At 49.6% G+C, this 70,522-nt stretch overlaps 2 protein-coding genes and 1 pseudogene across 4 annotated transcripts in view; 1 reads left to right on the top strand and 2 right to left on the bottom strand.

Moving 5' to 3' along the window:
- Positions 1–10,639: 10,639 nt before the first annotated feature.
- On the top strand, positions 10,640–35,231 carry CSF2RB (colony stimulating factor 2 receptor subunit beta). Of its 2 annotated transcripts, XM_082636350.1 has the most exons (14): positions 10,640–10,693; positions 17,619–17,866; positions 18,841–18,964; positions 20,786–20,976; positions 24,421–24,572; positions 24,655–24,823; positions 25,376–25,511; positions 25,673–25,830; positions 27,209–27,348; positions 28,317–28,479; positions 29,519–29,609; positions 29,830–29,887; positions 30,760–30,863; positions 31,526–35,231. In XM_082636350.1, exons 2-14 carry the CDS (start codon positions 17,791–17,793, stop codon positions 32,652–32,654), a joined length of 2,691 nt encoding a protein of 896 aa, XP_082492476.1. In that variant the 5' UTR covers positions 10,640–10,693; positions 17,619–17,790; the 3' UTR covers positions 32,655–35,231. The 2 variants fall into 2 exon arrangements, with proteins under 2 accessions (XP_082492476.1, XP_082492477.1); XM_082636351.1 differs by lacking the exons at positions 10,640–10,693; positions 17,619–17,866; positions 18,841–18,964 and having other exon boundaries at positions 20,859–20,976; positions 24,426–24,572.
- A 981-nt stretch (positions 35,232–36,212) lies between these two features.
- On the bottom strand, positions 36,213–49,140 carry LOC309811920 (cytokine receptor common subunit beta-like; annotated as a pseudogene). Its single transcript has 12 exons — positions 49,056–49,140; positions 48,639–48,832; positions 48,388–48,556; positions 47,700–47,835; positions 47,381–47,538; positions 43,664–43,803; positions 42,533–42,695; positions 41,411–41,501; positions 41,133–41,190; positions 40,157–40,260; positions 38,607–39,494; positions 36,213–36,302 (listed from the first exon to the last, which is right to left on the bottom strand). The product of its transcript is annotated as a cytokine receptor common subunit beta-like (transcript).
- Positions 49,141–65,259: 16,119 nt separating this feature from the next.
- Positions 65,260–70,522, bottom strand: part of CIMIP4 (ciliary microtubule inner protein 4) — a gene marked incomplete at both ends in the record, with an annotated part of 12,950 nt that continues 7,687 nt past the window's right edge. The window contains 2 exon segments of the mRNA XM_082635296.1: positions 65,260–65,351; positions 65,547–65,657. Of these exon segments, the coding sequence (XP_082491422.1) occupies positions 65,260–65,351; positions 65,547–65,657 (203 nt within the window).

Here is a 70,522-nt window from a genome sequence, read left to right on the forward strand (position 1 = left end):
GAGGGGCCCTGGAGCCCTGAGGGGCTCCAGCCTAGCCTGGCAGAGTCAAGGGACTCAGGGCCACCCTGCACATGCTCCACTCTGTCTGCCCTGCCATTGGTAACAACGGCATTACAACGAGAAAAGTTAAATATACACGAAAGAGACAAGTAGTCAAGGTGAGGCACCATCTGGAATCGTTATTTACTCCTCAAGCTTTGATGTGCTTACCCATCACCTGGAGAATCGTTAAAATATGGATTCTGGTTCACTGGATCTGCAGTGAGGCTTGAGATTCTCCTTTTCTGATAAGATGCCAGGTGATGCTGCTGCCGGTGATCGAGGGACCACACTTTGAGTCACGAGGACTCGGTTGGCATCACTTTGGGGGAAGATCTGGGAGGGTTTGTGGAGCAGAGAAGGATGCCATGAGTGGAGGAAGAATATATAGTATAGAAAAGGGTGCAGCAAAGAGAGCCCCCTCAGCTGCAAGCAACCAAAAAACCACTGAAAGTAGCTGAGCAGTAAGACATGGTGCCTGGAGTGGGGACAGTACCGTGTGAGTCAGTGCAGGGTCTCAACCTCATCAGGAACCCATGTGCTTTCCCTCCTTCTGCTCTAACAGCTCAGAATGTGGGTGATGATGGCTGGCGTGGCTCCAGACGTCACAGGCAGAGGACAATGTCAGGAAGTAGGAACGATGTCTTTCCTTGGAAGGCAAGGTTACCCTTCATGCCCCTTTGGCCGGATTGAGTGCACAGGCCTCTTCCTTAAGCCAATCTCTGGCAAGAGGAGAATTACTATACATAGCTCAGACTAATCAAGTTCTGCCTCCTTGGGACTTGGGACAAGAATATATCATATCCAAGATGTGATTATTCCAATATCTTTGGCTCTTGAGGGTCAGTATCTATTGTTTTTTGTCTCTGGCTCATTTCCTTGCGAACATGGTGATTGCTAATCAGAGGCTTATGGAGCTAGGTGGAAAGTCAACATGGTTTGGCAAAAAAAAATGGTGTCTTCTACAAGCAGTCAACTAGAGCTTACTGCCTGAGATGCATTTGGGGTTCAGCAGTCCCATTGCTCCTTCTGGTCAAGTTGGTATTGTAATAAGTCACATGGTTCCGTATCCACACTGCCACACCTGCTCCCTCTTTCATTATGGCTGCCTGGAGGGAAACCACAGAAAGCAAAAACTCAGGGAAGACAGAGAAGGATGTTCTCTCTTCTAACACCCTGTGCTGGGGTTCACAGCAATCTAGGCAACCTGCCTTTACCATGACTCCAGGGTTGGAACAGAACACACCACCGGAAATGGCCATTCAGACCCCAAGGAGTTCTCACCGGTGGTCTCTCTACTTGGGCTTCACTTGTGACCATATTTACAGGGTCTCTGCAGCCACCACAATCCTTCTCCTATTACTCCTCTTACCTTAGACCATGGGCTCTAACCTAAATCCTCCAGTGCCTTCTTCCTGCTCTGCCAGGGACCCTTCAGATTCCTGCAACTTAGTTATGCTGAGCAAGTTTCTGGCAAGAGAGCAAGGGCTTCACCTTTCCTAAGGAGAAAGGATCCTGTAGATTGCTCCAGGGTTCAGGGATAAAACAGATTTGGGTTTCTCAGCATGTTATATGGATGAAACTTTCTTGGGAAAGCAGCTTGAGCTGAGCTGAGGGCATGGATGGGCCTTGGAAACGCTATCACTTAAAGGGTGGGCAGAGAAAGAAGAGATGATGAAGGAGAAATAGAAGAAAATAGAAAAGCATGGTGTTCCAAGGCCAAGGCACAAACATGCATCAGGTACTGAGTGTTCAACAGTGTCTAAGCTCTATTTCTACAGTGAGGTGACCATGGACTTGGCAATGTGGAGGGCCTTGCTGGCCTTGTCAGAAGCAGTGTTTATGGAGCAGATTTCCCTGGGCTGAGGAGTAAGTGGGAGGTGAGAAGTGATGGTGGTGATTGTAGACAAGATTTTTAGAAGTGGCAAGTGTCTCTTCTGCCCAAGGAGGTGGACCCGACCATCCCATTTAATGCTGCAAACTGCTCTTCCCTCACCCACCTAATCCCCTTACCCTGCTCCACCTATTTTTCCCATGGTAGCAGTTATTCCCTTCAAAAATATTACGTGCCATTATCCTTCACTAACTTATGATCTTTGGTGAGTGTGTCTCTCCCTTGTGAGACCAAAACGGTCCCGAAGACAGAGACCCTTGTCAGCTGTGTTCAGTGATATATCCTAAGCGCCTAGAATAAAGGGTTGGCACCCAGTGGGTGTTCAAAAATATTGGTTAAATGAATGAAGAGGAGAAGGATGGTGATTGAGAGGAATGCTGGGGCAAAGGAGGGGGTTGTTTTTAAAGCTGGCAGCAGCCTGTTTATGTTTGTGGCTTAGAGGACCAGTTTGAAAACACAGAAGAGAGAAGTGGAAAATAATGACTCAAGGTCTCAGAAATGATGAGTTTCAGAGTACACTTAGAGAGGACGGTCTGGTTGGGGGGAAGTTGCAAGTGGTGACATGTAAGTCTGGAAGGGTAGATCCATGGAGTGTTTTAAATTACTCCGATGGACTCAAAGTTAATGTCCTGGGTAATGGAAATCCCGAGGTTGATGCTTTTTTTTGAGCAAGGAGGTGACAGATCACTCTGGTGACCACTTGGGGTCACAGTGTTGCAATGTCTCAGGACATACCATTCCAAATCCCATACAGCACAAGTGAATGGTGCCTTCTGGAGTTGTACAACACGGCAGCCCTGTGAGGAAGGGCTGGCACTGAGAGTGGTGCAAGGCAGGACTGTCTGATGGGAAACTCTTGGAGACATAATAAGGCCTGACTAGGGTATGGCAGAGAGGCAGGTAGAAAGTTCCAGAAGGCTGAGTTTTTGCCAGAGCAGAATCAACACAAATTCAGATCTATTAGCAGGTGGGAAGGCAAGAGGGTCAGAAGTACTGAATGTAAATTGTTTATGGAAAGACCTTCAGGACAGGGGCTGGCTGGACTGAGGAGATAATGAACTGAGGTTTTGGTGGTTGCAGTTGCTCAAGAAAGAAGAAGGAAGTCACTTAGATACCATAAAATGTTTTGTTAAAAGTATGATGGTAGATAAATTCCCAGTCAAAACCCACAAAGGGAATTTAGAACTTACCCAAAAAAGGACGATTGGAAGAGCCTGTGACCTTTGAGACTGATGTAGGGAGGCCACCTATGTCCTACTGAGATCCTCTTTTGGTGCCCTTACCATTCTTATTTGATTCAATCCCATCCTCTCCCCTCTGTTTGATTTAACTACATTCTAGTCCATTCAATAGACGTTAGTTGGGTATCTACCAATCCTTGGCTTCAGAATAAATAATAAATGGTAAGAAATAAATGGTATGGTCCCTGCTCCTGACTGGCTATCAGGCTTCCAAAGAAGACAGAAATGCAAGCAACTGCTGTAGACCGTGGACAATGCTAAAATGAAAATTCTGCAGGGATTGGGGAGGGCAGAGGCAGGAGAAGGTCGGGAGCATTATGGTTCCTCCTCTCACTGAGTTTCCTAGTGAAGAGATGGGGCAATGTTGAGTTTTCCTTGGTCATCTTTCTTCCCGAGGCCCCAGGAGCTGGCATGTGCAGCAGGAGGAAAGGGTATAGAAGATTCAGGATTTCACATTTGCTCCTGGGATCCCTGACTCTCCTCAAAGTCATCAGAGATAGTGCTGGCCTCAACTCAACCTCTAACTAGCTCTGACCTTGGGGTGCCACTCATTGCCGGGGAGCCTGGAAGTGCGGGTGTGGACCCAGTCCTATGTGGAAGCCCTTTTGACTGCTTGGTGCCCTCCTAAGTGAGCCAGGTCAATGAGTAGACAGACCCCAGAGATGATCAGTAAAAGCCTTCACCTCCAAGAAGTCTGCCTGGCAAGAGCCTCCATAAACTCCAAGATCTAGCTCTGCGGACACCTCCTCTGTGGAGCCTTTTCTGATCTCTTAGGAGATGCATCTCCGGTTTCCACGTGCTTCCACTGTGAGTGGGAGGTCCTCACAGTGCATAGGAGGGAGAGGTTTGCCCATGACTCTCCCTGGACTATGAACTCCAAGGGGCTAGGCAACAGCTTTTACTCATCTTCAATACCTAGCACATGGCAGGCGCTCAGTGCTATTTGAATGGATGGATATGTGAATGAATGCCAAAATTTTACATCCTCCTTCACTCTGTTGTCACTGCCCCTGGAAGCCTTCCCTTGCCTCTCTGGGCAGTAGTCACCACTCCATTCCTCATACTCTCATCAGATGCACTTTGACTATCTACTACAGAACAGGGGCTGGCAAAGTTTTTTTATTTATAAAGGACCAGATAGTAAATATGGCTTTACAGGCCACACAATCTCTGTTCCAACTACTTAGCTTTCCTACTGGAGCACAAAAAGAGTGGAATAATTAAGAACACGGCCTCTGGAAACAGATGGGCCTGTATTCAAATTCTGATTCCAGACTCCCTCCCTCCCTTCCTTCCTTTTCAGTCAGAGTTACTAGGTGGCCTGATGAGTGCGGGAAGGCAGCCAGGACTCATGCAGGGAGGGTGAATTCCTTTCTTAGGGCTGCAGTAATGGAGTACCAAAACTGGGTAGCTCAAAACAACAGACATTTATTGTCTCACAGTTCTGGAGACTTGAAGTCCAAAATCAAGGTGTCTGTGGGGCAGAGCTTACTCGGACGTCTCTAGGGGAGAATGCTTCCTTGCCTCGTCCAAATTTCCAGTGTTGGCTGACAATCCTTTTTTTTTTTTTTTTTTTTTGCGGTATGCGGGCCTCTCGCTGCTGTGGCCTCTCCCGTTGCAGAGCACAGGCTCCAGACGCGCAGGCCCAGCGGCCATGGCTCACGGGCCCAGCCGCTCCGCGGCATGTGGGATCCTCCCAGACCGGGGCACGAACCCGTGTCCCCTGCATCCGCAGGCGGACTCTCAACCACTGCGCCACCAGGGAAGCCCTGGCTGACAATTCTTGATGTTCCTTTGTTTGGAGATGCATCACTACAGTCACATGGCCTCCTGCTCCCCGTGTGTCTATACATCTTCCCTCTGTGCGTATCTCTGTGTCCACATTTCCCTTTTATAAGCAAGCCAGTCATATTGGATGAGAGTCCACCCTATTGACCTCATTTTCACTTGATTACTTCTGTAAAGACCCTATTTCCAAGGAAGGTCACATTCTGAAGTACTAGGGGTTAAGACAGCAACATATCTTTTTTGAAGGGCCCAATTCTACCCTGTAACAGTGGATGTCAGAGCAGGGTAACAGCCCAGCACAGAGGTGGGCCCACCTGTGAGTGGTGAGCAAATAAGGATAATGAAAAAAGAAAGAAAAGAGAGAGGGAGGGAAGTTAGGAGAGAGAGTGTGTGACTACAGATTTTATCTCTGTCTTTCTTACACGTGTATTTTATGTCCAGTATCTGATTATTCCAAAGTCTTTGTTTCTTAGGGGGGTCTATATCTATTGTTGTTGTTTCTGCTTACTTTCTGCAGCTTCTTTTGGTGAGTTTGGTGATTGTTGATTGTACTGAGCTTACAGATGGGAAACCGAGAATGCTTTCCTCCAGAGAGATTTGCATTTGTTCCCGCCAGGAGGCAGAGGCTATCCTACCCTAGAATCGATTGTGGTCTCCTCCAGGGCTCTGAGTTCAAGGTGAGAAACTTTTTTTTTTTTAATTAATTTATTATATTTATTTTTGCTGTGTTGGGTCTTCGTTTCTGTGCGAGGGCTTTCTCTAGTGTGGCAAGCGGGGCCAATCTTCATCGCGGTGCGCGGGCCTCTCACTATTGCAGCCTCTCTTGTTGCGGAGCACAGGCTCCAGACGCGCAGGCTCAGTAGTCGTGGCTCACAGGCCTAGTTGCTCCGCGGCATGTGGGATCCTCCCAGACCAGGGCTCGAACCTGTGTCCCTTGCATTAGCAGGCAGATTCTCAACCACTGTGCCACCAGGGAAGCCCCAAGGTGAGAATCTTGAGTTCAGTCTCCCCTGTTGTTGGAAGCCCAAGGCATCCATTCCAAATGGTCAGAGCAGTTAATCAGCATTTGCACTGATCGCAAATTCGACACCACATTTCCAGTTTGTTTAATACTCGGGTGTCAGCTCACTATTTTTGTTGATTTTTGTTGTTGTTTTGGTTTTTGTTTGAAAAGAAGGGGTGCCTTAGAGAATTCCTTCTCCCCTCAGGAGTCCAGCAGTGCACTTAAGGACTGAGTGGACCCAGGATCTAGGGGTTTTGTTGTGAAAGGGACCCTCATCGTATCTAGAGCATCACACCAACTGAACTCATAGATCTTGTGCTGTCTATGGCTGCTTGACTCACTGTGGAATGCCACAGTGGAGCAGCAGAGGCTGGCCTGATTTTTTTTGATCCTGTGCAGGTGGTGTGCAGGAGCCTTGGGGGCCATTCCCCAGATTTTTGCAGGGTGTCTACTTTGCCCCTTGACCAGCTCCTCTCCACTTTGAAGGGCATTTCTGTTCAGATTTGCTGATTCACCCTCTTTCTCAGTATTGCTTCTGACTGAAGGGTCAGAGGAGCTTCCTGTGCTGGGTTGCTGGCCTCCTCGAGATTTCCTTGCTTCTGCGTCATAAAATCGAGAGCAGAAGGTCACTTCCACATCCTCGACTGGTTGCTACTGGTACATTTCTGTCTGATTTTCATGTTCATTTTGATTAGTATCTGGGAGATATAATCCGTGATTTTGCTTCACTCTCATTTTATCTGGAGGTCTGATATCTACATTCTTCACAGCACCTCAGAAGTTGCAGGTGGTCTTTAGACCAGAATTTGAGAGTCAGGGGTTACCCACGGCATGAGCGAGTTAGAATGAATAAGCAGAACAGAGCAGGCTGTGGACGAGTCTGGAGTCAGAAAGCTTTTGCCTATCACTTTGTTTAATTGAAGCAAGTAAGATGCAACTAAGTATAAAGTGATCCCATACAAGTGAAGTTCAAAAACAGGCACAATTCAGAATGGTAGCTCCTCAGTCATTTAAACAAAAGTACTATATATGCTCATCAATTCCACTTCTGGGAATATTCTCAAAAGAGGTGAAAGCAGGGGCTTGAAAAAATATGCGTGCATCAGTGCTCACAATAATCTGAAAGGTAGAAACAATCCAGATGTCCACTGACAGATGATTGGATAAACAAAACATAGTCTATCCATACTATGGAATATTATTCAGCCTTAAAAAAATAAGGAATTCTGACACATGCTACAATGTGGATGAACCATGAAGACATTATGGTAAGTGAAATAAGCCAGTCACAAAAGGATAAATATTGTATGATTCCACTTATATGAGGTACCAAGAATGGTCAATTTCATAGAGACAGAAAGTAGAATGATGGTTGCCAGGGACTAGGGGGAGGCGGGAATGGGGAGTTATTGATTAATGGGGACAGACTTTCAATTCGGGACGATGAAAAAGTTCTGGAGGTGGATGGTGGTGATGGTTGCCCAGCCATGTGAATGCACTTAATACCACTGAACTGTGCAAAATGGTAAAAATGGCAAATTTTATGCTATGTATATTTCACTCCAATTAAGAAAAAAAATACAACTAATTTACAGTGAGAGAAATCAGAGTAATGGTTATCTTTCAGAGAGAGTGACGGGGTGGAGGCACAAAGGAGCCTTCTGGGGTCTGGGAATGTCCTGCATTTGATCTAGTGATGGTTATAAGAGTGTATAGATTTATTAATAATCCCAAAACTGTACGTTCAGGATTTCTGCATTTTAGAGTATGGAACTTTAAAATATTTTAAATTCAGGGACTTCCCTGGTGGTGGTGTGGTTAAGAATCGGCCTGCCAGTGCAGGGGACATGGGTTCAAGCCCTGGTCTGGGAAGATCCCACATGTTGTGGAGCAACTAAGCCCGTGCACCACAACTACAGAGCCTGCGCTCTAGGGCCCGTGAGCCACTACTGAGCCCAAGTGCCACAACTACTGAAGCCGTTGCATCTAGAGTCCGTGCTCTGCAACAGAAGAAACCACCACAACGAGAAGCTGGCGCACCGCAACGAAGAGTAGCCCCGCTCGCCGCAACTAGAGAAAGCCCAGCTCAGCAACAAAGACCCAACACAGCCATAAACAAACAAACAAACAAATAAATAAATAAATGAAAACAAACAAAAATGCAAATACGGTAGAGAATTTTTTTTTTAATTCTACAAGCAAAACTTCTTAAGTCCCAGCCAGAGAGGAGCTGGGCTCCACGACATTCATGGCAGTTGAGAAAAGAATCACAGAGTTGAGAAAAGCCAGCCTGCCTTGAACTGGGTGGGAGGCGGGCATCCTCCACACTCCCATCAGAACAGTGCTGAGTAACCACATGCCCCATCCTGCCCTCTGGGAACTCACACGCACATCATAGCCACGTTTCAGCAACCTAATTAAGCTTCTCTTGGTTTATTTTTGCGTAACTTCTTGTTGTTGTTGCTTGTTGGTTTTTATATTATTGGCAACTTTATTTTTAGAAGTGGACCATTGTTAACCTCTGATGTTCCATGCTCAGGCCACCTCCCTGCTGGGTCCTGGTCCCACATTCCCATCAGTGAGTCCTCATCACACAGGGAGCCCCAAGGCTGAGGGGCACGTTTGCCCACTGAGGAAGGAGTGTGACCTTTGCTGGGAACTCAGCTGAGCGGGGAGAGGGAACTGGGCTGCCGGGTATCGGAGAGCTGATTACAACAAGCCGACTGAGAGAGTTAACCTTCATCACTTACTGCGATGGTGTAAGATGCTATAAGATGGTATAAGCAAGATTGTAAAACTGGAGAAGGAGCTGACTCCCCGTCCCCCATAGGGTCAGATGGATGCTCTCATTGTTGACGGAGGCAGAACACAAGGCTCCAGCCCTGTTATGGACCTTGGGTTTGGGGGAGGAGCAGGGCTAGGGCTTGGAGTGGAAAAGCACAGCGTTCTGAGTCAGAGGGGGAAGTCTCCTCCCCTCTCCCCATAAGGAGGCCTCCACCCAAGGCTTCATCTAAGAGGCCTAGGAATGCAAAGATGCAAAAGAGCATGACCGTCCAGGGCGCCTGAGTCCTTGACCTCAGCTCCCCCAGATCCGGCCCTGCACTGTGTGTACCCAGTCTGAGGCGGAGGGCAGCCAGGGAAATCTTGGTGCTTGCCTGTGGTCAGGGCTGAAAAGCACACACAGATTTTTAACCGGGAGCCAGACTTCTCAGCAGTGTGGGTGTGTTGCCCTCTCTAGGTGGGGGAAACAGAGTGGGGAGGTGTTAAGCCCTCCCCGAGGTGGCAAGATGGAGCCCCTCATGCTCCCTGGAGACCTGGAGAGCCCAGAGCGTGTTGATCCTGGGTCACAGAGCTCGGTCCAGTGAGCCCACACCACATCGATTTCTGGAAGGGCCTATCTCCTCCCACTAGTGACCAGGCCTGGAGTGGCCCCTTCTGGGTGGGGTTCCCACTCCCCAGACCACAACGGAGGAGGACAGCCCACGCTTCCTCTGCCCCGTGGGGCATTCCAGGCACTTCCTGGCCAGGCCTTTCCTGGCAGAAGAAAAGCAAAGAACAATCAGGCCAGGAATCCAGTGGCCACAGGTTCTGGGCACTCCCCGCCCCTGGTCCCCACCCCTGCCCTGTACCGTCTTCCTTCATTTCTCTTCTCTCCTGTCACTCTGTCTCTGCTCAGCAGAAAAGATACTGCTTCTTCCTACTGCCAGACTCCAGTATGGCTCAGCGTGAACTGTCACCAAGCCTGTCTTCATTTAAAATTTTATATTTTGTTCATCATGGATTTTAAAAATTGCTTTAAAATATTGTATTAAAATATTATCTTGATTACTGAGTATTTGGGTGTCTCCTGAAATTTTGCGCCCAAGGGGATGCCACACTCACTTGGCCTTAACCCTGGCCCTGCTGTGCTCAGGGAGTCATTCGTTCATTCATTCATTCATTCATCCGTTCCACACACAGTCGCTAGGGGCCCCATCAGTGCCAGGGCACAAACTGGGTACTGGGGAGAGAAAGGGAGCCCCACAAGACAGTGCTGGGGAAAGAGAACTGTGAGCCCCGAGGATTGTGGGACAGTGGGGGAGGGAGGTGCAAGGCAAAGGGAACCCAGGGGAATCAAAATCATAGCAGCTAACACTTAGGGTTATCGTGCCCCAGGCTCTGAGCTAAGGTCTTGCTCTGTGACATTTCAAGGGCCCTTCGATGTTTGCAGATGCCTGTAAGTCACAGAGGTTGGTCCGGAGCCCTGGTGAAGTTACATGCAGGTAATTTGCACAAGGTCACACTCTGGGCAGGTGGCGGTGGGAGTCCAGGTCCCTGTGGCTCTGGGCTCTCACCTGCTCTGGGTATTGCAGCCACTTCCCCCTGTATCCCCCTGGGGGTGTCAAGGAAGGCTGCATGGAGGAACTTTGCATTGAGCTGAGACAGGATGCGTGGAAGTTTACAGGAAGACCAAGGATAGAAGGTAGAAGTACTTCTGGAAGAAGGAACAACGTTTGCAAAGTCAGTAAGGCTCAAAAAAAAAAAATTGATATCTTGGTGTCCACAATTCTAAGAAGCTGGGCAATCTCCTGAAGAGTCACTTGTACAGAAAGAGGCCAGGGCCAGCACCGCTTCCTCTTTCAGCTTCTCTGTTTCCTAATGACGTCAGCATAAGTAGGAAGACTGAGAAGCTGGCTGGCTGCCGCCTGGAGACTCCAGCAGAAGGTCCGTCTGTCCCAGCACAAAGAGGTACGACCCGGCTTTGGGGGTAGGCTAAAGGGCAGAGTGGGGAGCAGGGGTAGTGTAGGAGTCTGGGATGGAAAGGACAGGGAGAACCTGGGGGGGCTGAGTGGACAGGTGTGCTCTGAGGACTTGGGAAGTCAGGGCTTGGTCTCTTGGGAAGTCCTGAACCCAGACTCCTAGGCAGCCAGTGGACGAGGAGACAGTGAGGGCCGACCTGCCTGTGTGTTGTATGAAGGGCTTTGGGGGGTCCAGGCCTCACTGGAGGATCCTACTGTCCTGGCAGCAGAGAAGATACCTGGGGCGGTGGAGAGCTCAGGCCTGGGAGTCAGACCCCTGTGTGCCGTTGTCTTTGCTTTGTCACTAAGCTGTCACAAAGGTGTTGGTGGCAGTGAGAATATCCTTCCCTGGGCTTCTGTCTCACGTCTGGAATGGGGGGAGCACTGATAGCTCCTGACATTCTGGTTCAGAGAGAGAGAGAGTGTGTGTGTGTGTGCGCGCATGCGTGCGAGCATATGCACACGCATATGTGGATATCCACAAAGATGGAGAGATACCGGGAGACAGAAGATGAAGCCGGGAGCCTTGCTGTGGCCAGGCCCAGAGCTTGGTGCGGGTTGAGAAGCTCACCCTGGAAGATAAGAAGACGCCCAGCCCCTTACTTACTTAGAGACTTGTCTTCCCCCCTCCAAGAATGTTTTCTTTACGGTCGCACTCCTCCCTGACGCACTGTTGCTTAGTTGGGTTTGGGCCCAGATGTGGATGCCCTGTACTGAAGTGTGTTGGCTGAGTGGGGGACGTCTGGGGGTGTCTGCATCCGGGTGTGTGCAGGTGCGTGCACTTGCCCTGTGGATGGGAGGGCAGGTGTTTCTGTGGGTCCCCACGGGGGTACAAGCCTGTGGACACTCGCCAGACAGGCTCCAGTGACAAGTTGCAAATGTGTGATGTTAAGTCTTCAAAGGCCCCGCTGTTATACTTTTGTATTAACAGATTCTAATTTTCTCTACTTATCATCCTCCCTGTTTTCTACTTGTTTTACAATGAGTAAAATCTTTCCTATTAATTTTTGGTCACTCTTTTTTTCATTCATTAGTTTTACTTATGTTGTGCTATATCCACTAATACTACAGGATACTTCATGAGTTCTTTAATGAACGTATTTAATACTAACCAAGTAAATATATGGATATCTTCTTTGTTAAAAATTGGGGGTACATAAATGAGATAATAACATGCATATTGTCCTATGACTTAGTTTTCCACTTAATATTACATTTTGGACAACGTTCCAGAGTAATACATGGAGATTTAACTCATAAATTAGCCCCAAGAGATACATAGCATTTATTAGTATAGACACCCCACAATTTACCCAATCCCATGTTGCTAGACCCTTACATGATTTCCAATTTTTCCACACCTGTGAAAGTATTTCTGCAGCCCAGATTCCTAGAAGCAGAATTGCTGGGCAAGAGATTGCACGTTTAAAATAGTAATAGATATTGTCAAACCATCCTCAAAGTAGCTGAACTAACATACACCTCACAGTCGTGCATAAAAAAGCTGATTTCTCTTTAGGGAAACAATCTTTTAATTGTGTCCAACGTAATGGATGAAAACTATATGGTTCTTGCTTGGATATGTCCTTTCCCTGATGATGGGTGAAGTTGTGTATCTTCCATATGTTTAATGGCCATTTGGATTCCATTTATGACGTGCATGGAAATGTCCTTTTTCCATTTCTTGATGGGTTCATTGTATTTATTTATTAATTTTAGGAGTGCTTCATTTATTACGTATATGAACCATTTATTTATATACATTGAAAATATATTCTTCCAGATTATCATTTGTCTTTTTTATCTGACATGTTTAAGATATCTTGCATTGTATGCAAATGTGTTCATGGATCTTAAGTCAAATCTGTCTTTATTTTTTATTTCATGCTTTCTGGATTCAGCGTCTTATTCAACCCCTAAGATTAAAGAAATATTTTTAATGCTTTTATCATTTTAGTTTTGACTTTTAAATCTTTAATCCATCTAGAATTTGGAGATGTGGGTAATATGTAAAGTAGTAATCTAACTTTTAAAAAAAGATCAGCTGATTGTCTCAGTATCACTAACTATGAGTATGCAACCCACGCTTTCCTCTGTGATTTGAAATTCCATTATTACTTCCCAACTTCCTACTTGGTTATTTTCCTTACTGTTTTCTGTTCCATCTGGCTACTATTATACTCATTATTTTTCTAGCTAATAGAGCAAGTCTCTCATCTTTGATTTGTTGTAATCTAGAATCAGTTTGTTAAGCCAGTTGAAAACCTTTTGGAGTCTTAATTTACTCTTAATTTAGTCTTAATCTAAACTAAGGGAAGGATTATTTTGGGAAGGATTGACCCCTTGACCCCCAAATAGTGGTCATGACAACAGCAGGCAGCCTTCTCCTTTTTGTCCCTTTAACTGGGAGGGCACTAACATTTCCCTTTGACGCTGATATTGCCGCAGGTTTCTAGTACATACCCAGAAATGCCAATGTTCCCTTCAATTCCTCATTTGCCAAGGTTTATTTCTTTGTTTAATCAGGAATGGCTTTTGTATTACCAAAAATTTAGGAGCAGCTGTCAAGATAAACTTATCCTTTTTTTCCTTTTAATCTGTTGATCTATTTCTTTTAATAATGAATAAAGTTGATGCATTCTTAAAGTCTTTGTCAGATTGTCCTATGAAATTGTTTTTGTCTGGAGTGAATTTGTGCTTTGATTTTTTTTTTCCTTTTCCAGTTTTTACTTTTATCATTAAATTTCTTCATAGGTTTGGGAATTTTTGTGTACATGTTTATTTTATTTTGAGTGAGAAAGCTTTTGGCTTTTCTCACCTCTTTCTCCCTCTCCCTCCTTCTCCTTTGCCCCTCCCTGTCATCCTCTTGCTCCCATGTTTACCCCTCACTCTTAGTGATTTTTAACCCTTACATTTTAAACACACATATTTAACTTATATTTTCCGTCAGCATTTGGGCTTACTTAGAATATATACGTTCCTCCAAAACCAGACAAGATCCTTAGCAAGCTTTCAGTTCTCCTTTGCTTTTCACCCCTAACCTCACAGCCAATTCCCATGTTAAAATCATCTTAGTTTTACTTCAATATTGTTGCCATATTTATTTATTTTCACTTTATACAGTAACTATTCTTCTTTACTTAACTATAACTTATTGGTTTCTTCTCTCAACACTGGTTCCAGTATCACATGCTATCTTTCTTTCCTGGACTTTTTATATTTTCTGAAATCCACACTAGACTAATTTTCTTAGAAAACATCTGAAAAGCTTTCATTGTCCTTACATTTCCAAAATGTTGTGGGGTTTTGCCCTTGAACTTCAAAATAAGCTTGACTTTTTAATATTCTATGTTCAAACATATTTTCCTCTTAGTATTTTCAAGACATTACTATCTATTTAGAGTTCCAGGTCACTTGTGACAGAATCTTGCCAACCTGATCTTTTTTCATTGAAAATAACTTGTTTGCTTGTCTTTTTCCTTCTGGAAGCTTCTAGGATTACCCTTTTACTCTTTGATGACAGAAAGCTCATTAGCATGTGACTGAGTTTGGTGCTATTAAAAAAAATGGATCTTGCTTTTCACTTAGTTGATTATCGTCTCCATTAAAGCCCTGTGAATTTTTCTTCTGTTTCCAAGTGTATCTCTTTGGTTGCACGTGGAAATCCCCAAATAACGGTGGCATACTAATACATAAGTTTATTTTTTCCCTCACATAGAAGATGTGCAGAGGTAGGCAGTCTCAGACTTGTATGGTTGTTCCACAGCGAGAAGAGGGATTGAGGTTCCTCTTTTTCTATTGCATATGACTTCCACTCTCAAGATAACCTTATAATCCAAAATGGCTGCTGGAGCTCCAGCCATTACTTCCAAATTGCAGACTGGAGGAAAGTAAAAAAGCAGGAGGGCAAAAATGGATTCCTCTTACCTGAGCCAACTTCCTTTAAGCAGCCTTTCTTGGAAGACACACCCAAAGATTCCACTCACATCTTCTTGGACAACATTTTGTCACATGACCACACTTAGCAATAGCAGAGTGTAGGAAATATAATCTTTTATTTTGTGCAGCAATAAACCTAGCTAAAACCTGAGCTTCTGTTACCAAGGAGGAAAGGGACAGCTAGGTAGCTGCCACTGTCTGCCATACCTGCCCTCAATTCTCTCTGTCTTCTGCTTCTAGACATTGGAACTCCTGGATTTCTTTTCTAGGTCTCAACTTTTCTCTAAGACTTTCCATCTCCTTGCTTATTTGCTGTCTTCAATAACTACCTTTGTAACATGACAGTTTATAGTGTTAATTCTGTGATTTAGCCCATTATTGAGTTGTGGTGTTTGTTTCTTTGTTTGTTCATTTGTTTTTTATGGATCTCATACCTTCAGATTCCAAGAACTCTGTTTATTTGTTCTTTGCATAGCAGTCTGTTCTTAAATGCCTATGATTTCTCAAATTTCCCTGAGGATGATAATTAAGATGTTTTAAAGTTTTGTGTTGTCTTTGCTGTATCTGTGCATGTCTATAGAAGTGTCTACTGGGTCAGTATATGTCAGAATAGACACATATGATACCAATGATTGGGAAATACAACCACTATTGGCATAGTGGTTAAGAACATAAACTTTAAAGCCAACCTGCTGTGGGCTTCAAAGTCAGCCTGTTCCTTACTAACTGTATGATCATGGACCCTATACCGATTTCCTCAATTACAAAGTGGAGATTTTAACCTACACATTGATGTATTAACATCTGTAAAGCCCTTAGTACAGTGCCTGGCTGATGGTAAGCATTTTATAATTGTTAGCCACTAATATGAATTCTCTGCATGTATGTGTCTTTTAGACTTGTGTTCTTTGATGTCATTAATTTGTTTGAACTATTTACAGTGTAAAGGTAGTCACCTGTTCTCCATACTTCTAACACATTTATTTTGCAATTTGTCCTCTGCTTTATGATTCAGTTATTTTTATAAAATACAGAAGAGTTCACTTTTATGCACTTCTGTCAGCCTTTGTCTCTCTGATTTCTTCTAGTGCTTTGAAGCTTAAATAGTTCAAAGATTCACTTCTATGGTTTGCAAGTTTCATATGATTTAACTACATACATTTCATTGACCTGATATGTGGAGAATGGTGTGAGGTAGGGATTTAGGCTGATATGTTTTATGTTGTTATTCAATTGTCTCAACACTTTTTATTATTCCATCACTTCACACTGATGTGTGGTTCCTCCTTCATCACAGAGTACATTCTCTGGTGAAATAGATTTTGTCTGGTCAGTATGTCCATTGATTTATCATGTGTGTGTGTGTGTGTGTGTGTGTGTGTGTGTGTGTGAAAACCCATTTCTTTACTTAGACCTTTGCAATAGATTTTACCATTAGGTGGAGACTCATTATTTTTATTGAAGTACAGTTGATTTACAATATTTTGTAGGTTTCAGGTATAGAGCAAAGTGATTTGGGACACATATGTATGTATATATCTATATTTTTTTACTTTTGATTCTTTTCCATTATAGTTTATTACAAGATATTGAATATAGTTCCCTGTGCTATACAGTAAATCCTTGTTGTTTATCTATTTTATATATGGTAGTGTATATCTGTTAATCCCATACTCCCAATTTATCCCTCCCCCACTTGCCCTTTGGTAAACATAAGTTTGTTTTCTATGAGACTCCTTATTTTAAAAAATCTCATTAACTGTCCTCACATATATATTTTTTTTCTTCTGAGTTCCCACAAAAAAAAATCTTGTTAATTTTTTATTAGAATTGTGTTAAACCTATAACTGACTTTCAGATGAATTGACCTCTTTACACGTGCAGTATTTACATTTGTGCTAAGACACAAAGAGAAGCTCTGAGTTTTTAGGCAAGTTACAGGTAGGCAGAGCAAGCTGCCCCAGCTCACACAGACTCTCCCAAGCCTGCCATGGCATTGCCCCCTGCAGGATCTAAAGTGGACAGTACTGTCCCCCAACTCTAGACAAACCCACTCTTCCTTCCTGAGCATTTCCTGGACTAACCACCCTGTAAACATCATCGAATTTGGTTCCCCTCATGACCACCATGTGAGATACGTTGGGTTGTGCTTATTTTACAGATGCAGGGAGCAAGGTTCAGGGAGCATTGGTGAGTCAGCCAGTGCACAGAAGGGGCACAGCCTGTGTTGAAAGTCAGTTTGTCTGAGCTCAGGGCCGTGTTTTCCCAGGAAGACAACTTCTGGTGTGCATGTGTACAGCTTGAGTGAAGTTTTAGGCAACCTTATGGGCAGAAAAGGAGTCACAGTCCTCTCTGTTCTACTCTCCTGGTACTTCCCAGGGCTGGATGAAATGAAAAATGGAAATCCCCAATCTTCTGCGGAGAAAAGGGAACTGGCATTTCAGGGGGTGGTGTGGGAGGAATGAGGTAAATGGAAAAGGGCAGGGAGAGTCCCAGGCCCCTGTGTGTGTGTGAGTGTGTGTGTGTGAGCGTGTGTGTGTGAGCGTGTGTGTGTGAGTGTGTGTGTGTGTGAGCGTGCATGTGCTCACATCCAGAGGAGGATCGCACTCCCAACACCCAGTGACTCCCCCAGGCAGATGTGTGTCAGTACCAGGGGGACCTGGGGACAAATCAAATACCAGGCCTCCCTCTTAGATTTTTCTCAACACCGGTGCACGGGGTACCCAATGTGCGATCCAGCGGGAACCCACATCTTCAGAGGCTACTAATTGCATCTCCCTCACGGTCACGTCCCAGGCGCTGAGGCTGAGGAGAAGGGACTGTCCCAGGTGCTAGGCTGAGGCAGCAGTGGGAGCTGGAGCCCCGGCATTGGGGCCACTCCTGGGTCCGCCCCACCACGTGGGCCGAGTCCCAAGGGCTGACGCTTCCTTCCGCAGGCCTAGAAGAGGCAGGGTCCTGGAGAGAGGATCCCCAAGAGGCGAGGACATGGGTCTGGCCTGGCCCCCAGCTGTGGAGGAAAACAAGATTCTAGAACAGTGAGGACCAGACCCTACCCAGACCTGGACCCACCTGAGCAAACCACCTGCTCTTCCAGAGCTGACTCCAGAGATGGCGCTGACCCAGGGGCTGCACCCCCTCGCCCTGCTGCTGCTCTGCTGGGGGCCCTGTGTGGCAGGGGCCCAAGGTGAGCCCGATCGCTGCCTCCCCCTCTCCCTCCGCCTCCTCACTGCCTGTGCCCCATCCCTGAGGAAGCTCCAGACCCTATGCTCCAGCCTTCCCTCCCTTCCTTCCTTGCCCCCCACAACCCCTGCTATTTCTCTTCTCTCCTGGTCATCCCTGGTGTCCCCTCTTCCCTCCTCCCACGTTCCCACTCATTCTTCTCTGGCCTCCTGTAAAGGCCCTCTCCGGTTGTGTGGCTTCTCTGCCCACATTTCTCACTGTGGCATTTGAGGCCTCTGACCTCCTGGCTGGCCATTCCAGTCCTTTCTCTGACGCCCCCTCGCCCCCAGACATCAGCACCTAGACGGCCTTAACCAGTTCCCACCACAGCACCTTTGCTCCTGGGGCCCCTCAGCCTGGGGGTCTCTTCTCCTGCCTGGAGGCCCTGCTGAGATGCTTCCCGGGCTCTTCAGGCCTGTGAAGCCCCCTCCCCAAGGGCTCGCTGAGAACTTGGCTCCCCTGATAACCCTGGAGACCACGCTCCCTTTCCCAGCAGCTGACCACGAGAGCAGGGTGGGGACGTCCCAGAGTAAGGCCCTGCCACACTGCCCCTTAGGGGTGGGTTTGTGCCTCTGCTCCCAGGCTGCATGCACCCAGGGACCCAGGGGCAGGGTATACGCCTGATGCATGTCCCCACCCTGGGGTGGAAGGGACCCTGTTCCAGGAGCAGGGCAAGGCGGGGGCTCAGGACATATACTGTGAATCAACTAGACTATGTGTTTCTGTGCGGACAGGAGGGTCCGCGGCTGGCGCCCTCACAGCTGCAGAGCCCCCAGCCCTGCCCAGGGCTCCTGGGGACCTCTGTCTGGCCTCCAGGAGCCTCTACGGGACTCTAGGAGACGCCTCCCCAGTGCCACACACCAGGAAGGGCTGGGAGGGGCAGTGACAAGGGACACCTGGAGGGGAGAGGTGTGACCCCTTTCTGCCTCCCCCTGTCAGGGACCTTCCCCCTGCAGACCCTGCGCTGCCATAACGACTACACCAGCCGCATCGTCTGCAGGTGGGCGGACACCAAGGATGCCCAGCGGCTGGTCAACGTGACCCTCCACCGCAGGCTGAACAGGTGAGTGAGGCCGGGCCTGGGGCCGGAGGGCAGGAAGGGCCTCTGCTGTGGGGACTGTGCCGGGGTCAGGGCTGGACGGGAGGTGGGGCAGGGAGGCCCCTGCCCAGGAGCTGCTGCCCCATCAGGCGGCCTGCCACGCCCGCGGGTTGGTGTCTGACATCAGGTTTGGGGGAAGAGCCTCCTGTGTTAATATCGTTGTTATGATGGTGATGGTGATAATCTTCTCTTGTTTTGTCACAACTGAACAAGATCACCAGGCAGAAATGGATCTCGGTTTATCCTCCCTGTGAGGCGGGCAGGGATGTGATGCCCAATTCACAGATGAGGAAACCGAGGCCGTGGAGGTGAGGTCCCTCCCCCAGGCCACATGGTGGGGAAGTGGCCTGAGTGGGACCAGTGTCCTGCGTCCAGCCTGCATGGCTGGGCTCCACGTGCCCCCCGGGCCCTGCCACCTCCAGAGTGGCGGTTTCTCCTCTCTCCTCACAGGGTCTTAGGGGCCTACCCCACTTGGGAAGGTGCTTCCACCATTCTGGGATTTGGTGAGAGTCTGACTCACCATAATAGAAATAATGAAACAGCTGGCATCACAGGGTCTGGGGTGTCCCCTAGAGGCTACCCCTGGGAAGGAGCCGCTCTCACCCCACGGCGTCACTGCCCTTCCGCTCTCTCTCCTGCCCTCCCGGGAGCCTCAGTCTTCCTTGTCCGCTGTCCTCAGCCCCCACCCCACCTCCCACCCTTAGCTGTGACCCACTTCCTTCTGTTCGGGGACAACAGATCCTCCCACCCCGACCCCTAGCCCCCCACCTCACACGTCTGCTGCCTTCCTGGCCCAGCCCTGCAGGATCTGCCCTGTCCCAGGGCTGTCTGAGGCTGCAGCCGGGGTCCCACCTGGTCTTGCTGCTCAAGGACATCGCTGCCACCACAGTCCCCACTGTTTTGTTTTTCAGTCGCCTTTCCCTCCTTTCCTTCTCCACCACAGCATTCAATCCATCAGCAAATGCTGTCAACGTTATCTTCAAATAGAATGTGAATCTGGCTAACACCATGGTTCAAAACACTTCCTATCACTGAGATAGTCCAAAAGCCTCCTAACTGGTCCCTCCCCTTCCAATATTGCCACCCCCTGCAACCCAATCTATCCACAGCCCAGGAGCCAGAGGAATCCTTTCAAAGCATGCCAAAATGTCACTCCTTTGCTCATAACTCTGAATTTTCCCCAGTTCCAGTGAAATCAAAATAATCAAATTTCCTTAAATTCCTTTTGAGCACTGGCCTCCCATCACCTCCCACAACTAGGCTTCTAGACCTCCCACCCTTACACCTCTACTCTGTGCACACTGGTTAACTGCCTAGTTATACAACACTCCAAACCTGTGCCTACCCCAGGACCTTTGCACTTGCTGTTCCCTTTAAATGAAATCCCCTTTCCCCGAAATCCCCTTTCAGAATCCGCATGGAGTCCTCTCTCATCTCCTTCAAGTTTCTGCTCAGATGTCACCTTTTCTAAGAGACCTTTCCTGCCTCCCTTATTTCAAATTGTATCCCCAACCCAGCCCTTCCGGCCTCTTCATACCTTTTTCCTTCTTGACTTGTCTATGCACAGTGTTCTCCGTTTGACACACAACCTAGTTTCTTCAGTTGTTTCATGTGTGTCTCCCTCTATTAGGATGTCAGCTCTGTTGACAGGGATTTGTGTGTGTTTTGTTTCCCTGCCAGGCCCCCTGATCCTAAACAAAGCCTTACACATGGGAACCACTCAATAATGTTTGTGAATGAGTGATTCTTCTTCTCTCTGGGCTAACCTGCATCCTCTCCTGACAGGGGCCTTCCACAGCCAGTGTCCTGCGATCTCAGTGATGGCATGCCCTGGTTCGATGGCCATTGTCCCAGCTGTGTGCCCAGAATATGTGTCATTCCCTATGAAGTTTTTGTCATTGCTGACCATGACTACTTCTCATTCCGACCGGACCAGCCTCTGGGCGCCCAGCTCACCGTGACTCTGAGTCAGCATGGTGAGGCCTGGGGGCCCTGGCCAAGGGTGGTCCCCTGTGTGGACAGGGGTGTCCAGGCTGCAAGAGATGGGCCAGGGAGGGAGATCCCTCAAGGGGTGTAGACACCGGCTTGAGCTGGGTTTGGTTTTGGGGGGAAGAGGATAAGGTCTCCTTAGATGGAGGCATTGGGGCAGGTCCAAGGTGAGGAGCCCCAGCCAAAGGTACCCACCCCCTCCCAAATGCTCCAGCACCTGCCAAGCTATTGCCTTCCAGACCTGAGGCTTCCCCTCTAGAAGAACAGTCCTTCCTAGTCAGATACAAACTTTATTCTTTCATCAATTTGGTCTCATGGAACATCTGAGACAACCCATTTAATAGATGAGGCATTTGAGACCCAGAGCAATTACGTAACTTTTCCAAAGTGCCACCATGAACCATCATGACAGTGATGGGCTGGACTTGCCGAGTGCCCCCTGCACGTTGGTGATGGAGGTCATCCCCTCACTGCCCCCGCTGCGCGGCCCCCAGTGTGTGCGCTGCATGTCCACAGAGCCTAAGAAAGTCAGTGGTCTTGGGTGGGAGTCGATGATCATTTTATATAAATAGTCGGGCTTCATTTAATTGTACCTCAGACAGAAATATAATCAGCACTTTCATCACATTAATTTAATTACATTTGTGCTTAGAATGATCCTGAAATAAACATGGGGTCATTTTTAAAAATTAGTATTGACATGGCAAGAAATCTACAGGAAACACTACTTGATCTTATTTAATCATTACAATAATGTGTGGTGTCATGCACTGCTTTTTTATTTTTTATTTTTTTATTTTTTATTTTTTTGCAGTACGCGGGCCTCTCACTGTTGTGGCCTCTCCCGCTGCGGAGCACAGGCTCCGGAAGCGCAGGCTCAGCGGCCATGGCTCACAGGCCCAGCCGCTCCTCAGCATGCGGGATCTTCCCGGACTGGGGCACGAACCCGTGTCCCCTGCATCGGCAGGCGGACTCTCAACCACTGCGCCACCAGGGAAGCCCCATGCACTACTTTTTACCCCATTTCACAGATGATGAAACAGGCTGAGAGAGCAGGAACTTGCCCGAGGTTAGGTACTCAGATTCTAGTGTCTGAATTTATTGTCCCGGATCCCAAACCCTGGACCACCTGCTGCTCCTTGCAAGTGTCGGATGGGGAAGGGGCTCCAGCCTTTGCTTCCTGCCTCTGTTCATCACAGCAGCACAGAGCTGTTGCCTGGAGGAGGGGATGGGTTAGGCTGTGATGGGAAAAACTCCAAACAATGTCTTAAAACATGTGTCTGATGGATGAGGAGTCCCGTCCCGGTGGAGCTCAGAGCGTACAGGGCAGGACACACCAGATGTTGGGTGTGATCACTTACTGAAGGCGGGTGCATGCCACGTGCCTAGGGGCAGTGGACAAGGGGCCCCTGGGAGGTCAGGACAGGCTTCCCCAAGCAGGGAGCTTTGCAGGGAGATCTGAAGGGTGGGAGGGAGGAGAGTGGGAAGAGAATCCTTGGCAGAGCAAGGAGTGTGTGCAAAGGCTGGGCGACTCGGGAGGACGAGGCAGGTTGGGAAAACCGCAAGTAATTGTGTCTCAGAAGCATCAACTTCAAGAGGACTGGGCAGTGGTAAGAAGGAGGGCAGGGAAGGCAGGGGCCTGACCTGGAGAGGCTTCTGTGTCCTGCAAAGGAGTTGTTTAGGGGTCAACATCTAGACAATGGAGAGCCACTGAAAGGGCATGTCATGATCAGATGTGGGCGTGAGGATGTCAGAGGTGGGTGATGTACAGTGTAGATGGCAGGCGACCAGAGGTGGTGAGAGGATGGAGAACAGAATGTGACCTAAGGTACTCATCCCAGAGAGAAATGATAGGGTTTCAACTGCCGTATGGCCAAGGGATGGGAAATTGGAGGGATACAAATCAAAGTTAGGTTATACAAGCAACTCATTCATTAATCTGCTCTTCAAAAGAACTCTTGCACATACAGGAAAGCAGTGAACAAGCCATCAGTGTCTCTGGCCCTGTGAAGCTTATGGGGTCATGACAGGTGTCATGGTTGAGATGTAGACCACTTAGAAATGGCGAGGGCAGTGTGGCATTTGCCTGCTGGAGCATATGTTGAGTGGGAAGTTCAGTTTTAGCCCAAACCATTTAGGCAATGAATCAGGGAGGCCTTGAGGTGCTGGGAAACGGAGAGATGTGCATCTGATCTGCTCTGAGGTTACACATGTGGGGATCTGAATATTTCACTTCCTCTGTCACCTCCATCTGTGAAATGAGATCATGGACTACATCTCTCAGGTTGGATGAATAGGTTTTCCATTGGTTTCCCAGTCTGTTCAGTTAGGAGCAGCTTCCTAGGGCTTCAGGCTGACAGGGAGTCGCACTGCATGACAGGCTCAGGGGCTGGGAGTACATGATTGATTAGTGATGCCTGCTGTGGCTGGGGCTGGGGCAGCGGTGCTCTGGATCTGCCATTCTGGGCTGAAGATTTTCTGAGTCTCCAGCTCTGACACGCTCTATCATGCCCTGTCCCCTGTCTGGCATAGAATATTGACATCTCGTTTGTCCCTTATGGAATTTTTTGTGTTGGAAAGTTATCTCTCAGCATTCAGATATAGAAGCTTCAGGAAGTCTGCAGCCATGCCATTCATGGATGAATCTGCTCACCCAATCCTGTAGGTCCCAGCAGGTGTCTGCTTGCTGTTGGTGATGGAATGATTTCATGAAAAGTCTCTGAAGGTGGACCTACATGTACTCATTCATTTATTCCTTCATTGATCCATTCACTTTGTCCCCATATTGAATGAACCACTCATCTCAGGCCCAGGGGAGAGGCAAGGGGGTCAGGACCCCACCCCTGACATCCACAAGCTCCCGGACTACTTGAGGGGACAGATGTGGAAGCATCTATATCCTCCAGGGCTATAAGGATCATACAAAGGGCTATGGTGGGGCAGGAAAAGGAGCAAGAGATTCTGCCTGGGGGAGGGGTCCAAGAATGTTCTAGAGAAGGAGACATGTCTGCTGGGCACTGAGAAGTGCAGGATGACACTGGACACTGGAAATAAGAAAGTGTGGACCGGAGAGGGAGTAACATGAGGCACAGCGTCCTCTGCTGGGGAGGAGGCCACACAGACCTCCTCATGAGCAGTGTGGACAGAAGGAAGCTCCACTTGGAGTGTAACTGCCAGCACTTTGCATGGAGCTTATGTTCTGTGCGCCCAGCAATCTGCACATCTTCATTCACATACACATTGAATCCTCACAGTTCAGCAGATGAAGGCCTGAGGCCCACAGAGGTGAGGGGTCTCTCCAAGGTCGCTCAGTCCGTGGTGGCAGTGCTTGGCCTGGAACCCAGGTCTGTCCACACATGGGCCATGCAGGCCCTAAAACTCCCACACAGTCATCCAGCCCCTTAGGGACCCTTTCCTTCCTCTGCCTCCAGTGCAGCCCCCCGCACCCAGGGACCTCAACATCAGTGCTGCCGGGGACGGTTTCCTGCTGTCCTGGAGTGTGGCCCATGGGAGTTCCCAGAGCCACTGGCTGTCCAGCCTGGAGTTTGAGGTGGTCTACAGGCGGCTTCAGGACTTCTGGGAGGTAGGGACCCCACCAGCTGTGCCCTGCGCCCACGGGGACCGGGCCCAGCCGACCCTGCTCCAGCAGCCCCTCTCTCCCCCAGGACGCCCCCACCATCTACTCCAGCACCTCCCGGGCCATCCTGGGGCCAGAGCACCTCATGCCCAGCAGCACCTATGTGGCCCGAGTGCGCACCAGGCTGGCCCCGGGCTCGGGGCTCTCAGGACGGCCCAGCCAATGGAGCACAGAGGTTCGCTGGGCCTCCCCGCCAGGTAAGAGTCGGAATTGGGACACTGCCCCCGCTGTGGGAAAGGCAGCTCATTACAGCTCCTGGACAGAAGGCGTCCAGGGGTCCACACCATGGGATCCACGGAGGCTCTGAGCCATGTGTTCACAGTGACTTCCCTGGCCCACCCCGTCCCTACTGTGACTCTGCAGAGGCAGCGGCTGCATCTTACTCACTTCTGGGCCCCAGTTTGTTGCCCACTTGCTGTGGAGGAACAATTACAGTTTAATCACAACGGCATATGAGCATCTGTGTTTTCGTGAGCACTGCGCCATACGCAGACATACCAACGTGATTGTGCTAAATTCCCAAAGCCTGAGGCTGACATGCCCTCCCAGCTTTGCACAGGGGGGTGTGAAGGCTCACAGAATTCACTCTCTGACCTGTGTTTACACAGCTGGCCCTTCGGGCTGAGTTTAACCCCTGGCCTTTTTGGCCCCAATGCCCATAATCTCTCTGTGATGAGCCTCATGGTGGGCCCACTGAGGGCTAGGGAATGAATGAATGAGGACTGAATGAGGGACTGTCTCCCTCCCAGGGAATGAGTCGCAGCCCCAGAACCTCCAGTGCTTCTTCGACGGGGCTGCCCTGCTCCGCTGCTCCTGGGAAGTGAGGTCCGAGGTGACCCGCTCGGTCTCCTTCACCCTCTTCTACAAGTCCGGCCCCAGTGCAAGGTGAGTGTCCCCTGCCTCTGTCCCCTCTGCTCCTCTAGGCCTAGCCCTCTCCTGGCCTCCTCCTGCCCCTGGGGGCCCAGCAGAAGCCACAGTTCATCTGGAGTTCTCGTCCCTTATGTGGCCCTGCCTCCCCCTGCCCTCGCCTGTGCCGTGATCCTCAGGGAGGAAGAATGTTCCCCAGTGCAGACGGAGGAGACCAGCAGCCCTTACGTCCGGCACTGCTGCCAGATTCCCGTGCCTGACCCCAGGAACCACAGCCAGTACATCGTCTCTGTTCGACCAAAAGAGGAAGAGAAACTTATAAAGAGCTCAGATAACAGTGAGTTTACCCCCAGCCTTCTGCATGGAGAGTCTTGTGACAGCACTGTTTCCTTTGTAACCCGTATAAACTCAGGGTTCCTCATGGCCCAGTCTTCATGTTTGTCACTTTCAGTGAAAAGTCCAGGGAGCAAATTGAACAAACATGATTCCCATTGGTCCTGGAAGTTCTCAAGTAGCAATAATGCAACAATGACAATGGTAAATAACATGAAGGAAGATGCAATTGTTATTCTCAAGAATATCAGTATTAAAACCTTTGACCTCATTCTTTTAACTCTATTTTCCCTTCCATCTTTGCAGCTGCTCTGAAGTTCCTACTGTTGCCCATGGCCTCTTGGTCCTCCCACCAAATTTTCCCTTTCTTTCCCTGATTTGATTTTTCTCTTTTAGGTTTCCAAAGTCCTCCCCTGACTGATATTTTCAGTCTTCAAATAATTGATCTATGATTTACTTCTTCAGCTGGGGACTAGAGCATATGCAAATGGACTGTAATTCCTTACAGGTTAATTTTCCTGATTCCTGGTACATAGCAAGGACCTTCTGCAAAGGAATCTCCTGCATTGCTTCATCATGATCAAGTTCTTCTACCCAGTCTTTAGTGTGTGTCAGAGACAGCAGCCAATTTGTCCTAGTCACCTGGGTTTGAACCCACTACTTACTCTTTGGGATCCTCCAGGTTGCCATCTTTGTCTCTACCACTTGTTAGCTGTTGGTCCTTGGCAAGTTACCTGGTCATTCTGGGGCTCAGTTCTCTGTCTGACAAGTGGACAAATAGTGTATTTACTACATAGAGTTGTTGTTAGAATTGAGAGAAATAATTCATGTAGATTTAGCATTAATAATAATGCTCAGGGCTTCCCTGGTGGCGCAGTGGTTGAGAGTCTGCCTGCCGATGCAGGGGACACGGGTTCGTGCCCCGGTCCGGGAAGATCCCACATGCCGCGGAGCGGCTGGGCCCATGAGCCATGGCCGCTGAGCCTGCATGTCCGGAGCCTGTGCTCCGCAACGGGAGAGGTCACAGCAGTGAGAGGCCTGCGTACCACCAAATAATAATAATAATAATAATGCTTAGAACACTGTCAGTACTCTAGATTAGAAAAAATTAATAGTAATTTTATTTCTACTTAAATACTAGGGGTAACCCATACTTTTGGTCACTTCACTACAAAACAAGTGTATCTCAGCATCTCCCAAGAGAAGGGTGGCTCAGGTCAAAATAGATGACATGGTGAAGTGGGGCTGCAAAGACCCTGAGATGGTGAAACCTGGGGTCCTGGTGCAGTGGACAGAGCACCTGTGACCAGCATGGACCACAAGGGATGTTCCACTGGAGGAATGTGAGAAATGATGTTCTCTAAAACTTCCCCTCCCTCCAGTCCAGATGGCTCCTCCAACCCTCAACGTGACCAAGGGCAAAGACGGCTATATCCTGCACTGGAAAGAAGAAAAAATGAACTATGAACACATAGCTTGCATCTTCCAGGTCCAGTACAAGAAAGAAGCAGCCTCATGGGAGGTGAGGGCCTATGCCCGAGGAGTGGCCTGGATGGGGGAAGGAGGAAGCGAGAAAGACCAGGGAGAGGGCCACCTGCCAGGTTCCTGGCTCCCAGCAGGTGCCCAGTCAGAGGGAGCCACTGGGACTTGGTGGTCATGCCCCTGTGCAGTCAGCAGGTCACTGTTCCTTCCCTTGGTGAAGGAACTGAGACTCACAGAGGTGATGTGAACTTGGCCAAAATGAACACGTGACCCTGAATTGCAAAGGAGCTGTAGACTTCAGGATGAGAGACAGCTGGAGGAAGGGTTTTCAAAAGTCATAAAGGGGGCATTTCTTCGCAAGAATCTCATCCAGAATGCAAATGTGCAGCTGCTAAGAGGAGAGCTGCTCCCTGCGAGGTGGGCAGGGCTCCAGCCTGGGACTCAGTATTGGGGCCCCACCCCCAGGTATCCATCAGAGCCTGTGGGCAGAGCCTGGGGCTCCACAGAGGCCAGTTCAGAAACCTCGGAGCCAGCCCCAGACCTTCAGGCTGGAAATGGGGAAACTGAGGCCAGAAGGGGGTGTGTCAGTGGTGGAGCTGGAAGTGGTCCCTGGGCTCCTGAACATCTGTCTAAGGGTCCAGAGTCCAGTCATCCTGCAGTACATCCTGGGAAGGCCATAATTAGGGTCCAGGCTGTCCCAAGAGGAGCTGGGAGGCTGAGGAGGGACATGGTGACTGACTCCTCAGGGTTTCTGGGCCTCGGTGTTCTCATATGTCACGGGGTGCATTGAAAGAGGTGCTGTCCCTGATCCTGTCTGGGTGCTGTCCCCCTGTGGGCACTGGAGTATGGTCCTCCGTGGTGGGAGTGATGCTGCCTGAGATCTGATGTGACTACAAGCTGGGGACTGGTGGGTAGCAGAAAATCTGGGGTGCTGAGGCAGGAGGGCTTCATAGCTGTGCCCACGTGTACCAGACTTCAGCACACCTGCTCACACACCTGCACCCACAGGAGACCAAGACAGAGGACTTCCAGAATGCCCACAGCATGTGCCTGCCACCTCTGGAGCCTGCCACCAGGTACCAGGCCAGAGTGAGAGTCAAACCTGACCCCCAAGGCTACAACGGGATCTGGAGCGAGTGGAGTGAGGGGAGCTCCTGGGACACCGAGTGGGGTATGTCCTCCCGGCCCCCACTCACCCCTCCCGGCACAACCCCACTGGGCAGAGGACGGGGACGATATGGACATGAGATGTAACCCCACCCCAGGCTAGCATCCTTCCCTGCCAGGTGTCATTAGAGATGAGAAAGTGACTGACACCTGGTGTTCAGCACAGACTGCAGGTGAGGTGTCGAGAGGGCAGAGGAGAGCGTGTCTCACCAACACTTCTCCCTAAGCCTGGACCTTAGCCCTCTATTAATATGGCCCATGCTTTCATTAGCTTTTGTGGCAGCTACTACCCAGGGACCACCCAGCCCGAGTTTTCTGTTACCATGAGGAACTACAGACTGGGGCCTGGGATTGGAAAGCTTTGGTCTGATTTCTCAACCTTCCCTCAATCTGCACTTGCTAATTTCATTTATCTGTCACCATCGCCATAGCGGCCACCAGGAGACAAGTACAGAACAAGGTCCGGGAGGTGGTGGCAGAGAGAGGAAAAAGTGTTGGCAGCCAGGTCCCCAGTCCCAGCCAGCTGTAGCAGGGAAAGAGCACGAGGAAGAGGACCCCAACCAAGCAGAAAGAAGGGCTGAGCCCCTGGACCTAAGGGAAGGAGACCAGGGGAGTCCTGGAGGCGCCCAGCCTCTGACGGACTTGAGGCCAAGTGGAGAGTTGTGAGGGCCCCTGATGGGCCTTTGCACCTTCTGGTTCCTCCACCATCACCCCTTTCCCCATCTCGGCCTCTCCAGGCCACCCTTTTCTTGATGACCACCTTCTGTGCTGCCTCCTTCAGGAAGTGCCCTATGATTGCCTCTGGCTGCAGTCACTGCCCACCTATAGCAACACCTGCTACTGGACAGGATCTAACCCTCTGTGTCCTGCCAGCAATCCAGCACTGTGGGTGGCTCAGACAAATGCCTTCTTCTTCTTAGTCTGTTTCTGGCCTCTTCTTCCCCTCTACATGCCAAGGCAGCAACTTCACCTCATCTCCTGAGCCCCCAGCCCTTTCCCTCCCTAAAAGTTAATACTCCTGTTTCCTCCTGGCTGCCTGGAAGTGCTGCCCATGTGGGTCCTGGCGCTCACCCTGGTCATCAGCACCTTGATCCTGCTCGTGTCCCTGCGCTTCTGTGGCGTCTACGGGTATAGGTAAGGTGACTCCGAGATCGGGGAGGGAGATACCCAGGGCCCCAGATGATGCCAGGGACCCCACAGCTGACTTTCTCCAGTCTCTGCTCTGTAACTCACACCCTGTGGGGCCTTGGTCAAAGCTGCCCTCTCCCTGGGCTTTGCTTTCACCTTGGTACATGAGCACAAGGCAGCTGCCCTGAGGTCTTGGGCAGAGGTCACCTCCCTGCTGTCTTTCCAGGCTGAACCAGAAGTGGGAAGAGAAAATCCCCAACCCCAGCAAGAGCCACCTGTTCCAGGTAGGGGCTGGCTGTGAGGGCGGTGGAGCCGCTGGGCCCCTGAGCTCCTGCGCCCATGTCCCCACGCCCATGTCCTCCTCCCCTTCTGGTGGGCCTTGAGTAGGGGTGGTATGTGGCCAGGCCAGGGGCTGGGAAGCTCTAAGAGCTGGGATGGCCCCTGCAAGCCCAGCACTGTGATCCCCTGGGTCCCCCCGATGCACAGGGTACCCCGCCTGCGGGAACTCACGTGGAACAGCAGAGAGGGCTGGAGTGGGGATGCCAGGACCCAGGGGGGCGCAAGGAGAGCCTTAGTCACATCGGGGGCGGGAGGGGTGGTGGGAAGCAGCATGGCTTCCCCAGGACAGGGCAGCGGCGCTGAGCTCTGGAGGATGGAGGGCGGTGGCAGGTGGGAGAGGCCACTGCTGGCAGAAGGCGAGTGGAGGGTGGAGACAAGACTCCTTGGAGAAGGGACCTGAGGGGCGTGGGCGGTGAGTCTGGGGCGCAGCACGGGAGGCTGAGAGGACCCCGGCGAGGGCGCCGGCACGTGGGGGGCGGGAGCCCTTTGGTCAGGCAGGCAGGGCCAGGACGGCCTTGGGAGGGTCTCACGGCCAGTGCGGAGGGGACTAGGGGTGAGCGTGGAGACAGGGACAGCGCAGGTGGGCGTCCTCGTGGGAACAGGCTGCCTGTCCTGGCTGCCCCAGGGCCCCGTCCAAGTCCCAGCCCCTCTCTGGCCTTGTGTTCCTGGGGGCAGGAGGGCGTGGTCGCTGCGGCCCATGCTGAGATGCCGCCAAGTCTGGGGGCTCCTGAGCCCTCGCCACCCTCAAGGCCCTCCCCCCACCTCACCTCCTGGGGGTCCCCCACCCCACAGGCACAAACGCCCTCTCTCCCCGCAGAACGGGCGCGCCGGGCTCCGGCTCCCACACGGCCCGCGCGGGGTCGGCAGCGGGAGCCCCGCACACAGGGGGCTCTGGGGCGGCAGCTCCGCTCAGCTGGAGGGGTGAGTGTCGGAGAGGGATCCCAGGAGATGGGCCCGTGGCTCCCGCCTGCACGTCGGGGGTCAGGGGATGTGGCCTCGGCCTGGGGCTCAACGGGAACAGGGCTTTGGAGGCTGGCTGCACTAAAGCAAGAGGCGTCCCGGCTGGATGGCGGGAAGAGCTTCCCGATTCCCAGCTTAGGGAGGGTCGTGGCCAGAAGCCGGTGACTGGAGCAGACGACCTCCCCCGGCTCTGCTGCCCAGGGAGACGCCACGCTGCCTTGGTCCCACTGGGTGGCAGAGGATCTGAGAAACCTCATGGCCTCAGCACCTGAGCGGCCGGCTCACCACTAAGCCTCAGGTGGGGCAGGTGAAGGCCGAGGGCATGGCCGAGCCCAGGCTGGGCGCTGCCGCTGCGTGCTGGCAAGGAGAGGGGGCTGGAGGGGCCTCAGCTGGCAGAGCGTGACCTTGAAGGAGAGCGCGGGGGGCTGGAGGGGGATCCACAGGGACGCTGGAGGGGCGCCCGCTCTCCTGTTCCCGGCCACCTCCCTCACCTCGCCCTGCTCTCCGTTTCCTGTGAGCTCTGGGTGGAGCCCGGCCTCCGTCTCCCACGCTGGCTCCCTGTGCGTGACCTGAGGCGCCTGTCCAGGGTGGTGCCAGTGTCCCTGCCCTTGTTCTCCGCACAGGGTGTCCCCTGTAGACTTCGGGCACAGCGAGGTGTCACCTCTCACCACAGAGGACCCGAAAGATGCCTGTGACTCATCATCTGAGCCTGACATGACTCTGGTCACCTCGGACCTCCTCACGGAGCAGCCGCCCAAGCCCCCGCCAGAGCTGGCCGCCCCCGCAGGCAGGCCTGAGAGCCAGGCTTCTGGCTTTGATTTCAATGGCCCCTACCTGGGGCCACCGGACAGCCGCTCCCTGCCGGACATCGTGGGCCAGCAGGGGCCCCTACAGACAGGCATGAGCAGGAAGCCGCAGCCCCAAGGGTCCCTGGAGTACCTGTGTCTGCCCACAGGGGGGCAGGTGCAGCTGGTCCCACTGGCCCAGGTGATGGGGCTGGGCAAAGCCAGGGATGCGGACCTGAGGTCCAGCCCAGGCACCGAGGGGAGCCCTTCCCTGGAGCCAGGGGCAGGCCCTGCCCCTCCTGAGCCTGGTGTGATGGTGGGTGGTCAAGGCCCGAAGGACAGGGCCCCCCCAGGTCTGCCCACTGGCTCTCCGGGTCCTGAGGAAGGCACTGTGGCCACTGGTTACGTCACCACTGCAGATCTGACATTCACCCCACCCACAGGGTCCCCATCTCCTTCCCAGGCTCCCCCTCTGAGCCTCCCCTCAGACCAGCACCCCTACTTCCGTCCTGGACTGGGTGATGGTCCCCATGGATCCCTAGACCCACGGAAGCCAGAGTTCGAGGGCTATGTGGAGCTCCCTCCAACCCCAGGCCAGTTTCCCCAGTCCCCTCTGGCCAGCCCTGCCCCTCCTGCAGCCAACAGTCCTGACCTGAGCCCAGGGCCGCCCCGGGCAGATGTGTTCTCAGTCTCCCCAACCCCTGAGGGGCTCCTCGTCCTGCAGCAGGTGGGTGACTACTGTTTCCTCCCTGGCCCAGGGTCTGGCCCTCTCTCACCCCAGAGTAAGCCCACCTCCCCAGGACCCTGTCCTGAGATCAGAGACCTCAACCAGGTGTTCCAGGCCAAGAAGCCCCCATCTCAGGCCATTCCCCAGGTGCCGGCCATTCAGCTCTTCAAAGCCCTGAAGCAGCAGGATTACTTGCCACTGCCCCCTTGGGATGTCAGCAGGCCTGGGGAGGTGCGCTGAGAGCCTGTAGACGTTGAGGGAGGGGAATAGAAGGAGAGGGTCTGCCTTTCCTCCTGCCCTGCCTTTCCCTCCTGCCAGCCCCTGGTCCCTTCCATGGTCCTTTCCGCAAAGCCAAGGAGAAGTTTCCATGTTGTAACGTGGAGACCAGAGAAACAAGTCAGTAATCTACCTCCTCCCTTGACCTTCAGCAAGGTCAAGCTCCTCTTTCTCTCCCTCCCTCTCTGCCACACAGGCGCACGCGTGCACACACACACTGTTCTTTCAAATTCACTTCTTTTAGGTTCTTAATTATTAGAGCTTTATACACATACTCGTTTCATTTGCCCCCATTTTCCTTTTTTCCCAGTTTCCCTGCTTTTCCTATTGTCTTCTCTTTCCACTGATTTATCATTAGAGTGAGTTTGAGGTCTGGGCTAAGCCTATTCTGAGATGCCAAGTCTCAGTCAGAGCCTATTCAGATGCTGACATGTCTGGTTTCGTGGAGTACTTCTGTTTGTCCCTGGCAGGCATGAATGCACACGACAAGATTCCAGCCTGGGGACTTCCCTGGCGGTCCAGAGATTAAGACTCCGCCCTTCCAAATGCAGGGGGCGCTGGTTCGATTGATTTCTGCTCAGGGAACAAAGATCCCACATGCCATACCCTGTGATGTGGCCCAGTGCAGGGAGGGGAAGAGATTCCAGCCCTGAGGCAGGAGGCAGAAGGCATGGGGTGAGGGCTTGGGGATTTCAGGCTTGGAAGAGCAGCCCTGGACTCAGCATGCTTCTGTTGGGCGCTGCAGCCCCAGACATGGTAGCAAAGCACCAGCCTCCATTGTCACTCCAAGAAATGAGCATGGCGTGAGAAGCACTGTTCTGAGCTCATAGGAAGCCCTGCTAGTCTCACGGAGGTGACTGGGGAGCCTCGGGGACCCCAGGCCCTGCATCTTGTAGAGGCCACTGACCTGAGCAGTGGACAGTGCCAGCTCCTGGTTGAAGTGACCTCCTTCCTACCCCCAGGCTGGTGGGGCATGGAGAAATTCAGGAGGGGAGGGGAGTCCAGAACCCACATCGACTGCAGAAAAGTTGGAAAGAACTGCTCAACAAGGGAAAAAGGAAAATGACCCAAGGGCATGTACACTTGGGCTTATAGTCCAAATCTCCCAGTTGCCCTCCCTCCAGAAAGACCTTACGAATCCCATGCCCACCAGCCGTGTACAAGGGGCTTTTGGTCTATGGCTTGGCTTACACTGGGGATCATGGTTCTTTTAAATCTTTGCCTTTCTGATATGCAAAAAAATGGCATTAACTTGTTTTAATTTGCATTATTTGAGAACTATCATGTTTGCACATATTTTCATAGTTCTTGGGCGTCTGAATTTTTTTTACTGATCTAAGCCTGTTAAGGTCTTCGTTGTGTTGGAGGTCCACTTTTTTTCTGATTAAGCTTTAAAAACTATTTAGCTCCTGCCTTTCATAGATGGTGTAAATTTGTCTTCCTCGTTTGTGGTTTGTCTCTTAATTTTGTACATGACGCTTTTGGGTGTATTCAATGTAGACTCGTCTGGGTGATCAGATAGATCTACGGGTGAACTTCACGCTTCCACTTTGGGTATCAAATTGATGAAGCCCTTCCCCACTTCAAAATTGCATTTGTCCAAAGTTATATTTTTTTCTGGTTCTTTTTGTGTTTCAAGCTTTTCATGTGAAGTTATAGTGATTTGGGAATACATGCATGTGAAACGGAGAGCCAGTTTTATGTTTCCCCTAAACGAGTCACCTGGGTGTTCTGGCATCATTGATTGAATTGCCCATTCTTCGTCCATGTATCTGAAAGTTCACATGTATGATATAGAAAATCCATGTGTATACTTAGTCAGTTTCTAGGCTTTCCTTTTTATTAAGTTGTCCTCTCCATGGCACCCCACCATTTTAACTGTTCTAGCTTTATAATATGTTTTAATAGGTGGCAGAGCAAATGTTCTTGTTCCTTTTGTCCACAAATCCCTGTTCATTACAGCATTGTCTGTGGTCGAAGAAAATGATAAACAATCTAAATCCTCACTGATAGTGAAATTAATCACAACATTTGAGTCCATTCTAAGGTGGAATCCTGTGTTCAGAATGAATGAGGTGGGGGGCTTCCCTGGTGGTGCAGTGGTTAAGAATCCACCTGCCAATGCAGGGGACACGGGTTCAAGCCCTGGTCCGGGAAGATCCCACATGCCGCAGAGCAACTAAGCCCACACGCCACAACTACTGAGCCTGCGCTCTAGAGCCCGCGAGCCACGACTACTGAGCCCATGTGCCACAACTACTGAAGCCTGCACGCCTAGAGCCCGTGCTCTGCAACAAGAGAAGTCACTGAGTAAGAAGCCAGTGCACCACAACTAAGAGTAGCCCCTGCTCGCTGCATAGAGAAAGCCCGTGCACAGCAACAAAGACCCAACACAGCCAAAAATAAAAATAAAATAAATAAATTTTAAAAAATTGAATGAGGTGGATCTACATGCATTAGAAAGAAGTCCAAGATATGAATTCCAAAATGTTTGGACATTGTTTATGGAAAAAATTGCAATAAAATATTTTTATTATAAAACATTAAGGTGTGTATATGTGCTTGGGTAGATGGGCAGGGATGCTGTTTGAAAGCACAGTTGCCCTAAGGAGGATGGATTCTGTTCAACCGAAGGGCCTTTGGTCTACTACAGTGAGTTAGGAGCAGTTTCGATCAGAACAGAAATGCTAGGGGTAACAGAGTGAGAAGCAGGTGGTGCTCCCAAGACAAGCCAGGAGGGAGCAAGGAAAGGAGAAATACAGGCTGGGGGAGAGAAGCATAAAAGACACACTCACTCTAAAAAAAACTGTTCGTTGTAATCTGAAATTTGAATCTAACTGGGCATCCTGTGTTTGGTCTCTAATGAGAGTGGAGAAATAAGAAAGAGAACGAATTCCCTGTAAAAATAGATGAGAATTAGTAAGAGGTTATGCCTGTCAGACCCTGCTCCATTGATTTAGGGGATCACAACCCTCTGAGATAAACGTTACCTTTATGATACTCTTTTTGTAAGTGGGGAAACTACAGCACAGAGAGGTTATATAACTTGCCCCAGGTCAACAAATTGGTGGGTGGCGGAGGCGGATTCGAACCTTGGCCCTGTGGTGCAAAGCCTGCACTCGAAAGCAAGGTCTCTCACCAGAAGATCCACACTTGAATGCAAGACGATCCATGTTGCTTGGCAAGACAGAAAAGATTATATACCGAGCAGGTTTGGTGGTGGGGGCAGGTGGAGCCAGAGGTGAGCAGAAAAAATGTTTTTATTTCTTTGGGAGCTAAATATTAAGGGTGTGGATTCGCACTCACTGATGTCCTGAGAGACCCTGCAGGTAGGACCCTGTCTCCCTCACCTGTATGCCCCGGAGAACCCAGCCCAGAGCCATGCATGTGGCAAGGGACAATTGAGGGGTTGCCACGGCTTGAGGGCTCCAGGAAGCTCTTCCTGAGATGGAGGGAGACACTCAAAGGACATACGGGGGATGACAGCACAGGGGAGGAAGCAGAGCTGAACAGGAGGAACTGTCAGCGCTTCCAGACCCGGATAAACATCCGCCAGCCCACGGGGAGCCCCGGAGCAAAAAGGGCCCCACGATGGACAGAAGTGGCCAGGTCCTAGGGCCCTCACAGTGTCAGTCATCAGCTGGGGTGCCCTGAGAAAAAGCAAGGAGCCGATGCTGGAGGCCGTCAGCAGCTGGGCTGCTGGTCCTTTCCTGATTGGGAGGCTGAACGGTGTCTGAATCTTTCAACGATTATTTATTACACAGAGTCATTGCCCCAACAGATTATTTGCTCCCAAAGGAAACCTTTCCATTGTTTTGAAACATTCATTTCCCAGCTGGACAAAAGTGGCCTGCACGCCACTCACTCAATCAATCAAGGTTGGGCAGCCAGGGGAGGTGGTGTGGCCAAAGGGCTGAAATGCAGGTGATTTGGGCAACGTCATGGGCCCTGTGCCGTGGTGACCTCATCGCCCATACTGTTAATTTCTTGCTTATATCTTTGTGTCTCACTGAGACTGAGAGCTCCCTGAGGCCCAGCCACCATCTGACTCATGACAGGCTTCACGCGGGGCTCAGGATCTGACATAGTGTGTGTTGCTGTGGACACTCTGGAAACGTGCCCCTCTTTCTCTTCCTCCCCACTGGGGTGACTCAACTATTCCACTAAGGGCTGTGGAGGATGAAGAAAGTTGACTAATTGATGGGTGCCAAAGCAAATACATACACCTACAGCCTGGGTTTCCATAAAGACCATGCAACAGCCAGCAAGAGGGGAGGTGGTTGGGTCCTTTCAACATTGTTTACAGCCTTGGGAGAGACACCAGGATACTTTAGTGGCCTGGGAGGGATTATGCCTATGGTGTAGCATCCACTTCCCCTAAATGGTTGCCAGACTTAGTAAATAAAAAATACAGATATCCAGTTAAATTTGAATTTCAGATCATCAACAAATAGTGTAAGTTGTTGATCTGAAATTCAAACTTAACTGGGTGCCCTGTACTTTATCTGGCAACTCTGTTCTCAGCTCACGTTTGCACAAAGATGTTCCTTACAGCATTGCTCACAATTGAAAAACCTAAGAGACCATCCTTATAAATTTAAGAGAATCTGATAAAACTAAAATCTCAGTTGGCAAATGTGATATACTTGCTTTATATTTGGCAGATCACATAGATAAAATATACTTACAAGGATTCAAGGAACTAGCCCGGTACAAGGCACAGAGTAGACACTCAACAAATATGGGTGAGTGAATGAGAGAAGTTATTTAAGAGCTGACACTTACATAATATTTGATTTTATACCAGGCACTTTACTCTCTTAATCCTCCTGGGCACCTTGCGAGATGGGCATGATTATCATCCCATTTTACAGATGAGGGAGCGGAGGCACAGAGAGGGTTGGGAACTTGCCTAAAGGTAGTAAGTTGCTGAGTTGGGGTTTGAACCCAGGCAATCTAACTATAGAATCGGAGCTATTTCCCTCTACTGCCTCTGGATATAACTTATATAAAACAATAATTAATAAGTGAGATTATATAGGTGAATAAGTATATTTGTAACTGTAAAATATACAATATGTATATAATATATAAATAAAGATTATCTTTTCTTGCTTTTTTCTTTTATTCCTAGGGAATAGATAAATAGATAAATAGATGAATGATAGGTAGATAGATAGATAGATAGATAGATAGATAGATAGATAGATATAGATGAATCAACCTACTTAGCCACAAGGAAAGTTTAAAGAAATTCCAGAGAGGAGGAATTCTTTATTGTATCATGGCTACATTTTCTGCCACAATACAATAAAACTCAAAATCAGTAACAGAGGGGAACAAAGAAGAATCTTGATTAATTGCTCATAATTAATCTTAATTGTGAGCAATTTCTGCCCACTAATGGGCAGAGGTATAGCTCTTGTTTGAGCCCTTGCTTCTACACCAAGGTCCTCAAAGTACCATCCCCAGACCAGCAGCATCAGTATCACCTGGGAACTCCTGAGAAATACAACCTAGGGGTCTCACCCAAAACCTACTGAATGAACAACTCTTTTGTTGTAACAAGCTCTGCAGTTGATTCTAGTGTGTGATAAAGTTTGGGAACCACCGCTCTTTACTACAGTGTCTCTTCTGGACACACGGAAAATTCTGGGGAAGAAGCCAGGGGATGAAAGGCAGATGCAGAGCCTGAGCTGAGTCAGAGGAAGCAGCTAGACCTCTCCAGGCATGTTGTCACTCCTCAGTGGTGCTAGATGCTGCAGTGGCTTCACCCTTTGAAGATCTGAGTTATACTTTGTCCCTCACACTCAGCCTGGCATGGGCATCTTGACCATGGTAACTTAGTTCCAGGAGTTTTCCCTGGAGAGTTACCTGGCATACTCCAAAGCTGGAGGGGAGAGAAGAGTCACCTACACGCTTCAGGATGAGGAGCCCCTTGGGCGGGTGGGAAGGCTGGGCACTCATCTCTCTGGGGCCCCCAGGGATCAGGATAGGGCTGTTGACTGCAGGAGGCAAGGACTGGCCAGAGGAGACTAGGGAAACTGGTCCATACTTGGAGGGAGATCCACATAGCCCTCAAACTCTGGCTTTAGAGGGCCGAGGATGCAGGGAGCCCATCACCCAGTCCAGGACGGAAGTAGGGGTTCTGGTCTGAGGGGAGGTTCAGAGGGGGAGCCTGTGAAGGAGATGGGGCCCCTGTGGGTGGGGTGAATGTCAGTTCTGCGGTGGTGACGTAACCAGTGGCCACAGTGCCTTCCTCAGGACCCCGAGAGCCAGTGGGCAGACCTGGGGGGGCCCTGTCCTTCGGGCCTTGACCACCCACCATCACACCAGGCTCAGGAGGGGCAGGGCCTGCCCCTGGCTCCAGGGAAGGGCTCTCCTCAGTGCCTGGGCTGGACCTCAGGTCTGCATCCCTGGCTTTGCCCAGCCCCATCACCTGGGCCAGTGGGACCAGCTGCACCTGCCCCCCTGTGGGCAGACACAGGTACTCCAGGGACCCTGGGGGTTGCAGCTTCCTGCTCATGCCTGTCCATAGGGGCCCCTGCTGGCCCACGATGTCAGGGCCGGGAGCAGCTGTCGGGCGGACCCAGGTAGGGGCCATTGAAATCAAAGCCAGAAGCCTGGCTCTCAGGCCTGCCTGCGGGGGTGGCCAGCTCTGGCGGGGGCTTGGGCGGCTGCTCCGTGAGGAGGTCCGAGGTGACCAGAGTCATGTCAGGTTCAGATGATGAGTCACAGGCATCTTTCGGGTCCTCTGTGGTGAGAGGTGACACCTCGCTGTGCCCGAAGTCTACAGGGGACACCCTGTGCGGAGAACAAGGGCAGGGACACTGGCACCACCCTGGACAGGCGCCTCAGGTCACGTACAGGGAGCCAGCGTGGGGGACGGAGGCCGGGCTCCACCCAGAGCTCACAGGAAACGGAGAGCAGGGCGAGGTGAGGGAGGTGGCCGGGAACAGGAGAGCGGGCGCCCCTCCAGCGTCCCTGTGGATCCCCCTCCAGCCCCCCGCGCTCTCCTTCAAGGTCACGCTCTGCCAGCTGAGGCCCCTCCAGCCCCCTCTCCTTGCCAGCACGCAGCGGCAGCGCCCAGCCTGGGCTCGGCCATGCCCTCGGCCTTCACCTGCCCCACCTGAGGCTTAGTGGTGAGCCGGCCGCTCAGGTGCTGAGGCCATGAGGTTTCTCAGATCCTCTGCCACCCAGTGGGACCAAGGCAGCGTGGCGTCTCCCTGGGCAGCAGAGCCGGGGGAGGTCGTCTGCTCCAGTCACCGGCTTCTGGCCACGACCCTCCCTAAGCTGGGAATCGGGAAGCTCTTCCCGCCATCCAGCCGGGACGCCTCTTGCTTTAGTGCAGCCAGCCTCCAAGGCCCTGTTCCCCTTGAGTCCCAGGCCGAGGCCACCTCCCCTGACCCCCGACGTGCAGGCGGGAGCCACGGGCCCACCTCCTGGGATCCCTCTCCGACACTCACCCCTCCAGCTGAGCGGAGCTGCCGCCCCAGAGCCCCCTGTGTGCGGGGCTCCCGCTGCCGACCCCGCGCGGGCCGTGTGGGAGCCGGAGCCCGGCGCGCCCGTTCTGCGGGGAGAGAGGGCGTTTGTGCCTGTGGGGTGGGGGACCCCCAGGAGGTGAGGTGGGGGGAGGGCCTTGAGGGTGGCGAGGGCTCAGGAGCCCCCAGACTTGGCGGCATCTCAGCATGGGCCGCAGCGACCACGCCCTCCTGCCCCCAGGAACACAAGGCCAGAGAGGGGCTGGGACTTGGACGGGGCCCTGGGGCAGCCAGGACAGGCAGCCTGTTCCCACAAGGACGCCCACCTGCGCTGTCCCTGTCTCCACGCTCACCCCTAGTCCCCTCCGCACTGGCCGTGAGACCCTCCCAAGGCCGTCCTGGCCCTGCCTGCCTGACCAAAGGGCTCCCGCCCCCCACGTGCCGGCGCCCTCGCCGGGGTCCTCTCAGCCTCCCGTGCTGCGCCCCAGACTCACCGCCCACGCCCCTCAGGTCCCTTCTCCAAGGAGTCTTGTCTCCACCCTCCACTCGCCTTCTGCCAGCAGTGGCCTCTCCCACCTGCCACCGCCCTCCATCCTCCAGAGCTCAGCGCCGCTGCCCTGTCCTGGGGAAGCCATGCTGCTTCCCACCACCCCTCCCGCCCCCGATGTGACTAAGGCTCTCCTTGCGCCCCCCTGGGTCCTGGCATCCCCACTCCAGCCCTCTCTGCTGTTCCACGTGAGTTCCCGCAGGCGGGGTACCCTGTGCATCGGGGGGACCCAGGGGATCACAGTGCTGGGCTTGCAGGGGCCATCCCAGCTCTTAGAGCTTCCCAGCCCCTGGCCTGGCCACATACCACCCCTACTCAAGGCCCACCAGAAGGGGAGGAGGACATGGGCGTGGGGACATGGGCGCAGGAGCTCAGGGGCCCAGCGGCTCCACCGCCCTCACAGCCAGCCCCTACCTGGAACAGGTGGCTCTTGCTGGGGTTGGGGATTTTCTCCTCCCACCTCTGATTCAGCCTGGAAAGACAGCAGAGAGGTGACCGCTGCCCAAGACCTCAGGGCAGCTGCCTCGTACTCATGTACCAAGGTGAAAGTAAAGCCCAGGGAGAGGGCAGCTTTGACCAAGGCTCCATAGGGTGTGAGTTGCAAAGCAGAGACTGGAGAAAGTCAGCTGTGGGGTCCCTGGCATCGTCTGGGGCCCTGGGTAGCGCCCTCCCCCATCTTGGAGTCGCCTTACCTGTACCCGTAGACGCCACAGAAGCGCAGGGACACGAGCAGGATCAAGGTGCTGATGACTAGGCTGAGTGCCAGGACCCACATGGGCGGCACTTCCAGGCAGCCAGGAGGAAACAGGAGTATTAACTTTTGGGGAGGGAAAGGGCTGGGGGCTCAGGAGATGAGGTGAAGTTGCTGCCTTGGCATGTAGAGGGGAAGAAGAGGCCAGAAACTAAGAAGAAGAGGGCATTTGTCTGAGCCACCCACAGTGCTGGATTGCTGGCAGGACACAGAGGGTTAGATCCTGTCCAGTAGCAGGTGTTGCTATAGGTGGGCAGTGACTGCAGCCAGAGGCAATCATAGGGCACTTCCTGAAGGAGGCAGCATAGAAGGTGGTCATCAAGAACAGGGAGGCCTGGAGAGGCCGAGATGGGGAAAGGGGTGATGGTGGAGGAACCAGAAGGTGCAAAGGCCCATCAGGGACCCTCACAACTCTCCACTTGGCCTCAAGTCCGTCAGAGGCTGGGCGCCTCCAGGACTCCCCTGGTCTCCTTCCCTTAGGTCCAGGGGCTCAGCCCTTCTTTCTGCTTGGTTGGGGTCCTCTTCCTCGTGCTCTTTCCCTGCTATGGCTGGCTGGGACTGGGGACCTTTCTGCCAACACTTTTTCCTCTCTCTGCCACCACCTCCCAGACCTTGTTCTGTACTTGTCTCCTGGTGGCCGCTATGGCGATGGTGACAGATAAATGAAATTAGCAAGTGCAGATTGAGGGAAGGTTGAGAAATCAGACCAAAGCTTTCCAATCCCAGGCCCCAGTCTGTAGTTCCTCATGGTAACAGAAAACTCGGGCTGGGTGGTCCCTGGGTAGTAGCTGCCACAAAAGCTAATGAAAGCATGGGCCATATTAATAGAGGGCTAAGGTCCAGGCTTAGGGAGACGTGTTGGTGAGACACGCTCTCCTCTGTCCTCTCGAGACCTCACCTGCAGTCCATGTTGCACAGCAGGTATCACTTTCTCATCTCTAATGACACCTGGCAGGGAAGGATGCTAGCCTGGGGTGGGGTTACATCTCATGTCCATATCGTCCCCGTCCTCTGCCCAGTGGGGCTGTGCCGGGAGGGGTGAGTGGGGGCCGGGAGGACATATCCCACTCAGTGTCCCAGGAGATCTCCTCACTCCACTCGCTCCAGATCCCGTTGTAGCCTTGGGGGTCAGGTTTGACTCTCACTCTGGCCTGGTACCTGGTGGCAGGCTCCAGAGGTGGCAGGCACATGCTGTGGGCATTCTGGAAGTCCTCTGTCTTGGTCTCCTGTGGGTGCAGGTGTGTGAGCAGGTGTGCTGAAGTCTGGTACACGTGGGCACAGCTATGAAGCCCTCCCGCCTCAGCACCCCAGATTTTCTGCTACCCACCAGTCCCCAGCTTGTAGTCACATCAGATCTCAGGCAGCATCACTCCCACCACGGAGGACCATACTCCAGTGCCCACAGGGGGACAGCACCCAGACAGGATCAGGGACAGCACCTCTTTCAATGCACCCCGTGACATATGAGAACACCGAGGCCCAGAAACCCTGAGGAGTCAGTCACCATGTCCCTCCTCAGCCTCCCAGCTCCTCTTGGGACAGCCTGGACCCTAATTATGGCCTTCCCAGGATGTACTGCAGGATGACTGGACTCTGGACCCTTAGACAGATGTTCAGGAGCCCAGGGACCACTTCCAGCTCCACCACTGACACACCCCCTTCTGGCCTCAGTTTCCCCATTTCCAGCCTGAAGGTCTGGGGCTGGCTCCGAGGTTTCTGAACTGGCCTCTGTGGAGCCCCAGGCTCTGCCCACAGGCTCTGATGGATACCTGGGGGTGGGGCCCCAATACTGAGTCCCAGGCTGGAGCCCTGCCCACCTCGCAGGGAGCAGCTCTCCTCTTAGCAGCTGCACATTTGCATTCTGGATGAGATTCTTGCGAAGAAATGCCCCCTTTATGACTTTTGAAAACCCTTCCTCCAGCTGTCTCTCGTCCTGAAGTCTACAGCTCCTTTGCGATTCCAGGTCACGTGTTCATTTTGGCCAAGTTCACATCACCTCTGTGAGTCTCAGTTCCTTCACCAAGGGAAGGAACAGTGACCTGCTGACTGCACAGGGGCATGACCACCAAGTCCCAGTGGCTCCCCCTGACTGGGCACCTGCTGGGAGCCAGGAACCTGGCAGGTGGCCCTCTCCCTGGTCTTTCTCGCTTCCCCCTTCCCCCATCCAGGCCACTCCTCGGGCACAGGCCCTCACCTCCCATGAGGTTGCTTCTTTCTTGTACTGGACCTGGAGGATGAGATTTATACGTTTGTCCTGCATTTTTCTTTCTTTCCAGTGCAGGGTGTAGCCACCTCTGCCCTTGGTTACACTGAGGATCAGGCGAGCCATCTGGACTGCAGGGAGGGAAATTTTAGAGAACACTGTTTCTAACATTCCTCCAGTGGAACATTCCTTGTGGTCCATGCTGGTCACAGGTGCTCTGTTCACTGATCTGGGACCCCAGGTCCCACCATCACAGGTCTCTGTGCCCCTACTTGGGGTGCCAGCATCTATCATGGCCAGACCAGCTCCTCCAGAGAGATGCTGAGATAAGCTGCAGTCTGTTGATCAGTAATGAGGTGGCTGGTTTTCTGGTTACTCACAGTAGCTGAAGAAGCCGCATTGGACAATCTGTGCCTTTTTCCTGAAATTAACGTGGGCGGAGTCAAAGTCACCAAGGCACCTGCCTTTTATGCTGCCTTGAGAAGGGGAGGTGAACAGAGTTTCAGGCCCTGGAACAGTGCCCTGCCCCACCCGTGGCTCCAGCCTGTCTTCTCTTGGCTGCCCCTCATGAGGGTTTGCCGGGCATGGGACTGACCCCTGTCCTCCAGAGACAGGACACAGGTGCAGACTGCCCACCTCGAGAGGGAACTCGGAGGTGCTCACTGCGGACACACCATCCAGGCTCTGAGAGACCTATCCCCTCATTAGTACTGGACACAGGCCAGGCTGTTCCAATGGCCCTGTGCCCACCCCTCCCTGAGGCTGACCCTCGGGGCAGGATTTGGAGCTGCCATGATGAAAAGATCAGAGAGAGAGGCTGTGGAAGAATAAACAATGACCCCCAGAAGTATCCAGGTCCTGCCCTGGAACTTGCTATCTTACATGGCAAAATGGACTTTGCAGGTGTGATTAAGTTAAGGATGCTGTGATGGGGACACGATGATCCAAGTGGGCTCTAAATGTAATCACAGCGGGGGGAATTCCTTGGCGGTCCAGTGTTTGACTCTGCACTTCAAATGCAGGGGGCAGGGGTTCGATCCCTGGTCGGGGAACTAGGATCCCACATGCTGTGTGGTGTGGCCAAAAAATTTAAAAAGAAATAAATTTAATTTAATTTAAAGAAATAAAATAAATGTAATCCCAGGGGTCCTTATATGCTGGCGGCAGGAGGAAGATTTGACTACAAAGAAAATGCTCTTGGCAGGAGCAGAAAGAGACTCAAAGATGCTCCCCTGCTGGCTTTGGAGATGGGGGAAGGGCCAGGGGCCAAGGGATGCAGCTCTAGAAGCTGAAAAAGGCCAGGAAATGGATTCTCCCCCAGAGCCCCCTGAGGGACTGTGGTCCTGCTGACTCCTTGACTTCAGCCCAGTGAAACCTATTTCAGTCTTTTATATTATTGTGGTAATTTGTTGCAGGAGCAATGGGAAACTAATACAGAAGCCGAGGATTCCAGCCCAGGCTCTGCATTTGATGTGTCAGTTTATCCAGTTACCACTGGTCTCTGAGCGCCAGTTTCCTCATCTATGAAACAAAGACCACGGTCATCGCTCTTCCTTCTCCTCAGGACAGGGGTGAGGGCCACGGGATAGAATGGTGAGTCTGAGCTTTCTACCAGCTCACCACTGGCCCATAACTGGGATGAATGGTATCAGATGGGGAAATAGCTTGTTTACTGGGTCCAGCAGGGCAGCGCCGGCCTGATTTATCCCAGGACAGCAGGTCTGAGGTCTCTTAGGGTTCAGGCTGTACAGAAATGAAGGATCATCTGGCTTTTGCAGGAGGAAATGCTCCCAGATTTTTTTGGAAGGGGGAGGGGAAGAGAGGCAGGATCTCAGAAGGGAGAAGAATGCAGCCTCCAGAGTCAGACCTGGGCTTGAACCCCTGATCTCCTTCTTTCCATTGTGTAACTGGGGCCTCCCTTTACAGACATAGAAACTGGGCATTAGCAAAGCCATTCACTGGGAAATCCGGAGATTTCAAACTGGGTCTACCTGGCACACCTGCTGCCCTTAACCAGGGGCTGTGTCCCTCACAGTTAAAAGGTCAGAGCAAGGAACACTCTGCAATATTGAAGTGCTAGGCAATATGTACATGCACAACTGAATCACTTTGCTGTACACCTAAAACCAACACAACATTGTAAGCCAACTCTACTCTAATGAAATTAAAATATATTTTTAAAAGTGCTCGGCAAGTACAAGAGATTGCTTTTCTTTGGGGTCATCAAAGTACAGCAGGGACAAAAATTATTATTATTATTACTATTTAATTTTAAATTAATTAATTTAATAATTTATTATTATTATAAGAAGAAGAAAAAAAAGAAGATCCTATTTAGCTACATTGTTATTTTTTATCCCTGTTTTGCTTCAAAGGCCTCAAGAAGAAGGAACTCCTTCCTCCTACCCCTCACTCCTTCCCACACTGGCCCTGGCCCCTCCGTTCCCCATCCCCATCCTACGAAAATCCATGAGGGGTAGATTGAGGTAATGAGGGAGGGGGGAGCCTTGAAGGAAGAGTGGGGCAAAGGACAGAGAGCGGACAGGAGGTGGGGAGAGACCTGTACTGTCAGGCAATGTTTGTACATTGATCCAACACACTTTGAGGGCCTACTGTGTGCCAGGTGCTGCTCTGGGGAACAAAGCAAAGTCCCTGTCTTGACAAAGCTGACATGATAGATAAATATACGTCAGGTGGTGATAAGTACTGTGGGAAAAGAAAGTGGGGTGACCCATGATTTCTGGGTTGGGTGCTATTTTAAATAAGCTTTTCAGAGAAGGCTTCACACAGATTGTGACATTTGGGCAAAAGCCTGAAGGAGGTGAGGGAGGAAGCCATGCAACTTGAGAGAACAAAGGGAAGCAGGTGCAAAGGCCCTGAGGCAGGGGTGTGCCCAGAGAGTCTCCTAATGTGGAGGAGGCCATGAGGCTGAAGTCAAAGGCCAAGGGGAGTAGGTCAGAAAGGTCTTGTGGGTTGTGACAGGGATCTTGTTATTTCCTCTGTGCAGGAGGGGAGCTCTTGGAAGGTTTGGGGTACAGGAGGGGCATAATTTGGTTATATGTTAACAAAATCAGATGGGCTGCTGATTGGGAAGAGACTGAAGGGACTGCAAGGATGGGAGAGGGAGACCTCACTGCACTAAGGCCTGCAGTAGACACATGGTCCAATTCTAGGTGTATTAAAATGATAGAGGTGACAAAATTTGCTGGGAGACTGGATGTGGCATTTGAGAGAAAGCTAAGACAAGGAGGATCCCAAGGTTTCTGGGTTAAGCAACTAAAAAAGACTTACCATTTAGGGAAGTGGGGAGGATATGGAAAAGCAGGATAAGAGGGACAAGGGACATTCATTATGGAGTATGTTAGGTGTAAAATAACATTGGACATCCCAATGGACATGCTGAGAGGGCAACTGAGACTGAGTGGTGTCAGTTGCCAAAGGTCCGGAAACTCAGATTGAGAACACAGAGCAAATGAATGGGGAAAGTATTTTCAGAATTGGACTGATATGTTATCAACTGCATCACTTATATATTTTTTGAGAATTTAAACATTAGACTTACTCCTGTTCAGTTTGGGTTGCTGGACTGCATTTCATGGAATGTGACAAACATGAACTGGGCCATGAGGAACCCTGAGTTTATACGGGTTACAAAGGAAACAGTGCTGTCACAAGACTCTTCATGCAGAAGGCTGGGGGTAAACTCACTGTTATCTGAGCTCTTTATAAGTTTCTCTTCCTCTTTTGGTCGAACAGAGACGATGTACTGGCTGTGGTTCCTGGGGTCAGGCACGGGAATCTGGCAGCAGTGCCGGACGTAAGGGCTGCTGGTCTCCTCCGTCTGCACTGGGGAACATTCTTCCTCCCTGAGGATCACGGCACAGGCGAGGGCAGGGGGAGGCAGGGCCACATAAGGGACGAGAACTCCAGATGAACTGTGGCTTCTGCTGGGCCCCCAGGGGCAGGAGGAGGCCAGGAGAGGGCTAGGCCTAGAGGAGCAGAGGGGACAGAGGCAGGGGACACTCACCTTGCACTGGGGCCGGACTTGTAGAAGAGGGTGAAGGAGACCGAGAGGGTCACCTCGGACCTCACTTCCCAGGAGCAGCGGAGCAGGGCAGCCCCGTCGAAGAAGCACTGGAGGTTCTGGGGCTGCGACTCATTCCCTGGGAGGGAGACAGTCCCTCATTCAGTCCTCATTCATTCATTCCCTAGCCCTCAGTGGGCCCACCATGAGGCTCATCACAGAGAGATTATGGGCATTGGGGCCAAAAAGGCCAGGGGTTAAACTCAGCCCGAAGGGCCAGCTGTGTAAACACAGGTCAGAGAGTGAATTCTGTGAGCCTTCACACCCCCCTGTGCAAAGCTGGGAGGGCATGTCAGCCTCAGGCTTTGGGAATTTAGCACAATCACGTTGGTATGTCTGCGTATGGCGCAGCGCTCACGAAAACACAGATGCTCATATGCCGTTGTGATTAAATTGTAATTGTTCCTCCACAGCAAATGGGCAACAAACTGGGGCCCAGAAGTGAGTAAGATGCAGCCGCTGCCTCTGCAGAGTCACAGTAGGGACGGGGTGGGCCAGGGAAGTCACTGTGAACACATGGCTCAGAGCCTCCATGGATCCCATGGTGTGGACCCCTGGACGCCTTCTGTCCAGGAGCTGTAATGAGCTGCCTTTCCCACAGCGGGGGCAGTGTCCCAATTCCGACTCTTACCTGGCGGGGAGGCCCAGCGAACCTCTGTGCTCCATTGGCTGGGCCGTCCTGAGAGCCCCGAGCCCGGGGCCAGCCTGGTGCGCACTCGGGCCACATAGGTGCTGCTGGGCATGAGGTGCTCTGGCCCCAGGATGGCCCGGGAGGTGCTGGAGTAGATGGTGGGGGCGTCCTGGGGGAGAGAGGGGCTGCTGGAGCAGGGTCGGCTGGGCCCGGTCCCCGTGGGCGCAGGGCACAACTGGTGGAGTCCCTACCTCCCAGAAGTCCTGAAGCCGCCTGTAGACCACCTCAAACTCCAGGCTGGACAGCCAGTGGCTCTGGGAACTCCCATGGGCCACACTCCAGGACAGCAGGAAACCGTCCCCGGCAGCACTGATGTTGAGGTCCCTGGGTGCGGGGGGCTGCACTGGAGGCAGAGGAAGGAAAGGGTCCCTAAGGGGCTGGATGACTGTGTGGGAGTTTTAGGGCCTGCATGGCCCATGTGTGGACAGACCTGGGTTCCAGGCCAAGCACTGCCACCACGGACTGAGCGACCTTGGAGAGACCCCTCACCTCTGTGGGCCTCAGGCCTTCATCTGCTGAATTGTGAGGATTCAGTGTGTATGTGAATGAAGATGTGCAGATTGCTGGGCGCACAGAACATAAGCTCCATGCAAAGTGCTGGCAGTTACACTCCAAGTGGAGCTTCCTTCTGTCCACACTGCTCATGAGGCGGTCTGTGTGGCCTCCTCCCCAGCAGAGGACGCTGTGCCTCATGTTACTCCCTCTCCGGTCCACACTTTCTTATTTCCAGTGTCCAGTGTCATCCTGCACGTCTCAGTGCCCAGCAGACATGTCTCCTCCCATAGGACCTTCTTGGACACCTCCCCCAGGCAGAATCTCTTGCTCCTTTTCCTGCCCCACCATAGCCCTTTGTATGGTCCTTACAACCCTGGAAGATATAGATGCTTCCACATCTGTCCCCTCAAGTAGTCCGGGAGCTTGTGGATGTCAGGGGTGGGGTTTGACCCCCTTGCCTCTCCCGAGGGCCTGAGGTAAGTGGTTCATTGCATATGGGGACAAAGTGAATGAATCAATGACGGAATAAATGAATGAGTACATGTAGGCCCACCTTCAGAGACTTTTCATGAAGTCATTCCATCACCAACAGCAAGCAGACACCTGCTGGGACCTACAGGGTTGCGTGAGCAGATTCATCCATGAATGGCATGGCTGCAGACTTCCTGAAGCTTCTATATCTGAATGCTGAGAGATGACTTTCCAACGCAAAAAATTCCGTAAGGGACAAACGAGATGTCAATATTCTATGCCAGACAGGGGACAGGGCATGATAGAACGTGTCAGAACTGGAGCCTCATAAAATTTTCCTCCCAGAATGGCAGATCCAGAGCACCGCTGCCCCAGCCACAGCCACAGCAGGCATCACTAATCAATCATGCACTCCAAGCCCCTGAGCCTTTCATGCATTGGGACTCCTTGTCAGCCTGGAGCCCTAGGAAGCTGCTCCTAACTGAACAACTGGGAAACCAATGAAAAAACCTTTTCATCCAACCTGAGAGATGTAGTCCACAAGCTCATTTCACAGATGGAGAACCTGACAGAGGAAGTGAAATATCCAGATCTCCACACGTGTAGCTTCAGAGCAGATCAGACACACATCTGTCCCCTCCCTGACTCACTGCCAAGCTTTGGGGGCCTAGAACTGACATCCTGACTTAGGGCATGCTCTAGAAGGCCAAGCACTATGGTGCCCCATCCCTAAGTTGTCTGGTCTCCTCCACCAGGAAGCCTTCTCTGGTTATCAGATTATAAGCCCAGTGGGGGCAGGGATACTGCCTGAGCACTTCAATGCTCTCCTGGCCTATGTAGGTGCTCAGTGAAGGAGCAAATTAATGAATGAATCCCTTCTACTCCCTCTGATTTGCACTTCCATCTTCTTTTTATGGTCTGCTCACTCCAACCTCCCACCTTAAACCTCACCTCCATGGTACACTTACACTCACCTCTCCTGGCTTCCTCACTCATCTGACCTGTGATGCTCTCTCCCCAGTATTGTCTGGAGCAAGGATTGTTAAATTTTGGCCCGAGGGACAAATCTGGCCCACGGCTTGTTGGAAGCTGAAAATGGATTTTTACATTTTTTTTTACAGTTTTTTTTTTTTTAAATCGGCCCAGTTCTAGGAACTGGCCGAGGGGGTAAAGCTCCCTAGTGTGGTGATTCAAATCACATCTCTGTCCATTAAGAGTGTTTTCACTTGTACAGATTAAAACTTTCATAGGCTGCCCCACCACATCAGTCCTAAGTACCCCATGACCAATTAACTTCTGCTAAAGCCCTCTCAGGTCATACTATCCTTTGACTCTTTCAGCTTTGCTTCCCATGATGCCAAGCACACCCACCTTTCAAATACCTCCTCCTAGGCTCCACTACACCTGGATCCCATCAAGCCCCACTGAATTCAGGGAATCCATTGCAAAGATGGCATCTCCCACCATTGTCCCTGGTCTGCAAAGAAAAACCACTGCAGAGTCTTTTAAGAAGGCTTGTGTTCCTCTCGCCACTGAAGCAGGGATTATCACACTCCCAAAGGTCTCTAGGAACATGTGGTTTGTTTGATAGAAAGTGAAGCAAAGAGACTAAAGAGAAGAAGGTGTTATGGTGATGCTAACAGTCCCTCAGTCAAGCATCTGGTTTCTCCTATCCTCCAACAGTAAATTACACCTTCCCTTAGTGTCGCTACAGAGGTGGCAGGGAGTGGGGAGATCACACCTGAAAGATCCAGCTAGTTTGATCAGTTGCCAAGTGCTTGCACATCACGAATTATGTCCTGCTATGAACTTGTCCTAACTACGAAGCATTCTGAGCAGATGCTCTACATGCTCATTGGATATTTTTGTCTCGTGCAGCTGAACATCTGCACTGCGGTGCAGCTCCGTGTCCCCGGATGACTGATGGGAATGAGGCTTCCCCATCCTCAATAGGCTTTGCCACATCTTACCACCCCAAAGTATTTTTCCCCAGCTTTATTGAAGTATGATTGACAAATAAACATTGTACATATTTAGGTGGTACAGTGTGCTTTGTGATGATTTAATATACATATACATTGTGAAATGATCACCACAGTCAAGTGAATTAATCCATCCATCAGCTCACATGGTAACCATTTTCTGAGATCTACTCTCTTAGCAAGAGTCAAGCATACAATAAAGTATTAGTCACTACAGTCACCATGCTGTACATTACACCTCAGAACCTATTCATCTTAAAACTGAAAATTTGTACCCTTTGACCAGCCTCTCCCCGTTTCCCCCACCCCCAGTTCCTGGCAACCACTACTCTACTCTTCATTTCTATGAGTCCTACTTTTTAGGTCCCACATATAAGTGAGATCATGCATTATTTGTCTTTCTGTGTCTGGTTTATTTCACTTAGCATAACATCCTCCAGATTCATCCATGTTGCCACAAATAGCAGGATTTCTTTCTTTTTATAGCTGAATAATATTTCACTATGTATATATACTACATTTTCTTTATCCATTAATCCACTGATGGATGCTTGGGTTGTTTCCATATCTTTGCTATTGTGAATAATGCTACAATGAACGTGGAAGGGCAATTATCTCTTCAAAATACTGATTTCGTTTCCTTTGGATATATACCCAGAAGTGGGCTTGCTAGATCATATGGTACCTCTACTTTTTTTTTTTTTTTTTTTTGCGGTACGCGGGCCTCTCACTGTTGTGGCCTCTCCCGTTGCGGAACACAGGCTCCGGATGCACAGGCTCAGTGGCCATGGCTCACGGACCCAGCCGCTCCGCGGCATGTGGGATCTTCCCGGACCAGGGCACGAGCCCGTGTCCCCTGCATCGGCAGGCAGACTCTCAACCACTGCGCCACCAGGGAAGCCCGGTACCTCTACTTTTAATATGAGGAACCTCCATACTATTTTCCACAGTGGCTGCAGCAATTTACACTCTCACCAACAGTGCACAAGGGGTTCCTTTAGCCCATACCCTCATTAATCCTTGTTAGCTCTTGTCCTTTTGAGAAAAGTTATCCTGACAGGTGTGAAGTAATATCTCACTGTGGTTTTGATTTGCATTTCTCTGATGATTAGTGATGTTGAGCACTTGTTGGCCATTTGTGTGTCTTCTTTGGAAAAATGTCTGTTCAGTTCCTTTGTCCACTTTTTAATCAGGCTATTTGTTTTTTTGCTGTTGAGTTGTAAGATTTCCTTATATATTTCAGATACTAACCCCTCATCAGATATATGGTTTGCAAATATTTTCTCCAATTTGTAGGTGGCCTTTTCACACCTAACTTATGCAAAAAACAGAGTTAGGAATATTAGATTCTGAATGTTTAAAAGCTGAGGCAGATCTATCTATACATGATGACTTGAAAACAGGACGAAGTCATATTAAGTGAAAAAGTAAGTTGGAGAATATGTGTAGAATATGAGTGTATTTGGGGGTGTGTGTGGAATAAAACACTTGTATGTGTGTTTACATGTATACAGAAGAAATTGTGTTTAAGTAGAGAAAAATGTCTGGCAGAGTATGTCATTGGGGGAGGGGAGATACTGTCACTTTCTTTTACAGACTTAAAAAAAAATGCCAAGGACTTCCCTGGCGGTCCAGTGTTTAAGACTCCGTGCTTCCATTGCAGGGGTCACAGGTTCCATCCCTGGTCGGGGAAGTAAGATCTCGCATGCCTCGCAGCGCAGCCAAAAAAAAAAACATGTCAAGTTATGGATGCTTTTTACTTTCTTTTGCGTGTGATTTTCTATAATAAAATGTGTTGAATTTGTAATCAGAAAATTTTAAGAAACAAAAAAGAAAAATATTAAAAGTGAGTGGGAGGGCTTCCCTGGTGGTGCAGTGGTTAAGAATCTGTCTGCCAATGCATGAGACACGGGTTCGAGCCCTGGTCCAGGAAGATCCCACATGCCGCGGAGCAACTAAGCCCGTGCGCCACAACTACTGAAGCCCACGCGCCTAGAGCTCATGTTCCACACCAAGAGAAGCCACTGCAATGAAAAGCCCGTGCACCCAATGAAGAGTAGCCCCCGCTCGAGGCAACTAAAGAAAGCCCGTGTGCAGCAACGAAGACCCAACGTAACCTAAATAAATAAATTAATTAAAAATATATCTTTATTAAAAAAAAAGTAAACAGGAAAAAATGAATTGGATGAAAATATAGGCACAGAAGAATGGAATGGATAAACCCTTGGAAGATCTGTTGCTTTGGGAAATTCCAAACTTTCTGGAATAGGGTAGATGCCTGGTGGCTCTCAGGTCACCCACGTCCTCCTCCTGCCCCGCCCTTCTTCCTTCTCGGCCTGAGCTGAGGCTTGGCTCGGCTTAGTGCTGCCACCTGGAGGTCAGCGTCAGACATAACTTCAACCGCTATCTGTAGGGGCAGCCCCTCCAGCGGGCAGTTTACAGTTTTCATTCTAGGGCGGTTTACAGTTTTCGTTCTAAGTCCTTAGGTTTCAGAGCTGAAGATGGAGTTTTGTGGGAACTTCCAGTGTGAAGAGAAGACGGGAGGAAAGAGCAAGGCAAAATGAGATAGAGAACACCTGTGTGTGTGCATGTGTTCAAACATTATTAAGCATTTCAAAAGCACAACAGGAGATCATTAAACCGAGTGTGGGGTCCCTGTGAGCGTGATGCCCTGTGCGACTGCATGAAGCCACCCCTGCTTGCACACTTGAGTCTGGATGTGTGCGTGTTTGCGATGCTTTTCTATGCCTCGCATATGTGTATGTGTGTACAAATACGTGTATTTGTGTGTAAGCATCATGGCCATGCTCAGCCATCTGTGAATACACATTTGTTCCGGTGACTGTGTATGTCCATGACGGTGTATTTGTGTGTGTTTGTGTGTGAGGGAGAGCAGGTTTCCAGGACACGAGAGCCTCAGGTCTCTGGCTCAGGCTGCTGGGGAAAGGTAAATGGGTTGGTTGGCTTCCTGGGTACCACACACAACAGGGGCAGCCGGGCTGCCACTCAAAGCTGCAGAACTCTAAGCGCATAAAGACAGACCTACTAGAGAATGGACTTGAGGACATGGGGAGGGGGAAGGGTAAGGTGGGACAAAGTGAGAGAGTGGCATGGACATATATACACTACCAAACGTAAAATAGATAGCTAATGGGAGGCAGCCGCATAGCACAGGGAGATCAGCTTGGTGCTTTGTGACCACCTAGAGGGGTGGGATAGGGAGGGTGGGAGGGAGGGAGACGCAAGAGGGAAGAGATATGGGAATATATGTATATGTGTAACTGACTCACTTTGTTATAAAGCAGAAATTAACACACCATTGTAAAGCAATTATACTCCAATAAAGATGTAAAAAAAAAAAAAAAAAAAAAAAAAGACTCATGCAAACACCTGCACTAAGAGAGCTGACCAAACTCTATCATGGCTTCTGGCACAGTAAGGCTGTGCCCCTAGGATGACCCCAGGCCTCCCATTGAAAGGCCTGCCTGAGAAAGTTCCCGCTGCCCAGAGAATGTACTGTCCTTTGCAGCCAACACCCAACCGTAGGTCCCTGTCCTGTTTCTTAGAGAGGTTGCCGGAAAGCGCTCACCATGACAAATCCCTCCTCTGTCCCTTTGAGGTCTCTTTCTCCTACAACCCAGGAGCATCTTCCTCAAGGACCGGAATGAAAACCACCCCTTTGAAAAGCAATCACCAGGGAGGCCAGTCCCGTCTCCCAGTATCTGTGGGAGGACAGAATCTCAGCCTGTACGACTGTCCACCTCCAGACACCTCCGTCTCATCGCGTTTACCTGACCCAAACCTTTGCAACTTTTCACTTGAGCTCCATTTCCCCCCTCCGCACCCCCTCATTCTTCCTTAAAACGCCCAGTTCCCTCTGCAGAAATCAGAAGGGACTCAGCTCTTTCCCTACTGTCAGTAGTCACTGCGTAAAATCTGTTTTCACCCCTTTAACTAATGTCAGGCTCTGTTTATCTTTGACGCCCCCCTCCCCTGCAACAGCTGCCCTAGGAGGTTTGTTCTCTGACTTTTCTGTTACAGATGAGGACCCCGGGGCTCAGAGCAGCCTTAAGTAACCTGCCCAGGGGCTCACACCTGTTTGGCGGCTGAGCTGGGCATCCCGAGGAAGAATCCTGAGACCCGAGTCCCAGCTCTGCCCGCCAACATGAGCTGAGTTAGCAAAGGTAAGGAAGGTCACTGAGAGGTCATCGCTTCACTTGATTTTGTGTGCATCAGTCTCCCCATCTGTTAATTAAGAGGGTCCAAGTGTTACCTAAAGTCCCTCCAGCCTTTGCCCTCATGCTCCTTTTTAGGGATGGAGCACATGGTCTGATGACCTCAGGCCACAGTCCAAGATGCCCTGCCTGCCTGGTAGCCTGTATACATAACCCAGGTTAATTTTCTTTGTGGATGTCATCTGGCTCTCATTCAGATCAAATACTTTATAGCTCTCCTCCTCCTTCACCCAGCTTTAAAAGATCACTGGCATTACATTATCAGGAAGAATTTAAGGACTAGCAGCAAACACAAACATCTCTGTGTGAACTTCCTCCTCTGGACTCTGATACAAACATTCTAGAAGCCTCACTCCTGTCCTCACTAATTCCTGAGAAAACCACCGTTTACATTTCCTCAGAGCAATGTAACCTGTGGTTAAGGGTGAGGACTTCAGAGTTGGACCCTTGGAATTCAAATCCCAGCTCCATCACTTACCAGCTGTGTGACCTTGGACAAGTCACTGGACCTCTCTGTGCCTCCATTTCCAGATCTGTAAAATGGGGACAATAAGGAACCTACTTGGTAAGGGTGTTGTGACCGACTTGATGCACGTAAAGCTCTCAGTGCTATTTTCTAAATGGGGTCTACCTGGGTTTCTAGTCCCTTAAGTTTGAGGACATACAGGCTCTCCACAGTGACTCACCTTTTCTGTGGTAGACTTTTCCAAGGAGGTTGAGGAGTGGGGTGTTACCCTGGGCAAAGGGGTAAAAAGACAGAACTGAAAGGAAAGCAAAAACCTAGGGAATATCTCTTAGGGGTCATGGGTTAAGATCTGTGAATGAAAAATATTGCCTGCCATATCAGTAAACAAAGGGTGTTGCAGCCATCAAGCCACTACAGCTCTTCCACCCATGGTGAGCCCTGAGGGGACTGAGGATGGGAAAGAACAGGATACTGACCCTAGATATCAGAGGTGCAGATCAAAGGAATGATTTCAGTGAGCCCAGACTCTTGCATCTTCTCATACATAGAAAAGTGTTAAATTCCTTAACTTGAGATGTCTGGTTTTCTTTCATTAATGCTAATCTTTCGATGTTCCGACTACCTGGTCTTTGTTGCAAAAACCTCTATGTATTCTGGCTCCTCTTTTACCTCCGGGAAGAAGCTCCTCAGAGCGATCTGAGACTCTGTGCCCCCCGGGCTTGAAGTCCTCAGAAAGTCTACCAAATAAAACACAACTCTCAACTTCTAGGTTGTGCTTTTTTTTTTCCCAGTCAACAGGTCAATGGAAGGAAGAACCTTCTAATCACAGGGCTTGAGGGCTTAGAGACAGCTAAGGGGAAGGGCTGTGGAGACCAGTTGGGGAACAAATAAGCAGCTGTGGAAGTCTTCACTTCTGACCTCCAAAAGATCTCTTAGATTTCCTTCCCCCAGATCTGGAATGATCTACCCCACCGAGTCTCTACCAGGACCCTGGCCGGCTCCATCAATATTCACCCTAAGTCTCCTGGGGCTGGGGCAGGGCTTCATGGCTCTTAATGCTCACCCTGGAGGCCTTGGGCTGTAGCCCCAGCGCCCTGCTGCACCATCTCCTGACCCTCTCACTCTGTTCTGTGTTGGTCTCAGCCAATCAGTAACCAGTGCTGTGGTTGGACCCACCATTGTGGTTCTTATTATGTGATTCTTATTATGATTGTAAGACACCCCTCAGCAATAACCATCAGGGAATTTGAAGAAATAAAGATTTACTACTTACAAGACCAGAAAATTACACAGTACACTGGGGCCATACAGTGAAGTCCTGGGGAGGAAGAGAGAGAGAAAACAGGAGGGCCTGGGGTCCTGTTTTTATTGGGGTCGAAAGTGGGGGCCTAAGGTTCAAGGACTCACTCTTTATTGGTGAATTTAAAACGTAAGAGGGGAAACTTTTTTTTAAAATTTTTTGGCCATGCGGCATGTGGGATCTTAGTTCCCTGACCAGGGATCGAACCCATGCTCCCTGCATTAGATGTGCGGAGACTCGGGCTTCCCTGGTGGCGCAGTGGTTGAGAGTGCGCCTGCCGATGCAGGGGACATGGGTTCGTGCCCCGGTCTGGCAAGATCCCACATGCCGCGGAGTGGCTGGGCCCGTGAGCCATGGCCACTGAGCCTGCTCGTCCGGAGCCTGTGCTCCACAATGAGAGAGGCCACAACAGTGAGAGGCCCACATACCGCAAAAAAAAAAAAAAAAAAGAAGTGAGGAGACCCAACCACTGTATTGCCAGGGAAGTCCCCAAGAGGGGAAATTTAAAGCATGGGAACAAGTGACCCAAATGGTCAATGATTGAAATCAATCAAGATCTCTAAAACCATGAGCCTCAGTGGGGGAGGTGACCTAGCTCTTTATTTAGTTGTATGGCTGGCAATGTGTTTATTTGTTATCATCTTTGAAGCTGATGCCTCTTCAATCAAAGCTTAAATCAAGCCCTTGCATTACAAAGAATACAAAACAACCTTCAGGGCTTACCCTCTACACTCCCTAGCATTCCACTCACCTACGCCCTCTTACTATCACTCCCAGCCTGGGAGCTCTCTGAGCACAAGAACTACTCATCCCTGTCTCCACCCATGGTGACAAACACCAGCACATACTAGGTGCTCAGTAAATACAAGCCCACCGGAGAGAGATTAGAAATAGGAGAGACACAGGCCTGCCTCCTGGGAGAGACACAGGCCTGCCTCCTGGCCACTGCCTGGATCACGTCACCCTCTAGCTTGTAAACCAGGGAAGCCAGAGGTACAGGACTGGGAGCAGGAGGCTGGGCTAGCCTTCACTCAGCCTGATTCACATGGGGCCACCATCCAACTCACCACCTTTCCTGAGGACAGGCTCACACACCTTCTCTTACTACTTACCTGCTCCCTAGGTGGAATGTCTGCAGGCTTGGTCAGAGGGAGGGAGCCAGGCCCTTAGGCTTTGATAATGACCATCTTGGTTGACACATCAGTCCATCCACCCCCCCTCAAAAAAACAAGGCTTCCCTCCCCCAGATGATTTCCCAGGTTTCTGAACGTACAATTTTAACAAAATCATTTTTATTGTCACAGCTCTTGGTGGCTTGCTTTGTCTGTACCAGCATAGTGGGGGACAGTGAACACTAGGCAATAATTTGGGGTGACACAATGAATCTTAGCATATTCCAGGTCCTAAGAAGTCTTGTACCAAAGAAAACTGTTCAGTGTTATTTAAATCACCATCTTCCATTTGAAAATTGAACAATTTTTTACACCATATCCATTAACATGTCCCAGTGTTTCTTGAAACATAGTTGGGAAACCTAGGCCTGAAAGAAAAGAATAATCACTTATTACATGCCTGGAAGAGGGCTACACACTGTGCCTTGTCCTGGATGTGCATTTTCTCAGGCAAACCTGAGATTGATATTATTACCCCTGCTGAAAATGAGAATGAGGTTCTGACAAGGGAGTTGGTCTTCCCAGGGACTCGAGTCCAGGTAGAGAGTAACTTAGGGCTGCAGAGTCTCTGGTTGCCTCTTGGAGTTCCTCTGGACTTGCTGCAGCTCCTGCTAGCTCCCATTTACCATAGAGACCATGATTCCTGGAGGGAGAAGGGGGAAAGTCTCTGCCAGCCACACTGGACCATCACTGACAGATTGGATTTGCAAAGTTGACCATGTGGACTGTTCACTTCCAAATCAAACATAAATTCACTCAATTGGGCTTTAGTTTCCCCATCTGTAAAATGGAGATATGAGTGGGGAGCAGGAAAGGCATGGTTAGAAAGATGTAACTAAATGGTCTCTGGGTCCCCTCCTTAGCATGTACGTCCTGGATCTCTAAGGCCTAACTACTTTGCCTGCAATTTAGAGACACTGCCACCAGGGGGCAAGCTGGACCAGGATAACTTCCAGGTAAAGCAGGTCACCTGAGAACAATAGAAGTTGCTTTCTTTTCTTCTTCTTATTATTATTTTTTGGTTGGGTCTTTGTTGAGCACAGACTTTTCTCTAGTTGTGGCGAGCAGGGGGTACTCTTTGTTGTGGTGCATGGGCTTCTCATTATGGTGGCTTGTTGTGGAGCACAGGCTCTAGGCACGCAGGCTTAAGTAGTTGCAGTGTGTAGGCCCTGGAGCATGAGGGCTGCGGTAATTGCGCTGTGTGGGCTCAATAGTTGCAGCACACAGGACCTAGAGCATGTGGGCTTCAGTAGTTGCAGTATGTGAGCTTAATAGTTGCGGCGCACAGGCTCTAAGGCACGCAGGCTTCAGTAGTTGTGGTGCGCGGGCTCAGTAGTTGTGGCTCGTGGGCTCTAGAGTGCAGGATCAGTAGTTGTGGTGCACAGACTTTGTTGCTCCACAGCATGTGGGATCTTCCCGGACCAGGGCTTGAACCCCTGTCCCCTGCATTGGCAGGCAACTTCTTAACCACTGTACCACCAGGGAAGTTTCAGATCTGTCTTCACATTTTCTATGATATCCAAGTACCACCTGAGGGAGGAACCTATAAAAGCAACTTCCGGGACTTCCCTAGTGGTGCTATGATTAAGAATCCGCCTGCCAATGCAGGGGGACGTGGGTTTGAGCCCTGGTCTGGGAAGATCCCACATGCCTCAAAGCAACTAAGCCCATGTGCCACAACTACTGAGCTCACGTGCCACAACTACTGAAGCCCACGTATCTAGAGCCCGTGCTCCGCAACAAGAGAAGCCACCACAATGAGAAACCCGCGCACTGCAATGAAGAGTAACCCCCACTCACGGCAACTAGAGAAAGCCCGTGCACAGCAATGAAAACCCAACGCAGCGAAAATAAAAAGAGAAAGAAAAGAAAATATGAAGACAGATCTGAATCACTATGAGTAAATGAGGCCCTGCGTGAACTGAAGGATGAATAACTTTTCCACTATATGTGTTAATGCTACTTAAAACCTGGTCCCTGTACCTCCTTGAAACTTAAGAATCACCATGAATTCTACCATCCAGTGACCTCAGGAACACAAAGAACAAGGAATGCTGCTGGAAACAGCACCAGTGAAATAAAGGTCTTATTTAAGTTTTAAAATCTGTGCACGATTTATTTATTTTGCCAAGATTACAGCTTCTCTCTCTCCAAAATATTCAATGTTTAATTAAAAATGGCTTCTCTTAATGTCCAGAGGGAAAATCTTTAACTGAGGCAGTCATAAATCATACCACATTTGTTCATTTTGTCCAAATTGAAATTGCTCGTTTAACTTAAAATCAGCTCCCCTGCATTCTGTTACTCGGTCGCTCTTTCTAGCATCTGAGTTCTCTTGGAGGGCATTTTGCCAGCTCTCTCGTGCAGTTATGGGAAGCAAAGCTGTGTCTGAAAAGGGCTAAACTAAATATAATGTGAAGTTGAATTTCTGCAGTGTCCTTCCAACCCACCTTCCATACTCTGATGAGTGATGGAGAGGTTGGGTGTGTGCTTTTTGAAGGTCACCTAAATGGCATGTTTCATACCATAGGGCTCATTCTGCAGACTGTCATTTCCACCCACTGTGATATATTGGGAGATCCTTCCATGCTGGTGTATGTAGATGTGGTTCGGCCCTTTCCACTCATAAATTACCCCCCCCGCCGTCCATTCTTCTCCTAACAGATGTGTGCTTTGTGTTGCTGTTGCAAAGAACTCTGCAATGACTATCTTTGCGTGAGGTTCCTTGTGTGCATGTTTCAGAGTTTCTCTAGGCTACGCAGCAGTGGAAATGCTAGCTTGTAAAATTTAATTTCAGCGTTGCTAAATTCTTCCTTGCTGTTCTGTACTCCATGATTCATGGAGTGTATGAGAGTTCTCATTTCTCTCCTCACCTACACTTGCATTTTAATGTTTGTCAACCCGATGAATTTATTGTTTTAATTTGCATAATGATCGCTCTGATTATTGGGGATATTGAGCATCTTTTCAACTCAGCTGCATGGTTTCTTCTGTCATTATTAACTCTTTGTGTTCTATTCAGTTCTCAGTTCCTGGAGGGAGGGCTGGGTCTCACATCCAAAACAGAGCCCCATCCAGGTATAGTTTCTCTTTCTGTGAACCATTCCCACCTGACCTCCGTGCCCCGCCTTGGAGCCCTACCCTCCAAGCTTAACAAGCCTCTTGCAGCTCTGCCATGCTGGGTTTGTGCTCACACTGTACCTTCTGTCTGGAATGCTGTACCTCTTCCAGGCCACCTGAACGTACCTACTCATGTTCCAAGATTCATCTCCAGAGCTTCCTCCTCTATGAGGTCTTCTATGACTCCCAGCCCTCCCTCCCAGCTCAGGATCACCTCTGTGCTTCCACTGGCCCCGTACGAACTTCTCACTGCGTGTGTAAAACTTCTGAGCATCTAATGACTCATCTGTCTCCCCACTAGACTCTGGACTCCTTGAGGACAGGTGCCATGTCCTAACCGTCTCTGAACTCCTGGTTCATTGGTCAGGGATGGACAGAGGGTAGATGCACAGTACATGTTCGACGGATGGGTGGATGAGCCTTGAAGTCAGCTCCTTCCACATCAGTTCTCTGCAGACTGTGAAGTCCTTGAGGACAAGGACTGTATTGAATTCATACCACTGTCCCCCACGGTGGTTAATCGGGCCGAGTGTTTGTGACACTCAGGACCTATTGTTGACATGACACTATGATTTCCTGGTAGGTCAGAAAATGACTTTGGTCAGAAATTCCTGGACTTTCCATCCCAGCTTCCTGTTGGTACAACCCAGGGCAATTTCCTTGGTCTCTCCAAGCCCCAGTTTCCTCATCTTCATGAAGAGGATGATAATAGCTTTGAGGACCGGCATAAGGATGAAATGAGGCTGTGCATGTAAAGCGTTTGGCACATAATCATAGGTATCTGGCATATTATAATTTCTACATCAGAAAAGGGTGGGGTCTGCTTTAGCGACAATTCTCTAGATGGCTCATTTTTTTTCAGCTGCCACATACGATGAGTAAATAATAGCTACTCAATAAAGATGGGACTTCCCTGATGGCGCAGTGTATAAGACTCCACGCTCCCAATGCAGGGAACCCAGGTTTGATCCCTGGTCAGGGAACTAGATCCCATATGCATGCTGCAACTAAGAGTTTGCATAACACAACTAGGGAGCCCATGTGCCACAACTAAGGAGCCTGCCTGTCGCAACTAAAACCCAATGCAACCAAATAAATAAATAAATATTTTAAAATAAATAAATAAATAAAGATGAAGTCTTTTTTTTTTAATTAATTTATTATTTATTTTTGGCTGTGTTGGGTCTTAGTTTCTGTGCGAGGGCTTTCTCTAATTGTGGCAAGCAGGGGCCACTCTTCATCGCGGTGTGCGGGCCTCTCACTATTGCAGCCTCTCTTGTTGCGGAGCACAGGCTCCGGACACGCAGGCTCAGTAGTTGTGGCTCACAGGCCTAGTTGCTCTGCGGCATGTGGGATCTTCCCAGACCAGGGCTCGAACCCATGTCCCCTGCACTAGCAGGCAGATTCTCAACCACTGCGCCACCAGGGAAGCCCTAAGTCTGGTTTTTCTAGCACAAGAACAGTGTCTTGCAGAAATCAGGTACTCAATATTAAGAAGTGGAGCTGAGGGACTTCCCTGGTGGCACAGTGATTAGGAATCCACCTGCCAACTCAGGGGACACAGGTTCAATCCCTGATCCAGGAAGATCTCACATGCCACGGAACAACTAAGCCCGTGTGCCACAACTACTGAGCCTGCGCTCTAGAGCTTGCGAGCCACAGCTACTGAGCCCATGTGCCACAACTACTGAAGCCCATGCGCCTAGAGCCCGTGCTCCACAACAAGAGAAGCCACCACAATGAGAAGCCCACGCACCGCAGCAAAGAGTAGCTCCCCCGCTAGCAGCAACTAGAGAAAGCCCGCGCGCAGCTACGAAAACCCAACACAGCCAAAAATAAATAAATATAAATAAAATTTTTAAAAAAAGAAGTGGAGCTGAACTCAATGCTTTACACAGTTAGGTACTCAATAAATATTAAATCAAGCCAAGTTCATCTCCCTGTACTGCATCCTGTTCCAATCCTACCTTAAAGAAGTCATTCCCTTTTGTGGGAGGAGGGGCAGTCCCCCTTTTTTTCTGGCAGAGACGTGCTTTTGATTTTTCCAGAGAGTGATGGTCACTGCGGTAGACTGTTAGTGTGGTGAGTCTCCAATGAGCCACACCTGCTGATAAGAATACTCTGTGCAGCCACCTCCCACCATGAGCCTGGTTTGACCATATGTCTCTTTGACCACAGGGAACTTAACAAGCCAGTGTTAAGATATGATAAAGTCTTACACTTTGAGTCTTGTCTCCTTGAGAAGCTCCTTCTTAGAAGGCAGTCAGCATGCCAGGAAGAAGTCCAAGCTAGCCACAGAGGAGAGGCGAGACCCGACGAAGAGAAAGTGATGTCCAACCAGCCCCAAGCTGAGGCACCAGGCATGTGAGAGAAGCAGCCATCTTCACAGCAGATGCCACGTGGAGCAGAAATGAGCCATACCCACTGAGCCCTGCTCAAACTGCACAATTATAAGTAGGTAAATGATTATGGTCATTTTAAGCTACTAGGTTTTCGGTTGGTTTGGAACACAGCAAATGGTAAATAACCCACAAGCAGAGCATGTTCTGAGAGTGCAAGTCAGTGATCTGGGGGTGGAGTGTGCTGTGGCTTAGAGCCCCACCAGGTAATAAGCTTCAGGATCAGATGGTAGGCATGACTGTCTAACCTGGAACCCCTTCTCTGGGAGATTCTTCCTTGGGGCCCCAATTCCCAGGTCCCTCCCCTGTTGTTACCAAGGGCCCTTATCAGTTCAAGATGAGTTTGTCTTAAACAGTAGGAAGATGCCCAGGTGCACATTATAAGAAGTCCAGAGTGGAGGGTGGGGGGTGCTTCTGGCCAGGAGGGTGGAGCAGCTCAGTGAGGTCGTGGGGGACCCAGACTGTGCTGCAGGGTCTGCAGTTCCCCCAGCCACAGGGTGTCTGCCAGGCGCAGTCTGCACTGCATGGTCCTTCACTCACTACAACAGGAGCAGGGAAGGCGCCCAAGCTTTCCCAGTAGAGAAAAGAGTTTCCCAGAACGCTTCATATGCGCACACCTTTCCTTGCATCTTACTGGTCCAAGCTGCGTCATATGTCCCTTTCTGAACCAATCACTTTGTGTGTAGGGGGAAGGGTTAGAATTCCCTGAGTCCAATCAAAACTAATCCTGGATTGGAGGGGGCGTGGCTAGTTCTTCCGAAGTCCATTGAGTCTTGGGGAAGGAATGGATGTCTGGAAATAATTGGGGTTCTGCTAGGGAGGTCATGCAGGGTTAAGATCCAGCAGTGGATATAGGAGCCCTCCATACAGGGCAAAGCACCCTGGGCTTGAGCAAAGTTCTACTCAGCTCTCACATCCTTTCCTGGAATTATGGGGGAAAGGTGTGTGTGTGTGTGTGTGTGTGTGTGTGTGTGTGTGTCCTCAGGAGGAAAGGTTGGGGGGGTAGTTTGGGTCCTTAGAGCGTCTATTCTTCCTCAGTAGGTCTCTCCAGTACTGCACATTGCCCCCTCCCCCAACCTGAAGAGTGGCGCCAAGCAACGGCAAAGGTTCAGATGTGTGCCTCTCTTTATTAGCACTGTCTCTGAGTGGAGGGCACCTCTTCTGGGTAGTATCTAGAACTTCAAGTTCTTGCTTTTGCTCTTTTCTTTCTCATCCAGTGCTTTCTGCAAGTTCATGTTCACCGCATTTTTCTGGTGCCACCGTCCTGCAGAGAGCAGGGAAGGAACGAGCACAAATCACCTAGAGGACCTCTGGAGTGTCCAGGCCCCAGTGGTAACCCATATGTCTTCTGGACCCACCCCAGAGTTCTAACTGCTGCTGTGGTTTCTCTCTGGACCTTGGGGCCAACACACCCTGCCCAGGGAGTGCCCACTTCCCACGACCCCAGCTCCCCACCTACCCAGATCATCCGTCTTCCTGCCATGCCAGTGCTCTAAGTCCCTCACCGATTTCTCAATCACTTCAGGGGTGTAGGAGGCCTTCATGAGGCTCTTCATCTCCTGTGGGGCCCCTGTGGAACCCCATGAAGAAATACCCAGAAGCCCCAAGTCAACAGAGTTCAGGTACTCCAGGGTTCATATGTCAGTTTCCCCTATGGATGGTGGATTGTGGAAGGGCGGGGTGTGGAGAGAGTTAGGCAGAGGGAGGCCGGCCTAGGCTCAAATACCAGCTCCATCATTTATGAACAGTGTGGCCTCAGACAAGATTTTAACGTCTCAGAGCTTTGGTCTCTTAATCTATTCAAAGGAATAAAATGTTCTCCCAAGATTGGGAAGAATACATTCATTGGAGCAGCTGGCATGTGGCAATTGATACCTGTAGTTTCAGAAAATGTTTATGTCTGTGTGTAAAGTTAAAACACACACACACAAGAAAATAAGTTACCATGATCAAAAGTCAGAAAAATCATCAAACAGAGGACCAAATTCCAAAAGATAACAAGGATTTGAATGATCCATTACAGAATATAAAATAAGTATCATTTAATGTGTGAAGTTGTGAAAAAGAGAATAAAAGTATAAGCAAAGAATAAGAAACTAACACAACATTGTAAAGCAACTATACTCCAATACAAAAATAAAATAAAATAACACAACATTGTAAAGCAACTATACTCCAATTAAAAAAAAATTAACACAACATTGTAAAGCAACTATACTCCAATAAAAATTAATTTTAAATAAATAAATGTATGAGAAAAGAATAAGAAGCTACCCAGAAAGAACAGACAGATTAGTAAAAGCAGCAAATGGAATTTCAGAAATTAAACATAATAGTTGAAAGGTAATGGATGGTAAAAGGCCTGGGATTTGCTTCAAAATAAACTGGGGTGGGGCTTCCCTGGTGGTGCAGTGGTTAAGAATCCGCCTGCCAATGCAGGAGACATGGGTTTGAGCCCTGGTCCGGGAAGATCCCACATGCTGCGGAGCAACTAAGCCCATGTGCCACAACTACTGAGCTCACGTGCCACAACTACTGAAGCCCACGTGCCTAGAGCCCGTGCTCCACAATGAGAGAAGCCACCGCAATGAGAAGCCTGTGCACTGTAACCAAGAGTAGCCCCCACTCACCGCAACTAGAGAAAGCCCGCACACAGCAAAGAAGACCCAACGCAGACAAAAATAAATAAATAAAATAAATTTAAAATAAATAAATAAAAATTTAAAATATATAAATAAACTGGGGTGGGAATGAATGGGTGGGTAGGTGGGAAAAAAGATGAAACAAGATTAGTCATGTATTGATAATTGTTGAAGCTGTATGATAAGTGCACCATGTATCTATTAAACTATTCTCTCTAAGTTTGAAAATTGACATCATAATGTTTAAAAACAAATTCAATGAACAGGTAAAAGAGCTGATTATATACAGCTGAGAAAAAATGGTAAACTGGTAGATATATCTAAAGAAATTAACTAGAATGCAGCACAGAGTGGGGAAATAATGATGTGGAAAATATGAAAAAGCTGTTAAATGAAGATTAAATGAGAAGGCCTAACATATGTCTAATTGTAGTTCTGAAGGAGAGAGTGGAGAAAATGGGGAGGGGCAATATTTGGAAAGCTAGTGGCTGGAATTTTTCCAGAATTGATGAAATATATGAATCCTTAGACTCAAGAATAACAATTCCCCAGTGAGCGTAAGTGAAAATAATTCTTTACCTAGGTACAACCAAGTAAAATTTAGAACACCAGAGACAAAGAAATCTTAGAAGTAGCCATAGAGAAAAGACAGATTAGCTACAAAGGATAACAATGAGTTTGATTAACCATCAAAGCCAGAAGGAAATTAATTAACATCATCAAAGTGCTTACAAAAAGAAATCAACAATCTAGAACTGTTTACAATAGCTGTCTTCCAAGAATAGGATGAAATAAAACTTTTCTGAGCTTAAAATTTACCAACAACAGAATCTCACCCCAAATATCTTCTAAACAACATACTTCAGAAAGAAAAAAATAATCCCAGAAGGAAAATCTGAGATAAAAGAAGGAATAGTAGGCAAAGAAAGTGGAAACCTTGAATAAATCTAAATACACATCAATTATGATAACAGTACCAATGTTGAATATATGGGCAAAATAATGACTGTGATAGATAAGAATGTTTGAAAATTTTACATATGCTAAGCACAGTTTTCATTCAAAACTTTACAGAACTTACTCACTGAATCAACCCTAAGAAGATGGGGGTGATTATTACCCCCATCTTGCTGTTGAAGTCACTGAAGCACAGAAAGGCTAAATCACTTGTCTAAAGTGACACAGCTGGTAAGTGAAAGATGGAGGACTCAAACCCGGACCTGTGGCTCCAGAATCCACAGTTTAAACTACTTTGCTTATGTATAGTAAAAAAAAAAAAAAAAAAAAAACCTGTAAAATAATAACATGTTAGCTGAGATGGGGGTGGAGAGAATAAATGTGAAGCTGTCTAACATCCTTATATTGTTCAGAAAAGCTGAAATACCTTGATTAACTTTAGAATTTGCTAACTATGCATGTAAAAATGTCAAAGATAGGGAATTTCCTAGCAGTCCAGCGGTTAGGACTCCATGCTTCCATGGTCGGGGAACTAAGATCCTGCAAGCCACACGGCATGGCCAAAAAAAAAAAGTCAAAGATAACCACTGAGACAATAGGAAAAGTAAGGACAAAAATTGGATTGGGGAAAAAGGGAGGCTCACTCAAATCCAAAACAAGGGAAGGAGAAAGAAAGCAGCATAGAAAAATTAGGACAAATGGAAGATACAAAATAAGATCATAAAAATAAATCTGAATATATCAGTAATTAAAATAAATATAAATGGAGTAGGCCAACTGATTAAAAAACAGATGCTCAGGCTACAGAAAATATTTTCCAGATATATATTATTTAAAGCATATTTAAAGCAAAAGGACACAAAGAGGATAAACATGGAAATAAAAAAAAAGATTAATACCACAAAAATACAAATCAAAGCAATCTGGTCATACTATACTAATATTGGACAAAATAGACTGTAAAGCAAAAGCACTATAAGGAATAAAAACAACTCCAGTTCATTCAGGTGATATAATAATTCTAAACTAGCTGCACTGGAATAATCTTAAAATAGGTAAAGCAAAATGGACAAAGAAATTGACAAGTCTGCTATCATAGGGAAAGACTTAAAGGTACATCTTTTAGTAATTAATAGATCAAGCAAAGAATATTAACAAGGAATTAAAAGATTTGTATAGAAATAATTAGCAAGCCTGCTCTATTGGACAAATACAGAATCCTGAACTCAAGAGAGAATTTTCAAATGCATATTGATTATCTATCTATAAAAACTGACCATCTGCTGGGTTATAAAGCTCCACAATTTCAAAGGACTGAAATCATTACAGGTCGTGTTCTCTAACGATGATGCTATCAAGAAAGAAATCCCCTTTTTTTAAAGCAATTTTTATGGTGTTTCATGTTTATGGCTTTAATTGCTTACATAACAGAATGTTAAGTTAAAAACTTGGACTGAAGCCCTAATGATGGTAGAGATCAGATATTAAAGTGAGCTGTGAATCAGACTCCTTCAGTGGGGTCACTTGGGGAGCTTGATACATAGCTCGAGAGTTTGGGGGACACCAAGGCTTGGAACAAGAGGCATTGGCCTGAGAGAGCAGGACAGAGAGAGCAACAGGGCCAGGTATACTTCCTCAACTGCAAGGATGTACAACTGTTTCCGTGGACCAGCTGTGGGCTACTGGAGAGAAGAACAGCCTGGAGGCATTTTCTTTTCTTTTTTTTTTTTCTGGTGTTTTTTTTTTTTTTTTTTTTGGGCTGTGGTGGGTCTTTGTTGCTGCATGTGGGCTTTCTCTAGTTGCAGCGAGCGGGGGCTACTCTTCATTGCAGTGCGCTGGCTTCTCATTGAGGTGGCTTCTCTAGTTGCGGAGCACGGGCTCTAGGCGCGTGGGCTTCAGTAGCTGTGGCACGCGGGCTCGGTAGTTGTGGTTCAGGGGCTTCTAGAGCGCAGGCTCAGTAGTTGTGGTGCGCAGGCTTAGTTGCTCCGTGACATGTGGGATCTTCCCAGACCAGGGCTCAAATCCGTGCCCCTGCCTTGGCAGCTGGATTCTTAACCACTGTGCCACCAGGGAAGCCCTGGAGCCATTTTCAATCCTACCCCTGATCTGATCCTCCTCAATGGTCTCCCTGCTTCTACTCCTGCCCCCCTGGTAGTTCTGTCCTGTCTCAACACAACAGCCAGATGGATCATTGGAAACATAAGTCACTCCTCAGTACAAAAATCCTACAATGGTTCCCAATAAAAAGGCCAGGAAGAGCCTACATCCTCAGCATGGTACTTGTGCCTGACTACTCTTCCCCAGCAAGCCACAGGCTGAGCCCCCATCCTTCTGGTCTGTTCTCAAAGGTCACCTGCCCAGAGAGGTCTGATACTATAAAGAAAAGCAAAGGGATCATTAACAAGAGTCAAACAAAAGTCTGGTGACACAGCTGGGAGAAATACAGGAAAGGCTTCCGAGGTCCCTGTAACACCCTCTGCTGACCTGGGAGGTGGCACGTGGCTATTTATTATTATTCTTTATACTGCACACGTAGGTTTCATACACTCTTCTCCATGGCAGTTTTCACAATTAAAAAAGATAATGCATCTACACTGGTTTAAATGCAGGAACACAAGTTTGGTTTAATATTTAAAAATCAGTTTCTATAACTGATTACCATATCAACAGATCAAAGGAAAAATCATATGATCATCTAAATAACAGCTATATGAATAGTTAATACAACTCAACACTCATTCATGATTTTTTTTAGAACTAAAATGGTAACTAGGAATAAAAGGAACCCTCAATCTGATAAATGGTGTCTTCAAATTCTTTTTAAAATAGTACATTT

This window comes from Mesoplodon mirus (genome assembly GCF_964341445.2).
Source record: "Mesoplodon mirus genome assembly, chromosome: 11".
In the NCBI taxonomy this organism is placed as follows: domain Eukaryota; kingdom Metazoa; phylum Chordata; class Mammalia; order Artiodactyla; family Ziphiidae; genus Mesoplodon; species Mesoplodon mirus.

Bases quoted from the DNA above. Each gene is read 5' to 3' on its own strand.
- CSF2RB (XM_082636350.1), top strand. From the start codon at position 17,791: ATGGCGCTGACCCAGGGGCTGCACCCCCTCGCCCTGCTGCTGCTCTGC. The intron at 20,977-24,420 runs GTGAGGCCTGGG...CTCTGCCTCCAG, and splicing joins CGTGACTCTGAGTCAGCATG to TGCAGCCCCCCGCACCCAGG. The intron at 24,573-24,654 runs GTAGGGACCCCA...TCTCTCCCCCAG, and splicing joins GGCTTCAGGACTTCTGGGAG to GACGCCCCCACCATCTACTC.